Source organism: Spodoptera frugiperda, chromosome 5, assembly GCF_023101765.2.
Source record: "Spodoptera frugiperda isolate SF20-4 chromosome 5, AGI-APGP_CSIRO_Sfru_2.0, whole genome shotgun sequence".
NCBI classification, from domain to species: Eukaryota; Metazoa; Arthropoda; class Insecta; order Lepidoptera; family Noctuidae; genus Spodoptera; species Spodoptera frugiperda.
In genome coordinates this window covers 5824723-5896398 of record NC_064216.1, presented here as the reverse complement: position 1 = coordinate 5896398, position 71676 = coordinate 5824723, and the positions used below count along the sequence as shown (strand labels likewise).

Genomic DNA, 71676 nt, shown 5'->3' with positions numbered 1-71676 from the left:
TTGAGACTGAGGGTAAAGGAAAACAATTAAATTTATTTTTTTTGGCTTGTGTTGTTAAGAGCATATACGGATATTGGTAAGGAAATGCCTGCTTTAGTAAACCTTAAGACGCAGTATCAAGTCCAATTTATACTTCGAGAAAGCCCTAGAGAAAAAAAGAGATGTAATAAATAGTCATAGGATCGACACCTCTCCTATCAGATTGCATATTCATGGACTAAATATATGGAACCCAGGGGAGAGTATCCGCTGAAATATACAACCTTCTCTATTTACTGAGCAAGCACGTGTTTATTTAAACGCAAATGTTGCTAGTTGAAATTCAAGGAATATTCTCAGGAACGTTAGTTAAGAATTTTCTAGATTTATTATGTAGAGGTCGCTTCTGTCCTTAAGGACGAGAGATAGTATAAATGTTTATGAGTTCGGAATAATGTCCTCTACAGATTCATTCACTTGGAGTCATTAGCTGTCTCATCGTTAGTGCAACTGCTGAATTTAAGGCGTCGGATTTAAAGCTTTTAATTAATTATAACTTGATCCGGAGCTGCGGACTACCTAGCGGGTATATCAGGGCTCCGGCTCGAAAAGCAGGTGAAGAACGGGGTGGTTTTTAGTCAGTAAAAGTTTGATACTCCCACTCGCTTCGCCCAAGGCCGACTCGAGAGAAGTCATTGGATGATTTTACCCCCTAAAAAAAGGCACAATATAAAACACCTGAATACGTTTGGGTATTTGGATTTCTTAAATTTCACCAAAAGCGTAGAGTGCCGAATTGTCAAAGAAAACAACCTGAATTGATTGATGATATTCATCACAATCATCATCATATCAGCCGCAACTCGTCTACCGCTAAATAGTCCTCAATGCGTAGGACCAATAAAAATTTCCTTCCTGCGTCCTGCCTACAACATCTTCAGGGCATAACAGGTGTAATGTTTCTTTATACATATGTATGTATAACTATCAATTTTGTGTGGCCAATACATATGCACAATGAATTTTGTAATACGTAATACAATTACTTGTAATGTTAGGGTATCACGTGAACGGTTTTTAACCCTTGAGCAATTTATGCTAAGTGTAGTGCAATGAGAATTAACCCCCGAATTTAGCGTGATACTAATTATTGCTTTAAAATTGGTAGGCAGCTGGTTACCCTGTTAAATATAGTTCATTAGGCACAGTACCAACCGTTTTGCTGTAGTTATGTTATACTTATATATTTTTTTTATTACCATGAATTGAATTTATCTTCACATTCATTCGGCTATTGCAATAGTGAAGCCAAGAAAATACAATCATTATAAGTAATGACATTGAATGTACAGTAAAAAGCTCTTTATCGTACTAAAAATGTAGCTCTTTCATGGTTGTGTGATACTTACGATTCATTATAATAATTGCAACCCCTTACAAGACGCAAACGTACTTGTAACGCCTCTGGTGTTTCAGATGTCTATGGGCTATACTTTGTCACAAGCCGCATTGGTACTTTGCCTTTGGTTTCGAATTTGCGCCTTCATGTATGAAAAGCAGGTATATCATCATAAATATCGGGCCACCACGTCTTTTATGACACTAACGAAAAGAGTACCTAATTATGGAGGTACAAAAGTACTATACTTTATCACATCTATATGACATGAACTATATGCGTAGATGCTATGTAACTAAAACAAGCACAAGTGCAAAAATGATATTGGCGGCTAAGCGACATTTTTTTTTCGATTTTGCTCGCTGATTCCGAATTATATGGATACGTATACCTAACTCAATATAAAAATGTTGTTTTCATCAAATTAGCCTTTCAAACGTCAATGTTTATTTAGTTTTACAGACTAAAAATAATTGCTAAAAATAGTATTTTTCACCTTTGTAGAATATTGATCGCAGTATCCAAGTAAGAAGTACCTTTGACATTCAACCTCTATCGTGTAGTTCTTAGAAAGTCAGTTTTTCTGGATGTTAGCACGTCTTGCACTTACCGGTTCCGTTAGCAGAGACCCGTTTAATTCAAAGTGAAATCGGATATTGAAATCATTTCATCGCTTCTAGTACTTTCCTGAAATTACTGTTCGTTGAAAGGTTTTGATGTAAAAATATTTTTCTGCTAAGAATTGGAACTTGAGCTTTTCATTTTATAAGAAAAGTGTAGAAGCTTGAAGGCAAATATGCATTTATTATGTCTTTATTGAGTGAAGTTGGAAAACGGATGTGTAGTCTTCATGTTTAACGTCCGCGTCTTGTATTAAATCCAAAACTAGAAAAATATATAAAACACATGAGTAACACAATAATATTATTTAAGAACATAAAGACGTCTTGCAAATGTCACTACTTCTCACATAACACGTTAAATAACCTAAACAACAAGCACTAAAAAGTTAAACTAATGCCTATTACACACTATTTAACACAATAAATATCAACATTTTTTCTCACGAACTTACGTAACAAACTATTGTATTCCCACAGGACTTAATTAGGTGCCAAAACCCGGACACGGGTAAACGGCGTTAATTAATGGGCAATTAACTCAATTATTGCCTAGACAACCGTCAATAGGATCAACATAATACCGGCGCAGTATCGGTCGGCAATAAAGAAATCAATCAGCGGATTAGGTATTTCAAATCAATAAAATCAGAAAAGCCATAATATTGGTTGGACGACATTCATAACGATCTAGCTGTACTGGATGTGCCATTGGGTTATTCGATGACATATGTTAGTTAGGTAGGTGGTAGACCTGCCTAAAATATTAGACAGGTTTTGGTACACAGTGTTTAGTTAGTTTAAAATATTTGTATTGTTATTGGAAATATTGTAAGTTTACTTAAAATTGAAAAACATGCGGTAGTTTTTGTGTAACTGTTTTCATTAGAGATTAATAATTCAAATCAACATGAATGTAGACTGTTAACAGCAAAAAAAATACCAACCGAAATTTTAAAAGTCCTTAAAATCTTTACGTACTATGCTCATACCACATCTAGTAAGATTTTATAAAAGTTTGGATCGCTTTTTTAGTTCTCATGGGAGTATAATATGCGAGGCGGCTCGTATGATACAGAGTGGGAGGGGAGGGGAGTGCGGGTGGAGGGGCGGTGTGTTTGATGCCGACAGCACAGGTGTGATGCGCGCCCGATGCGGTCTCACTGACTGACGTCTGACCGCACTGTTGTGTTGATCGCCGTTAGTTAATCTAATCGCTATATTTATTGGCAAGTGGTTTATATTTCTGTAGCATATAAGATGATAATGTAGTTTGTGGGTGTACTTATATTATCTCTGTCTTTGTACGTGTTATATTGCATAATGTTATTTAAACCACATATAAGACGGATACATATAGACACCCAGCAGCTCAAGCAAAGCAGCATGCTTTACAAATTGCTCAAATATTAGGTGAAAATTAAATATATTAAGGACTAAAGTAGTTGCACGTTTTTTTCAGTCACGAATTTTTAAACCGATGCGTTATACTAAACCAAGCGTGACATGGTGCAACCAGCCCAATAAAGTTCACGCGGGTCAGATAATTATAATACTGAGCATTATTTTGCTGTAGTTAAGTTGATACGTAAACGAATTGTTACTTTACACCTAAACGCTTATCTTAAACAGACTGGGACGTGTAATTCTTAAACAATTGATAACAGATCTTAGAGGTGACCACGAAGGGCAATAAAAGTACTGTTATTATTTTGAGATAATTGTGAGATATGCGATTCTTCACTTAATTATTTAATTCGAGTAATAAACGAGGTTCGATTGTTATGGTACTAGAGCACGGAATAAGAACTCCGAGGCGTTCCATCGTTCCGAAATATCCCCGTTAATTTAATGGGATGACTTAATGTGTGGTCGACACGATTCACTCTTGAAACAGTTTATGTGTTAATAGAATTCTCAGCGATCAACCTGTAAGGATATTGTGTGAAGGAAGTACTTAAAATTATGAATGAACGTTCCTTTAAATTTGATTTTTATTACGACACACTTTATGGTATATTTTTCAGAAATTGAATGATTATAGTTGATTTACTTATGTGTTGTGTTAGGACAAATGTGTTTTGTTCGTCGTTGGATTAATGTTAATCCTGTTTATGTATATTATATGTTGTTTACTAATTCGAATGGACTTAAAATAACTATGATTTAGTGCTTAAGCTTATTTTGTCTAATGATTTAATGTACGATACGGAAAAATACTAAGAACGTTTTATGTACTAGGAAGTATTTTTATCATTAATTTAGTATTAATTTAATTTAAAACTTATTAACCCCCGACGTAAAAAGAGGGGTGTTATAAGTTTGACGTGTCTGTCTGTCTGTCTGTCTGTCTGTCTGTCTGTCTGTCTGTCTGTGGCATCATAACTCCCAAACGGATGCAGTGATTTCAATTTAGTTTTTTTCGTATGAAAGGGGACTTACGTGCGAGTGTTCTTAGACATGTTTGAGGAAAATCGATTAAGCCGTTTTAAAGTTATGGGCGGTGAAAGTGGGGAGATTAGCCGAAGGTCTGCAAATATACTGGGATGGGGTCTCAAATTAAACCGCAATGAAAGAAGATATTGAAAGATATTATTTTTTCTTATTAACAGAAATAAAAAATTAAATAAAAATTAAAAAAATAATAATAAGTAATTAAATTAAAATTTAATAACAAAAATATAAAAACTTTTAATTTAACGTTTTATTATAAACAAAAAATCTTGCACCAATGTAATCTTTAGCCTACTTATATGTAGAAACAAAAATTAGTAATTAATAAGTCAAAAAAAATAATATATAAAAGCGAACGAGCTTGACCTCGAATGTAATCTTTACCTTAACAAGAATCGAAATTATAGTAAGTATATGTAATATACTAAGCCTAACTTAACCTAACCTACCTATAAAAAGTATAAAATAAAAAATTAAATTAAAAATTTAAAAAACCCCCGACAAAAAACTTAATTTCCCTTTAAAAAGTAAAAAAATAATAAAAGAAACTTAATCTTAAAGTACCTAAGAATGTACTAATAATTCTAAAAAAATACGTCGCGTTGGGGGACCGCATTCATATGTACACCGCCGCCCGCGCCGCTATATTTCTATTTTAGAATATAATAGAATAATTCTAAGAAATAATTAGGAGCGGTCCCCCAACGCGACGTATTTTTTTAGAATTATTAGTACATTCTTAGGTACTTTAAGATTAAGTTTCTTTTATTATTTTTTTACTTTTTAAAGGGAAATTAAGTTTTTTGTCGGGGGTTTTTTAAATTTTTAATTTAATTTTTTATCTTTTAAAAATAATATGTTAGTCTATTTTACAATACTTTGTAACTATTTACACCGAAAATATAAACACGACATATCCTTATCTTTCCATAATGCTTCGCTGCTATGTAACCTTATTATGTCTATTTTATCGGAATTTGGTACCAGACAGCCTGAGGCTTAGACCTAAAAGATTTTCTGTAATAACTAGCCTAGAGACGCCATATTCAAAGTTAACCCTCAACTAAATATTTCGAGGTTCTAATATATTTTATAAAGTTACGGAGGATTTGACGTAGGAGATTGGGATCAATGTTATTGGAGTTTTTTCATATATTCTGTACTATTGAAGATAGTATGTACATACATATTTTTATAAAACATGATGGATATATTTTTAGTCGTGTGGTATTCCTAAATATTCCGTACTAACTAAGAAGTCGTGACAAAAAATATTCATAACGTTAAACTAATTTTTATGTAAATAGTACCTAAATGTTATGTATTAAAGCAAGTTATAGGTATGTAATATTAAGCCTTAAATTTATTAAGCCTAGTAATAGATAGTAGTAGATAGCGCATAATATCACTTATACTTATTTCACTTAAACTTTTAAAATATTAACTTAAACTAAAACGCCTACGGACAATTCCTTTAGCTATGCTTAATCGACATCCTTCGAGTATTGAAGCCCAAAACCTTTCTTTAATCTGTCAATATTTGCGCATCACATCGGAACAAGTGTATACAAAAACAAAACGAACAAACAAACATACTAATCCTTTAGCTAACCACTCGAGTGAAAGCGAACCCAGAGAAAACAACATGTATTGTCGTGTTAACAGGATAATACTACTAAAAGTACGTCATGTTGACAATTTAATTTACGTTTTACTATTTTTGAAAGTGATCTATAGAAAAAGAAAGTGTTAGGATAGATAAGACCACCAAAAGTGACACAGAATTGACAAAATATTTTGCGGATACACACGTTTGTTGTCAACTAACCTTTTTTTTGTTTTCTCTCTTTCTTTCATTATATGGGATTAACGATATTGTTGACAGTACTCAAATGAAGGATTATGTTATTGAAATGTTAGTGAGAGTTTCAAGTTCTGCGAAATATAGCCCTTGAAGGATGCTTTGATCCTTTTGTGTTTATGCATTGTTTGCCTTGACAGACTATTGTTTGTCGATAAGAAGGTGTTTTGGTGTAAATTATTAAGTATGGCTTATTTTGATATCATTCCTTTATTTTGGTACTTCAAATATATTTATTTTAAAATATTTGATTGACGGATTGGTAGTATTTTTATGTTTTTTTTATCCTAGCGGCCTGTTTGAAATGGACGTTAACTTTTTGAGACATATGTAGATGAGCCTCAAAAATATAAATATCACTGAGTTTATAAATGTGTTACCTTCACCTTTAGAGTAATAATTTGATGCACGTGGTAAAATTAAGGGATTATAATACTATTTTTGACCTGCAAAAATAATCCTATGTCCCTAAAAATATTAACCTTCCCGGAGGAGTATATAGGTATGTATAGAGTTGCACAAAGGATACATTATAACACCCACTTTTTGCCAGTTATGAGTAGGCATGTAATCAGCAGACCTATTAACTGTACACGAGACGTACCAATTAGAAAATAAATAAAACATGTAAGAACAAGCCTCTAGTTATTTACAAAGATAGTGACGAGTGCAGGCTCCAATGAATGCGTACTCATGCATGGTATAATTAATACATAGCCATCGGTTAAGTGTCAGAGCGAAACGACGTCGAAAACAAATATATGAATATTAAATGAGACAATATATCTCCATGCCAAGATATTGTTGGCGTTATGTGAAGAATTTATCAGGTTTTTGATGCTTTTGGAAGACATTTTTACCCTTGTATATAAAGCCTCTTTCTTTTCTTAAACAATACAGGTATTAAAATACTCCCACATGGTCGCTCTTTTCGTCTAATTACAGATGAGGTGCTTATTAATTATTAGTAGGGGTACGTAAATTTCGTTTTTACGAAATAGATGCGATAAAAGCGAAATCTGCATTTTATTTGCGATAAAAGCGAAATTTGAAAATTAAATACTTTTGCACCTTTTTACGTTACGTGGCTTCAAATGTTGATCAGACGCGCTTTCTAACAATTATTTCGTCGATACCCGACTCGAGAGCGCACTTACTTAGGGATAACGGAACGCTCTGGCGTTCCCGCGCGAATCGAGTGATAGGTCCGATTATGATTAATTTTTTTTTTTGTTCTACCCACAAATAATAATTATAGAAATGTGTGTTCAATTCAATTAGTCACTCGCCCATACGCGTATGGTATAGTTGTGTTACTAACGTCAATATGGGCCGCCCGAAAGTAGAATTATCTGAACGAGTAAAAAAGTTCAAAGAGGATGGCTTGTATTTAAGCGATACTAACATCGTAATGTGCAAATACTGCAACATGCGTTTGGAAGGAGAGAAGTTGGATACTTTGAAGAAGCATACGACTTCTGTTACCCATTTAAGAAAGAAATCTGATCCTCAACCAGGGCCCTCTGGAATAAAAAGGCAATCCACAATAGTTGGTGCTTTCGAAGTGCAAAAGCGTGCCAAAACGGAGAAAGAGGAATTTGTGCTTGACACTGTAAAAATGTGTTTAAAAGCAAATATTCCGTTGAATAAAATAGACCATCCAGCTGTTCGCAGTTACATGGAAAAATATGTGCCTGGCTCGGGTAACCTGCCTTCTGGAGATAATTTGAGACGTAAGTACGTACCACAGTGCGGTGTTTCGGAAAAAGATGAAATAAAACAAAAACTAAAGGATCAGCCTGTAGTTGTGGTGGCCGACGAAACTTCTGACAAACAAGGTAGATGTGTCTTTGCAGTTTTACTTAAAACTGTCTCTTCAGAACCACAGCAGTCTTGTTTCTTAGCAAGTGTAAATTTTTTAGACACTGCCAATGCTTCTACTTGTTCTCAAGCAATAATTGATACTTTGAAAGAATACGAAATTCAATACTCTCAAGTACATGGTTTGGTGTCTGACTCTGCAAGGTACATGGGTGCATGTTTCAACTTGCTAAAAATACTACTGGGTGACCATGCACTGCACTTTCAATGCTGGGCGCACAAAGTGAATCTTGTGGGTGACATTTTTGTAAAAGAATTTAAGGAACTGAACTCTATTGTGGCCAAGACAAAGTCAGCCTTTTTGCATTCTAGAAAAATGAAAAGTTCCTATTTAAACTTTCTACGACAGCATGCTCCACAATTAACTCCAAAACTTTACCCTACGCCTGTTGTAACCAGGTGGAATTCTTGGTTTAAATCTGTGATTTATTTGAATGAATATATGCAGCAAATTATCGATTTTCTTAATGAATACGAAGACGACAATTCTAGCACTATTTACCTCAAAGAATGTTTTGAAAATGACATCCTAACCAGTAAAATTCAAGTTCAACTTACATTCGTATCAGAATTCTGTCCGAAAATCATGAAACTAATTGACAATTTAGAAGGTTCAAACTATTTGTTTGCACACATTTTGTGGAGTAAATTAGAAGATTTGAAGTCATCTCTTCAGCGTCAATGTGAAGGCTCTTTTGGCGAAAAAACAATGAATATTTTATCAACCGAAAATTCTATCGATAACAGCATGATGTTGAAAACAGCAGCTCAAAAGAGCTTGGATAAATTGTTGGTACACATGGGACCGAATCCAACAAATGAGTGCTACAAACACATTGGTAGATTATTTTGTCCATCGGAAGCAGCAAATGTGCCCTCTTCTTCTCTTAATTCAAATTCCATAGTGGAAAGCTTCGCAAAAATTCCATTTTTCAAAAGTGTACCACAAGAAGAACTAATTGACGGGTACTCTCATTTTCACAGACAATTACTTCGATTGGTCGGTCAAGAAGCTCCTGTGGATGTAATGCAAATTTTAGTTGCATCAAAATCTTGCTACCCTGGATTTGCAAAAGCAGCTATTCAATGTCTCAATTGCCCTGTCAATAGTGTTGATGCCGAGAGGTACTTTAGTATCTACAACATTGTCGTAACTGATCGCAGGCAAACAATGAAAGATGAAAATGTAGAAATTACTACAATGCTAGCCTTTAATTGAGTTTTTAACATTGTATTTTTGTTTTTGCGAAATAAATGCGAAATTTTCTATTTTGAGTTTTTTTAAATGCGAAATCACGATTTTTTATTTGCGAAATTTACGTACCCCTAATTATTAGGCATATAAGTGTGTACTTTTTTAATAAATATTCAACCATATTGGAATTTGCTTCTGTGTGGTGGGCATGCTCAACAAAGTTACGAAGTTAAAGTAGTAGGTGTCACTCAAAACTAAAACAATATCTTATTGTTGCAATAACATAACATTATATTCCTGTTCAATACTCGAGACACGGTACGCAGCAACTGACCATATACGCCAAAGTACTGTAGTCTTCATTATTTATTGATTAATTTTTAATAAAGAATAATGACTGTCTCTCTTAAAAGTTCTTTGATAAAGCCATAAAGCGACAGGCAAAAGGAAATTTGACTGCACGATTGGTGCGGTGGCTGGGCAACTGGCTGCCGCGCAACGGGTAGCGGGTTCGATTCCCGCACGGAGCAACTCTTTGTGTGATCCACAAATTGTTGTTTCGGGTCTGGGTGTCATGTGCATGTGAAATTGTATGTTTGTAAACGCACCCACGACACAGGAGAAAATCCTATAAAAAAAAAAAAAAAAAAAAAAAAAAAAAAAAAAAAAAAAATTCCTTTTAAAGAAAACGTCCCACGTCTTTAATACCTTACGGTATTAGGCATTCCTTGAACAATTTCAAATTATTTTACAAAATACTGGGGTGTAGTCGGGGTTCCGTACTTGGACCAACGTAACTTGTAAATATGAAACAAAGGCATCATAATTTTAAATCACTGCTAGAGTAAAGAACTATGGGAAATTGCGTCAAAAACCGCATAATCTATTATTTTTCTATGGATATTAAATCGCTTCTTTTAGTTACATGTTACCATTGTGTCATGTCAGATCCACACAAAATATCAGGTCAATTGGTATTATTTTGGTATAAAACTAAAATAAACGAGCACAATCCCATTTACATTCAGTGTTAAGATTTTGAAAAGCGCTAATTATTCACAGGTAACTTGGTGGAGCTTGCAAATATTCACCTCTATATCGTCTGCATATTTCAGCTCACACTGCAAGGGTGGAACTTGCAGAACGCTGTCCCCAACAGGAAAATGGAATTTTGCTAGCTACTGTCGCAATTTGCAGTATTCATGTTCATCGTTAATGAATATCTCAGGAATTCATTTGCTAAAGTTTATTTCGTGTAGACAGCTCTTTTAGTGCAGTGGAGTGGTATGTTTAATTAAAATGAACTGAAAGGTTTTGCTTTAGTTCATTATCTTCTTGATTAACTCGGAGTATGCAGATTTATATTATAGTAGAAGTATGTTTTAGTTTTGTTGTAGAAAATAGTGACTAGAAATGATAAATATGGCTACTAATCTGGGTATTTAGGAAATTGCATGGAAGATAGCTGGATCACTCAATAACACATTACCAGAACTTTGGAAAAGTTGACCAAATTTAGTGAAAAGCATTTTAGTGAAGAATCACTAAAATGCTTTCTAATTCTCGTGTAGACATCTCGAGGCATACGTTTTATGAGCTGTTTTAGGAGCGCAAGTAGCAAGTTAATATCAGGCCTCGGGCGCTGATCATTTTTTGCGGGTGCACCCGAATCAACCATATTGGGCTCAACAAATGTGTGGGCAATCCGGTAATTTATTTTTTTAGCCAATAAATTACTCATACGTCAAAACTTTGGACGTGGCCGGGCGGCGTGAGCGCACCCGAGTGATATATTGGCTCTTGTCACAGCACTCTACCTTTTCCTAACAATTTTAATATGAGGCTCGATTAATAAATTGCTCATTCCAGATGAACCGTTTTACTAATGAGTCGGCGTAGACTTGGGGTTGAGGCAGCCGGCACATTTTGTTATTTATGGGTTTTACAAAGATAGAGGAATTTAGCCAGTCCTCTACTTATTGGACTAGATTAGTGAAAGAATGGAATGCAAGACAAAGATGCTTGTCATACCTTTACTGACATTTTTGGTTTAAAAGGTATACGTCTATTCCTAATGAATTTGATTTTGTTATAATTGAAGTATCGAGGCCTAATATTACTTGTGTAGAAAATACTCATAACGAATTTGTGATACCTTAGTACCTAAAATATATTTAACGAATCTTTTATCGTATCTAGGTCAATTTTTTCCCTTTGCTTCATCTGGCACAGCTCCAAACCTTGGCCTACAAGTTCTTTTTTCAATTTATAATAAAGCTCTCTACAAACGACTTTCTGAACTTTCCAATCCTTTGCAGCGAGTTCGTGACACGTTGCAATATTTCACAGAGGCTTTTTTCAGTTCAAACTATCTTATTGCATTGCTGACGCCTTTTAGTCTTTTAGAATTCTCTTTTAATGCAAAACTCATTTACTACTGTGAAAGAAGTTAAGGAAAGTACTTTAAAGGAAATTTGCTTCGTGTATTTTATTTTAGATAATATTTAGTAGTTTGGGCTTTGTAAATATTCATTATCATCATCATCAACTGCTTATAAGTCACTACTTACCAAAGGCTTCTTCTCGCACGGAGAAGGTAAATATTAATCTTTATGAATTTTATGTCCTCGGATCAATGACATAGGATGGATTAGTATCCGATATTAGAGATAATGTTTGCACTTTGCACTTAATTTCAATTGAACGAACTAAAAAATTGGTGAAAACGATTTTGTCCATCTAGGAATGCACGATTCTATACATCGAATCCTTAAACACACGCTTAGTATCAGTGCTATCGATTAAGTACTAACTTAAATTGACGTGTAAAAGTGTTATTTTATGACCTATTTATAGAAATAAATATCATTTATCATTTAAAGTAAATTATAAATTCAAAAATAAACACAATAACAATTAAAATCTCCATCGTGAGTACTTGTACTTCTCCACATGTAGTTAACTTCGCGAGACGACACATACAAAAACAATAAATGCTAAATATCTAATAGCATACGAGTATATAGGTAGTTATTGTTTTCATATATTTACTAATTCGTTTTCCGTTTACGTCACTCATGATATTTTATGTATTAACACTTTGTATACATTAAATAATCCCAGAAAACAATTAATCAAGATTAGTATAATTAATTTGGGTAAAAAACTTGAGTCTTTTTTTATTATATTGCATCTTTTAATTACATGTATCTTTTGTTTCAATTTGTATTTTTTTTAAACTGGTTTCTTGGACGTTTTGATTGGCTAGTGATGAACTATGTAAGTTTATCAACATGTAAATGTATAATTGCATGTGTATACATTAGTGTATTGTGTGTTTTTTTCTCTAAAATTTACGTATCTTCACGCCTTTTATCCCTGAAGGGGTAGGTAGAGATGCACAACCCACGTAATGCCACTGTACAATGTACACCCACTTTTCACCATTTGTGTTATAATGGGACTCCATTTAATAAAGGGTGAGCCTATTGTCATAGACTGGGAATGGAATGCCAGATTCCGTGAAATATTGAGAAAAATTTGTCGAAAAACCGAAAATGACGACCGACTCGGCTTCCCTCGCCCAGTATTCGCACTTGCGACCACTCGGCCCACAAGGCAGCAACATTTAACTAAAGCTTTATTACTCTTTTTTACTACTTACTTTTTACACCCCGTGCTTAGGTGGTGCAGTAATAAGTGGTCTACAAGGCGGCTGGCAGTCGCTGATGTGAGGAGCTGAAAATTTAATTCTGTCGCATGCGCAATACGCTTATGGTAACAGCTTCTTTGGAAGCATTTTTATAGTTTAAAAACTCATTCCTAACTTATTCATAAAATTCTTATCGCTTAAACTTATTTACTAGAAACTGATCTTTAAAACTTTGATCAATTTCTCCTTAATGCTTATCAAGGAGAAAATGCACCAGTTCATTGCGTGACTAATTAAGTTATAAACAATAACTGTGTGTAAAATAAGAGTGATAATGTAATCAGTCGATGACTTATTGTGAAAATACTTATATTAATATTGGCACTCTATTACACACATAACAAGCTTTTAGTTGCGGCTTTGTTTATTGGAATAAAACAAAGTGGAATGTTGTATTATAAAATATATTTCGATATGTGAAAATCCTGTTAATACGAGTATATAATTACAAAAGTTTGTATATTTTTACTTCTTCTCGTTAAATACATTTTTACCCATGTAAAGGGATCGAGATGACATTTGAAACAGAGCTAGAATATGGTCTGGAATAAAAGATAGACCATTTTTTATCCTACGGGAACGCGGGCGAAGCCAGTGGCAGAAGGGTGTCATATTTTACGACACTATTAAAACATAATAAAGATAGTTGTTCACTATATGCACAGATGTCCTATCACAGTTTTAGTAAAAACAATAGTACCTTTAAACATATTTTAAACTATCTCCAAATTAAATTTTCCTAACAAAAACACTTTTTACGAGAAAGCGTAACAAACCAACTGAGTCACTTTCGCATTAATTTTATTAGTATGCACCGTTTTTATAATTTATTCATCAAACTAATAACAACGATAATGACGACTTTTACTTTATTTTTATTAATATTATACTAGCAGCTTGCTCCGGTTTCACTTGGAAGATATTTTTCCTTAATAATTAAAAAAATATTTTGACATCTTTTTAGTGAAAAACAAACAAACCATAAAGTAAGTCATCACACTACTCGTAATTCACACTTATATTATAAGTATGGAAATTTGTTTGTTTGGATGTTTAGTTGTCAATCACTCTGATACTACTGAATGAATTTTTATTGAATTTGGTACACAGACAAGGTATGAGCTGACTTGGGTGATGGATACTTTTATATTAAAACCACTGGTAGAAGCTTATTCAATATAAAACTTTATTGAAATATGTGTACTCTACAGATTTTAGATACACAATTTACATTTATCTAGTTTTCAGCAGTTTCGTTACAAGACCCGCTTATAGGGTAATTTCCATTAGTTCACATACTTTCTGAAGAACCGGGAAAAACAATGTCGGAGTTGTACAAACAATTTGCCAATAATATTTTTTAATATTACAGATGTCCACAAGAGGATCTCAGATAACTCACAAAACAAAATATTATTGTGAAGCTATCGTATCTTATTATGTCATCAGAAAGTCACACTCGTGAAATGTTAATACTAATTTCATGGCTTTAAAAAGAAAATATTAAGTAAATATCAAACTATTTATAGATTTTATTGATTAAAACAGAATAAATAAATGTATGTGAATTTTACTCTCTTACGAAATACACAGCCTTATGCAGCATATTAGTAAAAACGAACAGTATTTTCAAAATTTTGAAATACAGTAAACATTTTTATTTGTAATTGTAATTTTAAATAAATTTTAGATTTTAATATCGTAACGTAAATTTGTTATATAAAAATTAAAATAACATTACACAAAAATCTATTTGGACTTCACTCCATCTCTTTAGCTCTATAACGCAGAACCAATGTCAGGTGGTAAGTCTGGTAAATGGCTACATATGTATACCAATGGTTAAATAAATGGGTAAACCACAATTACGCAGCCTCAAGTTGGTGTTTAGGGAATATAGACCTAATTGGAGACTAAATATAACCCCAAAAGACAATCGGGATGACCATGTGAATATTAAGTTAGTACTGTACTACGTGCATCGGTCGACGTAGATAGAACTACATGTAGCTCTCATAATTCGATTTTAGGAGCATAGCGTTACATTTTGCCCTTGGCGAGCTGCGAGCAAGCCTCGCAAACAATATGGTGATTTTACATTGTTGTCTATCCATAGTTCCATACGCAGTTGGAATATTAAAACACAATTTTACATGGTGTTGAGCTGAATTTGTGATAGCTTTCGAATTGTGCTCAGTCACAATTTTAGGTTCCTGACGGAGTAGGCAGAGGCCTTACCTATATCGGGACAACACAATTCCAAAAGATGAGTAGTATGTACCTAATTTAAAAGTTTTGAAATAATCTCCTCCAACTCTCTTACAACCAAATAAGTAGGCAGAGGGATTACTTAAATCGGGACAACAGAATTCCAAAATACCTAATTGAGAAGTTTTCAAGAAATCAAAAATACTCCTATAATATTTTAGCCAATCCAGGAATCAAGTTTGAAATCTCTTGTTCAGCAGTCGTACTTGGAACAATTCGATCAACAATATAAGATCTAATACGTACTATACTGTCTGATAAATCGTAACCACATATTACACCAGGATTCCCAACGTTGTAAGCTCGTAGGATGAGCCTATAATCTCAGTCCACTGCACATGGAACTAATGTACGTACGTCCGTGTGTAACTAGAATAGGGTTTCGAAGATTAGCTTGGACGTTGATAATTTATAAAACCCACATCATTGAACATGTTACCAGTGTATATTGACCCAATTAGGTAAGCTATTGTCTACCAGTGTCTAATACAATTAGTTTTATAATTTAGTCTAATGGTTTGTTTGGTATTTAATGTCTTTGTAGTGGGAACTTTTTCATATATTCGATGTTTTTGGCACAAAAAACGTTACTTTATCGTAGGGATCCCTACCAACTATAACAACACAAACGCAAGAATTTGTCACTTTTAAGTTACCTACGCTGTTATATCATATTTAATTAGTTGCTCAATACAGAGGTATCAGCAGATTATTACATTTAAAAAACCTTTAAAGTGATAAGATCGTAAAATAACTAGGAATTGAATAGTAAAAGCAGCAAAATATGAAGTTGTATTAAAAATTGAACACTGCACCTGACCACTTATTGTTCCTGCATCAATGTTCAAACCATCAGAGTTGTCGTCAATTACCTATTGTTGGACCTTATGGCTTAAGTTCGTGACTCCGGCTCCATCAAGGGAGAATTGTTTGAGCACAAAACGGTGAACAAAGTACCACAACGAACGGACTCCAACAAAATGTACTAAATAGACAGTGAAAAAGAAATTGAAGCACCCTTATCTCTGTTTGTTCCAACAGAATGACTATTCAATACCTACGAGTACCTACGTGAAACTTATCAAATTTTTACTATAACGTGGGTATTGATAACTGTGTATTTAATAGCTGACCTGTGATAAAAAGGGCCTATATATATGTGGTGCAGTTGCTGCATTGTCACTGGCGAACATGGCTCGATTGGCGTTGTGTGTACTGGCTCTCTTGGTGGCCGGGGCTCTCTCGAGTCCCGAAAGGTCCAATGTCTCACCTAAAATTGGTAAGTCAATCTTTTAATCTTCACTCACGACTTAGTCCTATGGGATGGGAAATCACGTAGCAATCAACTTACCTCTATTCAGGTCCTGAAATTCATTTTATTCCCATTATGTTTATACCAACTATTAACATTAAATAAAATTTAAAGTTTATAAAAATGTGGGCTTAGCCAAATTCGATTAGGTAGTTCAGTATAAGCTCATTGGCAATTTTTCTTTTCAATCTTAAGACACTATTAATTTTGGGTCCTTAGCTAAATATTTGTAGCCAATTTAACGGAGAAACTGAATCCGATTATGATAATGAGAGAAAAATTGATATTAAGTAGCTTCAGCGGATTTCTTTAACAGAAACATTTAAATGGTTTGTGAAAATGAAGGATCGGATGCTAAATTGAGTTTAGTTTAAGTGACTCTTCAAAACCTCGCATAAACTATGAGATCCGTAGCCAAGCTATTTACTAAAAACTGTCAAAAAATCCTAGCCATTATTTGAGAATTTCAAACTCAAAATGCTTTGCTACATGAATCAACTGAATCTTCTAAATTGAGTTCCATTTCTTTAACACCTACATTGCCTTAATCGATCTTAATTATATTAATTACTTTTACAGCGGATCCAGTTTTCTTGCAACGCCAGGTGGATTTGATGATCTTGTTCTTCCACCTCCATGAACCCAATCATCTCCAATCTTGGAAGCAAATTTGTGATACCTGGACTCCTGAAAAGAACATCGAGCACTTCAGCGTAAGTAAACTAAATATTAACGAAAATATAATTTCTACAGAAGTTGAAACAAAGATTATATAATGTTCTTGTTGGTTTCAGAATGTAACTGCTGTGACCACTTACATAGAAATGCTGGAGCACAAATGGGTACTCCCTCGCGCTGTACCTTTCTCCGTTCTTGAAAGTGAGCATAAGTTTGAAGCAGTCACACTGTACAACGTATTGTACTCTGCCAAGGACTATGATACGTTCTACAAGGCAGCTGTATACTTCAGGGAACGTGTCAACGAAAATCTCTTCGCTTACGTGCTCGGAGTTGTGATTGTGAACCGCCCAGATACTAAGGGAATTTACATTCCTCGTCTGCATGAGGTTTTCCCATCCTTCTACAATAATGGAGAAATCCTTACTACGGCACAAAGGATAAACACACATGGACACCGTTTGGTTGAGTCTTATCCTTCTACCTACAAATGGGACAACAACGTGGTCATTAGATGGAATGACACTATTTGGCCCTACTCCAATAACCACATCACCCCTGTTGTCTACTTTACCAATGACATTGGCCTTAACACATTCTACTACAACTACCATCTTGCTCAACCCAGTTGGCTGCATAGCGAAGTTCTTCCATTAAACAAAGAACGCCGTGGAGAATGGTTCTGGTTCGTACACAGTCAAATCGTTGCTCGTTATTATATGGAAAGATTGTCCAACGGTCTTGGTGAGATCCCTGAACTTGGACACGAGATTGTTAAGGAAGGGCACAACCCAGGTCTCTTGTACCACAATGGCATTGCTTTCCCAGCAAGACCCGACTACTACCACCTAGACCGCCCTGTGTTGGTTCAGGCTCTTCAAAAAATTGACGATTATGAACGTCGCGTTCGTGACGCTATCGAACAAGGTTATGTACTTAACGTAAGTAATTTATGTCATACATGCAATTACATACAGTTAACTTGTTCAATAGAAATATTTCAAACATTTTTTTCTTATATAGCATCTTGGTGAACGTATCGACATCTGCACTCCTGAGGCTATCGAAATCCTGGGCAATCTAATTGAAGCCAACACTGAGTCTCCAAATCCTAAATACTACAATGACTTCATCAGCCTTTGGAAAAAGGTTTTGGGAAATTCTATTGTTCACGAAAAACAGTACCACCACCAGTGAGTCTTAATTATAATAAAATAATGTTTTGTTGGTAAAAAAGATATGTTCCTGTTTTTATATTTAATTTATTCTTACAGCGTCGTTCCTTTGGTTGTTCCCTCTGTACTGGAGCACTACCAAACTGCTCTGCGTGACCCTGCTTTCTACATGATCTGGAAGCGAGTCTTGGGACTGTTCAAGTTGTGGCAAGAGAAACTTCCTCCCTACAAGCGTGAAGAGCTTGCTCTGCCCCAGGTGGCTATTCAGCAGGTTGACGTTGATAAACTGGTGACATTCTTCGAGTACAACTATTTCAACGTTTCTTCGTACTTGCACATGAATGAAGAAGAAGGTAATTTGTTCTATTCATATAATGACATATCTGGCAAAGTAAATATTTTATGTTCTCTATTCTCTTATACGATATACTTTTTACAGCCAAGGAATTGTACGATCAAGTGAGCGTGGTGGTACAGCACCCAAGATTGAACCACAAGAAATATAAAGTACGAGTACATGTCAAGAGTGAGGTTGCCAAGACCGTTCTTGTCAAGTTCTTCTTGGCGCCCAAATACGATAGCCACGGCAATGAAATACCTCTCCACGTGAACACCCACAACTTCATGCAAATTGACGAGTTCGTGCATGACTGTAAGTTTATCTTATTTATTGTTAATCCCTATTTAACATTTAATAGAAATGTCTTCAGATATATTTAGGATTTGTTTTATAAAGACTATTGTGGCGTTTATATTACCAAGGCTATGTTTATTAAGTATTGGTTTGTTTACTTTTCAGTACCCGCGGGAGAAACTGTGATTACTCGCGAGTCTGTTGATACCAGCAAAGTCTGGGACACCGCCAACAATGTCTACCACGCGTTTGAGAAATCCCTCCAGGGTGACAAACAATTCAACATGGAACAGCTTGAGAACATGGAGTCGCTGGTCCAACACCTTATGCTGCCTAAGGGTATGGGATTTTTCAATCTCATAGTACACTTATATCACATATCTGTTTGAACTGTTCTGATGAGTATTTGCTTTTCACAGGACGCGTCGGCGGCATGCCTTTCGTTTTGATGGTCTACATTTCCGACTACCGTGCACCCAAGGTTCATCGTGAGCCAAGCAATGTTGCCAAGGTGTCTCTTGGCCTTACCATCGTTGCTCAGCAGCTGACCGATGATCCACTTGGCTTCCCAGTCAACAGACCTCTCTACCCCTGGCAGGTGGAAGGTGTCAAGAACTTGTACCTCCAGGATGTCCTGATCTACCATAAGCACACTCCTGAGATTGTAGTCCCCCACATGGAATAAGCTACTTTGTTAAACTGACGTCAAATGTAATAGATCGTTGAAAGTAAAATATCGTTTCTTTCTTAAAATATATGTACTTGATTCCTCTTGTTTATAGGGAACATAGCTGATAAGTACCTTACATCTTGCTCTGTGTAAACGATTATACACTTTGGCGTCAAATATTTAAGATTGACTTTGCTATCTATTTATGTACTATAAGTATTTATTGGTGTTATATTTTTAGATATTTGTATATTATATAGTAGTACTATAGTATGATGATCAATGTAGTAATGATTAACATTTTATTGCCCACCTAAGCTTGATTCTGTTCATTGTCATAGATATTATTGTATTTATGTTTTAACAAGCCTGTAGTTTGAAAGCTATAATTCAGTTATTTTCTCAGTCAGCTAGATAGATCTCAGTTCCATAATAACTCATAATATGTATGTTATGTTATATCTATTGTTTTAATAAATAATGAAAACCAAATTAGTGATTTTTATTTCCTTCTATAATTTTGTCAGATTTAGCGTTAATCATGGACTAGGACTCCTACTTGAATACCATATTTATTGCTTTGATTTTTTTTATATAAAAAGGTTTATTGCTGGACTATGGGTCTTTTCTACAAAAGAGGCTTTTCTATAATCTCCATGCTTGGCAGCTAATATCGTGATATCTTTAATCCCATGGATAGGCAGAGGTGCACATTATGGCACGTAACGCCACTGGACAATGTACAATTACTTTTTACAATTTATGTTGTAAGTCTCATGTAAGAGTTGGTGACTCTATTAATATTTCCAGGCGTATTTCCAGGCTACTACTGAGTAATTTTCGAAAAAAGCCTATCAATACTTTGCCCGAGTCCGGAATCGAACCCGAGACCCCGTTAGTCGCACTTGCGACCACTCTGCCAACGAGTCAGTCTTCACAGCTACTGTTTCGTTTTTGTCATATGAATAAGTACGTAGTTCTAATTGTAGAGTAGTGATGGTATGTTCTATGTATATAATGAAGTATGTACTTTCAATATCATGTATTTTAAGTGCTAAAGTCGTTGCAGAAAATAACACATTGTGTTAGTTACAGACAATGTGTTTGTACCCAGCACATACTGAAGTTATTTTTAATATCAATTTCTTTAAATGGCGTCTAATAATAATACGCTTTTTTTATTTAGTATTTAACTATAAGTAATGTCTATATTCATGTACCTAATACATAATCCATTCAAAATGAGGATAGGTTGCTTTTTAATTGATAATTTTATAAAATGTTGTTTTATTATACGGTGGGATACTTTTATTGAGTATGTCTATTAACTGTATCAGCTGCGTAAATATTAATAAATAATAATATATAAATAGTTAGTATAGAATAATTTCCTTTTCACTTGTTTGTATTTAAGCATAACTTTGTTAGTTTTACTTTATGAAGAGGAAGATACATAGCCTATTATGCAAGATGCAAACATTGTTAAACATTGGAGGTTAATTTTAGTTCTAAAATACTTATTTTGCTAATCCTGCGAGAATCAATTTAGGTACCTATTGTATGAAAAGAGCTTGGGTTCGATTTCCGGGTCAGACAAGGAACCATATCAGCATATTCGATTTCAAAATTCATAGTACAAACTCGTAACGAATACTTCCATATTATTGAATTTTAATTAAGTAGGATTTATAAAGAAATAATATTGTTGTTATCGTTATACCCTGCAAGAACATGTAGCTCCATCTAGTTTTGAAGACTGAAAATATTATATTTAACTTCTTAAGTACAGCGCCATCTGTGACTCAAAGTAGATACCACGTGAGGATTGGTAATTCCATTACAATTTGCTAGATGTCACTACATGAGCTCTTACAAAAGTATGTATTACAAATTACAAAACAATATAAATTATGAATGAACACAAGATAACATTCAACTTTCTCACTTTTCACATAAATTCTTCAAAGTAACCTTACACCTTGCTCCAACCAAAATTTTGTTTTTTTTTTGAAACGCCGGTAGACGACCAGACGTATCACCTATCGTTAGCAATCACCGCCGTCCATGAATACTTGAAACACCAGAGGCGTTACAAGTGCGTTGCCGGGTTTTTGGGGGTTAGGAATTTAAGGGTTGTTGAGGAATCGGGGATTGGGAAGATTGGAAAGGGGGCAATTGGGCCTCCGGTAACCTCACTCATGCAACGAAACACAACGCAAGCGTTGTTTCACGTCGGTTTTCTCTGAGGGCGTGGTATCACTCTGGTCGAGCCGGCCCATATCACGTCACGTAAAAGTTTTTGTTATATCCGAAATTGTAAATAGACACGCATATTGAATGCAATACCTCAAACTGCGATTTACCCTACACATTATATCCTTATCATTAACAAAGGCCTCATTTTACATGGAGAGTATCGAATGCGCTAAATGTCTAGTCATAGGAATAGAGTTGTATATCAATATACCACCATCGTTTATATTCCCAGCTGACTACTGACTGGCCGAGACATTTGTCTCAGTCACCAGTTACGCAAACATTAAAAACAAAAACCTTTATTTAGCTGCGTTCCTTATAATTCTAGTGTTTTCCAAAATCCCGATAAGACCTGGAATATTTTACGAGAGAATAATCTATAATCAAATAGTAACAACTCTGAACTTGAGATATTTGGACAGTAATATCAACCGTTATAGCAACAGATATATCAATTTTTAACTTAATTGCTTGTTTGTCATAATACATTCGGGTTATCGCTACTTTTTAAGTAATCCGGCTTGGTAATTAAGAGAAAATAAGATTAAATCTCAGTATGTATTACGTTAATCATATCAATGTTACGTATGAATTGTAAAAATATTAATGTTTTCCTTTATTTATTGATTATTGCGATCGTCTTTAAGTCTTAAATAGTTTTTGCTGAATGTTTAAACTTGGATCTGCTGTTCTTTGATGGGGTAAAATCATCCAATGACTTCTTCCGCCTTGGGCGAAGCGAGAGGGAGTGTCAGACTCTTACTGACTAAAAACCACCCCGTTCCTACTCCTGCTTTTCCAGCCGGGACCCTGTAAACCCGCTAGGTAGTCCGCAGCTCCGGATCAGGCATCAGCCCTACTGGGCCCCAACTGTGGTGGTTTCGCAAACCGCTAAAAATAGATTTTCGGACTTCCAATTGGGAGGCATGGTTTAACCTGCTATTTGAGGTGCGAGGTTATATAAAATTGGCTGATCTTTTAGGCTCCGGCCTCCGCACTTGGTTTCATTTTTTGGACAAGGACGTGAAGTGGATGAGATATGTACATTATCCACTACATATTTACCATCTATGTTATGAGTCGCATGTAATAGTTGGGGAGCCTACAGCCATATACTACTACGGCTACAATTACACAGTCCGTGTCGTTACTGAGAATTTTCGAAAATATGTTCTTTTTGCGTGATCCAGGAATCGAAAACCACCACCACCACATATATACAGGCTATAATAAAACAGTAACGAAGCAGTCAAATAATGTGAAAAATTTAAATCTAGACTAATAAATAAAATTGAAGTGTCTGTTTCTAATATTGAAATAACCGCTTTTTACTACGGTAGTATGTAAAAATAATATTTTTTTCCAATTTTTGTCTGTTTGTGTGGCTGGCTGAATCGATTTCGCCTTTGTCTCCCAACTTGTAGGTAGATGGGGACTCTCTCACAGATGTACATACATATGTGTGATACTGGACCACATTCCAATGATAAGACTTTCTTATTATCTTTATATTATTACTATACGTAATAAGGTTGATTTTAATGCAAATATCGGCGATGAACAATGGCTATAGGTAAGTATCGATTAGTTCAAGACTGAGATAACCTTCAATTTTTCCATCCTGTTGATGACTTGTCCTTCTCACTGACATTTTGATAAAGTGATACATTAATATCACGCCTGTCTTTTATTGGGGTGAGATGTTAGACCAAATATACTGAGGTACAGAGGTTTTAACACTGTTTATGAACATGAGTTTAGATAATAGACTATAGTAGGTACGTAGGCGATTTATTCACCACATATCAACAGCCTGTAAGTGGTGCATTGCTGATCAAAAGCCTCTTCTCACACAGATAATTTTGAGCTTTAATCACCGCGCTTGCTTAATGTGGGTAAACGATTTCGATTTCATGTAGATTGTAGAGGGTTCGATTTCCGTATGGAGCAATTTTTTATGTGATCCACAAGTTGTTCTTTCGGATCTGAGTGTCAAGTGTATGTAAACTTGTATGTTTGTAGACGCACCCACGATACTGAAGAAAATTCTAGTGTGAGGTAACGTTTTTTTAAAAAATCTGATGCATTCACAATAATCTATTAATAATTTCCCTAACAATTGCTTTTTAATTACAAAATAAATTACGGATGTGAAGTACCAGGAAGTAAAGTAGGTGTAGACTTGGATCATGTTAAACACCTATTGTCACAATGAGCAAAAATAATCTCTAATCACCGCAGTTGTTTGTGGTGGATTGATAATTTGATATTTGATGATTTATATGTCCAATGAGTAAACAATTACTCACAATGCTTTTCATCACTGTATATATGAATAAGCTTATTATAAAGTAGATTATAAATTAGATACGTAGATTTAATTTAGAAAATGTGACGTAGGTTGTACTTGCCAGATTCCGAAGTATCATGCTTAGGAAGCGGGCACCGTACGATGGCGACGGATCCGACTAATGTTGTCTTGAAAAACTGGATGAACGATATGTTCTGATAGATAATTATCTTTCGGATTTGACGAGATCATATTGTGCGTTTTTTTAAGAGGGGAAAATCATCAAATGACTTCTCGTGCCTTGGACAAGGCGAGAGGGAGTGTCAGACTCTTACTGACTAAAAACCACCCCGTTCCTACTCCTGATTTTTGAGCTGGAGCCACGGTAAACCCGCTAGGTAGTCCGGAGCTCCGGATCAGGTATCAGCTCCACTGGGCCCTAATCATATTGTGTTTAACTTTCATATTTCAAGTAGGCACAGATGAAGATAGATAGATGTTAAGAAAAGGTACTCCACGAAGTCAAGGGTCATGCTAGATAGCGATAAATTGACACACGAAGATAAGGTAAACAAAATATTTTTTATTAAGATAATCGAGTGCATTCAGAAACGGAATGCGCTAGTAGTATAAAAAGAATATGGACCTTCCTATCGGCACAGTTGTCACCGGTAGAGGCAACCATGAAGACTGTCTTACTCCTTGCTGGGCTCGTCGCCCTGGTGATGGGCAGCGCCGTCCCACACAAACATGACTTCAAACTGAAGGCTGGTAAGAATCATTTTCTATTAGATAATTATTAACTACTTCAAATGCCATTGCTATTATGACATCTTTTTCCTGGTCTTATGATGATGAAGATGTGTTCACTTGGAACATGACAAGCTTTCATAACAAGCAGGTCTATTCTATGTATCTCAAAAATATTGTACCTGATCGGTACAAGAATAATTCTTGTTTTCATTTCTTACTTGTTACATCTCGTTTGAGTACCGATATTCATTTCGTTAATAACATTATCAAAAATACGGATAAGTCTATCAGAGTCTATAATTCCACCATGTTTAACCAAAATACTATATGTTCACAGTGGAACCCAAATTCGTTGAGTACCAGAAGAAAATTCTGCATCTTTTCGAAAACTCCGAGCAGCTGGAGTACAGTTCCGATTATTACAAAATTGGCAAGGACTATGACATCGAAGCAAACATCCAGAACTATTCGGTGAGTTACTTGCATTAAATACAATTCTACATATTTACTATAACATAACACACCCTTATGCAACCCGAATGGGGTTGCACTTAATTAGGTATATCATCTACTTTAGGTGGTTTGTTTATAGAAAGCAAGTCTATTGCCATAAACTAGGCTTGATTTCAGACTCCGTGCATTTATTAAGAGTTTTGCAAATAATATTATACATGTTATTTTGCCTGACTTTGAAATGGACACATTATTCTGTAGTCGCGGTTATTTGGGAAATACGCCAGTCTTTGATGTTTATTTATAAGTGTTCATCAATATTTTGATTTGATGTATGAATAACATAATTTTAAACATTTTACAGAACAAAAAAGCCGTCGAAGAGTTCTTGCTGCTATACAGAACTGGAACTCTACCGAAATATTACAAGTTCTCCATTTTCTACGAACGTATGAGGGATGAAGCCATCGCTCTGTTCCACGTCTTGTACTACGCAAAGGACTTCGAAACCTTCTACAAAACTGCAGCCTGGGCTAAGGTCTACATGAACGAAGAACAGTTCTACTATGCGTACTACATCGCTATCGTCCAAAGGAAAGATACTACTGGCATTGTCCTCCCCGCACCCTATGAAGTCTACCCGCAATTCTTCTTTACTAATGAAGTTATGCATAGGTTGTATCGCGTCAAGATGCAAAATAACATGTACGACGACAAGGTTGCTGCCCAATATGGTATAGTTAAAGAAAACAACAACTTCGTCTTCTACTCCAACTACTCCACCTCCTTGAGTTACCCGAACGTGGAACAGAAACTGTCCTACTTCACTGAAGATATCGGCTTGAACTCGTACTACTTCTACTTCCACTCATATATGCCTTTCTGGTGGAAGTCTGAAAAGATGAGTGCATTGAAGGACCGTCTTGGTGAAGTCTTCTTCTACTACTACCAACAACTTCTGGCTCGTTACTATTTGGAACGTCTCCCCCATGGTTTGGGTGAAATTCCTGAATTCTCGTGGTACTCCAAATTTAAGTCTGGATACTACCCAGAATTGTACGCTAGTTACGTTAACTACGCCCAAAGAAGCAATGACTACAACATCCACAATGAAAAGAATTACGAATACATTCGTTTCCTGGACACTTATGAGAAGACATTCTTCCAATTCTTGCAGAAGGGCGAATTTAAGACTGTAAGTATGACAAAAACTTCTTGTATGTTATAACTTTAATGTAACATTATCTCTTTTGAATAAGACTCGTACAAAACTGCGACCATCCATTGAGCTTCAAGCACCAGCATCTTGTTAATATTTAAAGATGTAGTAATGAACCTTCGATCAGTAGGTAGTCATTGTTTAGCAGTGTCAAGTGATAGGTTTCAACTGACTATCGGGTTCCTCCTTGGGTTTGATATCAAACTTCAGTTCTGTAGTACTAAATGTATTTGAAAATTACATAACCAATTATTTATAATTTCAGCCGGAGAAGGAAATGAACTACGTCGGCAACTACTGGCACATGAACTCCGACTTGTACGCTGAGCAGAGCAACAAGGACCTGCACCAGTATTCTTACGAAATCATCGCTCGTCACGTCCTTGGTGCTAGCCCCAAGCCTTTCGACAAGTGAGTATCTTATTAAGTACTAAAACCAGTCAATTAAAACAAAACATAATGAACTTTCTGAGTTTAATGCTTACTTTAAAAAAGTCAAGCCCTGGTTTTTTTATATTTGATCAAGTAATTCATTGTTTGTTCTAGGTACACCTTCATGCCATCCGCATTGGACTTCTACCAGACTTCCCTGCGCGATCCTGCATTCTACCAGCTCTACCAGAGAATCATCGATTACCTTATTGATTACAAGCAGTACGTGAAACCATACGACCACAATGACCTTCACTTCGTGGGTGTTAAGATCAACGACGTTCAAGTCAGCGAATTAGTCACTTACTTCGACTACTTCGACTTTAATGCCACAAACAGCGTCTTCTACGACAAGCAAGAACTCAAATCCTACCCGGTGAACTACATTGTCCGTCAACCACGACTCAACCACAAACCTTTCAGCGTGAAACTTGATGTTAAGTCTGACGTAGCATCAGATGCCGTCTTCAAGATCTTCATTGGACCTAAATACCACGCCAATGGTTACCCGGTTAACATTGAGGACGACTGGATGAAGTTCTACGAACTGGACTGGTTCGTGCAGAAACTTGTACCTGGTGAGAACAAGATTGAACGCAAATCCAGCGAGTTTGCACTCTTCAAGGATGACTCTGTTCCCATCCACGAGATCTACGAATGGTTAGAGCAAGGAAAGGTGCCATATGACATGTCAGTTCAGCCCGACAACATGCCAAGGAGACTGATGCTGCCTAAGGGTACTCTTGGTGGTTACCCATTCCAGCTGTTTGTGTTCGTCTACCCATACAACAGTGTTAAGAAAGCAGAGAATGTATTTGAGAGTTACATCTTGGACAACAAACCCTTCGGATATCCATTTGACCGCCCCGTGCGTGAGGCTTACTTCAGACAACCCAACGTCTTCTTCAAGGATGTCAGAATTTTCCACAAAGACGCATATTTCCCTTATGAGCTTAACGTTCCCTCTTATTTTCTCAAGAACAAGATATAAGTTGCTGAATAATTCTTAACTTTTAGTTAGAATTGTTTTAGAAATGTACAAAAATACGAGTGAATATGTAGTATGATGAAAATGTATGTATAAATAAATATGTATAAATATTAAAAATTTACGACTTTTATTCAAAATCTAGCCCATGATATATTACAGTGAATTGCGACCCTTAGATCCTTGTTAAAACTGTTCGATCATTAGTTAACATAATTAAAGTTCAAAACTTTCCAGTCATATTAACTTTTTTTAGCCAATCTAGCCAGAATATTTTTTGTTTTCTTGTATGATCGACTACACTTTTGAACAAAAGATCTGAAAAACTGTTACTATTTCAAATAGTCGTCATACTCAAACATTCCGAAATGTTAGTTATTATTACGACGGTATTCCACTTGACCCAGTCGAAGAGACTAAAACACATTCACAACTTCAAATTGAAAGATTGACAGCATTCCAAACAGATTAAAAGGAATAGCAGTCATTATTAATCTCAATCTCAAATTGTAATTCACATTTCGTTGTTACGATGTCAATCAAAATGATCTGGAATGCATAAACACAATTAGATTTTGTGGTGAATGAGATCTACAACTAGTGCTAAGACAAGAATATTATTCAGTGAGGATTTCCACAATGTTAATGAAAATGATGTTATAATACTCAATAGCTTTGTAGATGAATTTAGCTTTTTTTTTAAATGGGAACCGCCTTCAGTTTCCTTACCGCCTCCATTTATTTAAGTCAGGTAATATCCTTAAAACTTTCCGAAGGGGTAGAGGTATATCAACTTTTTGCTACTAAATGTATGTTTACTACCATAAAAGCAAACACAAGCGGTTTTTAGTTAGTAAGAGTCTGACACGCCCTCACATCTCGCCCAAGGCGGGAGAAAATCATTGGATGATTCTCCCACCTCAAAAAAAAAGCTAGCTGTACCCTAGCCTGATTGGCCGGCTCGAATAAACTAACCAATCAGAGCACCGAACGCACTCTTGTTTCGATAACTTTAAACGTAAAACAAACTCGTACTAAGGGTACTGATCTAGTACAAAATACCGAATGAAAATACCATTACGAAAGGAGATCACGGTTTTGCACTTATGGGGGTCTCTGTCTCATTTGTGGAGATGTCACACGAGTGACTCCTAGACTAGTCTTGAGTTTAATTCCCCAATCGGACAGAGTACCTGCATAATATTAGGTCCCCCTTTTTACAAATAATTTCAGTGGTAGCACGGAGTTTGCAATGGTGCTATGATAATACTAAAAAAAAAAAGGCAATTTAAAAAACTAAAAAACCCGACTTCGTTTCTTTATAATATGAAAATGAAAAAACCCTAAAACAAGAAAGTCATCGTAAAATTATTAAGCAGTTCGGGACCTGGTCTATTCTAACTTATCATGTCACTTTTTGAGGGCTACAAATGTATGGCTTTATCTATACATATAATAGCAAATCGTACAAAAGTGCTGTCATAGTAACATTGAAAATAAAAATAATAAAAAATAGCAGGGGTTAGTGTAATGATGATGTCAGTGACAAAAATGTAATTAAGGGTATTTTTTTTGTCTAAGATTGTCTGTACCCTAGTCTGTTTGTCTGTTCGTCTGTGCGCGAATAAACTAAAATCAGAGCTGATCCGAGTTGGACTGCTTGTTTCGGTATACTTTGTGGGAACGCTTAAATAAACTCGTAACTACTTAGTGTTAAGTTTCATATACAAAATACGGTTCGAATGAAAATAAGTTATGTCAAATTAAAGAATCACGTCGAACATTCTATGCACTTATACCATTAATCTCTGTCTATTTGACGGATTTGGTTGAAATTTGTCACACGATATAGTTTAGAACCTTAGAAAGGACATAGTCTTGAGTTTTATTCCAAAATCACAAAATACCTGCATAATTAGGTCCCCTCAATTATTTATAAATAATTTCTATGTCGATCGTTAGCACGGACTTTGGTTCAATGGTGCTATGTTTTAATTTACGAAAAAAAGTAAATAAAAGTACAGGTAATAAAATTCCACAGTGTCACATACTTTGTAATGACTAGGATTACCCAAGGAAGAATTTGTAACAAAATATATTCATAGATATACTCCTAAATGTGTGTATTTTATGCAAAAAGTGTGTTATGTGCTGTATACACCTATAAGTAACAAATTCACAACAAGTTGGTGAAAAAATTTAATCTGTCAAATCTAGTGAATTTGTGGTATCTTTCAGAAACATTTTTTTCCATCTCACTACACAATAAAACTTATCAAATCAATCATCCCATCTTACAGGGACTTAATACTAAAATAATACAATTCTAAAAATTGACGTTATGAGCCTCCTCTATCAAAAAAGTGTAGTGGTCGTATGATTATTTGTCTGTAGTGTCCTCTAAATTGGTTTCGTTGTATTTGTCAATTAATAAGTTTATTTGTGTTTAGCAAGTAGTTTGGAGATCGCAATTCAAAGGGATCAGGTTTATCAGAAAATGCTGCGGGCTGGTCACTGATACAAATTTGGTTCCTTCTTTCATAGTCGATTCTTACGACATCCACAGGTGACATATTTATGTTTATGTATTATACTCCGATAGGGTGACATACCTACCTATGTATTCTACATTTCTACTCCGATGTGTGGCCTAGTGTTACCTACAGATATTTCATTTTAAAAACTGTTGATAAGAGTGGTCGATAAGTAGTAAGATAGGTACCTATGTATTTATTACATAATTAGGTATAGTAAGGTTTAAAAGCAGCCGGGACGATAAATTATCAGCTTTCATTAAAATAAATATTATCAACTGTATGGCTAAAGTGCTAAATTTTTCTTATTAATTCTTTCCACGTGGTCTATGGTTATTTTTTGAGGGCGAAATATCATCCAATATATCGACTTCTCTCGCCTTGGGTTAGGCGAGAGGGAGTGTCAGGTTCTTACTGACTAAAATCCACCCCTTTCCTCCACCTGCTTTTTAGGCAGTCAGCATCGTGGTGTTGGCTGGAACCCTAAACGAGGTAAAGTAACGATTTCTCATACTGACTAGCAGTGGTTAAATGAAACAACGGAAACATTGAGCTTAGTGACAGTTGCGGACGGAAACATTCACATCATCGACAGCCTATAAGTGGCCACTGCTGACCAAACCTCTTCTTACACACATAAGGTTTGCAAATTTGAATATTTCTAAATAGTAAGTAGTTTGGAGTCTAGAATTGTGCCCGGTATATAGCTATAGGCTCACCTCGTATTACATGGGACTTGTAAAACAAATAGTGAAAAGGTGATATACTTTATATACAGTGCACTTCTGCCGAAGGGGTACCTTCGGGAATAAAAGGTGTGACGACGAGATGTAATTTTCATGTAATTGAACCCTAGATGCATCAATGTCCTAATAAAATGTGTTCTTAATGTTTTTAAGCACAGATATAAACATTTGAAATCGCCTTGTTCGATAAGACCACCCATTGTACACTACCTAATAAGTATTTTATATGTTTATCCTATGTAATTATGTGGTGTTCAATAAAGTAAATGAATAATATGTAATAGTAATTATATGCAGAGCAGCTGACCGGATTATCTCATAATATTGGGTGACGTGTAGGTAGATAGATAAGATTTTTAAATTGTGATGCAACTCGTTATTTTTTGTAATTGGCGATTATTACAAACTTACTTGAATTTTATTTAAATCAAGAGATACCTATCATGATCATCATCATCATTATATCAGCCACAAGACGTCCACTCCTGAATATAGGCCTCCCCCAATGACTTCCAGATAACTATATAGAGCTAGGTAAACTTAATAATAATATTTTGTGAGTTAAACCAATGTCCAGTGGATTAATGATCAAAATGAAATAATATCATAAACACCAACCAATGTGGAGCAGCACACGAGGTGTCCATATGAAATGAGCAAAATGCAGGGACGCTTTTAACTATTTTGGTTTTATTTAGATTTAGTAATTTTGCAAAACAAATGTTTTATAAAGGAACCCCCATTTTTATTTTTGTATTTTTTATTATGGGACAACAGAAATTCCCCTTGATGTGAGATTTTTATTTTATGGAATAGGTGGCAAATGAACAAACGAGTCACCTGTTGGTAAGCGATCAGCGACGCCCATGGTCATTTAAAAGGTCTAAGAATTATTTATTAAGACACAGGTCATAAGATACACAGTCACTAGGTTGGTTACCTATCACCAGACAACCAACGGATCTACTGACAAACAAGTAACCTTAGAAATGTTGCAATGCCTTCCTCTCATAATAGTAAGGGAGTTCATATAGGGATTTAATAGTTACTCGAACGCGTTAGATTATCATAAGTTTGGACGTCCAATCCTGAATTAGGCCTCCCCCAATGACTTCCAGATACCTATATAGAGCTAGGTAGACTTATCTAACCTATTTTGAGTTAAACCAGGTCTAGTGGATTAATGATCAAAATGAAATCGTCCAATGACTTCTCAATCGAGTGATAGATTCCCGACTAAAACCCACGCCGTTCCATTCCCCGAAATGACGACACCCGGGTGTTTCCTCTGTCGAATCCGAAACAGGTAGCGACCGAAACTACATAGACGACGTTTAAAGGGAGAGAGCATTAAGAGAAGATAGGATGATTACGTATTAAAAGAAGCTATTAAGAAGTATTCAAATATCTACCGATTTGAACCTTATTTATAAGAGTCAAACCACAGTCAAACATATATTCTATGAATATTTGTTTCGCTTGCAATAATTTGTATGCTTCCACCAGTGGAAGGTAATGTTTAAAACTGTTTTTTATTTCTAATACTAAATCTTCATAATCTAAAACGCTTGAGTAAATCCAAATTAAGCATCGTTCGCTCACCTACCATAATAATTAAATTACAGATCATGATAGGCAATACTGCTAAGAAAAAGTACATATGAAGTCAGGGGTCACGGTAGATAGTGACAATAAAGTGACAAACGATGATAAAGAACGCAAAATATTTTTAAGCAGATAATCGAGTGCATTCAGGAACGGGATGCGATAGTAGTATAAAAAGAGTAGGGACCCTCCTATCGGCACAGTTGTCAACGGTAGAGGCAACCATGAAGACTGTCTTACTCCTTGCTGGGCTCGTCGCCCTGGTGATGGGCAGCGCCGTCCCACACAAACATGACTTCAAACTGAAGGCTGGTAAGAATCATTTTCTACAACTATTTAATTTTAATATATATTTCAATTATTGTAATTACTTATGTCACCTCCTTCTTTCTTTTTTGAAAGATGAAGCAGAGAAAATGGTTGTGATTTTGGTAATACTATCCATTCGTATATACAATGATCTTATAATTTAATGTTTGCTGATATCGATTTTTTCAGTATTTTAATAATTTTTATATTTTATTGTCACGCCTTTTTATACCCAAAGGCGTAGGCAGAGGTGCATATTACGGCAAATGTAAAATACCATGGCTTTTTCCATTAACATGACTACCAAGTGGTAGTCGTATTAACTACAAAGACTTATGACCTACAAATAAATGTAAATTCTTCGAACCGAGAAAAATAAATAGATGTACTTATTATCATACGTACATCTCATGACTAGGGCTTAGACTGATTATTTTAAAAATATACTGTATGTTCACAGTGGAATCCAAATTCGTTGAGTACCAGAAGAAGATTTTGGCGCTTTTCGAACACTCCGAGCAGCTGGATTACTCTTCTGACTACTACAAAGTTGGCAAGGACTATGACATCGAAGCAAACCTTCAAAACTACTCGGTGAGTTACTTAAAAATATGGAGAAATATATGTATTTTATATTTTGTTTTTTTATTTGATGATTATACCAAACATAAATTTAATTACGAAATATGCTATTTAACTGATTGACCTCTTACGTTCATCATTTCAGAACAAGCAAGCCGTGGAAGAGTTCTTGCTGGTGTATAGAACTGGAACTCTACCGAAATATTATCCATTTTCCATTTTCTACGAACGCATGAGGGATGAAGCCATCGCTCTGTTCCACGTCTTGTACTATGCGAAGGACTTCGAAACCTTCTACAAAACTGCAGCCTGGGCTAAGGTCTACATGAACGAAGAACAATTCTTTTATGCATACTACATCGCTATCGTCCAAAGGAAAGATACTGCTGGCATTGTTCTCCCGGCACCCTATGAAGTCTACCCACAGCTCTTCATGAACAAAGACGTTCAGACAAGGTTATATTCCATTAAGATGCAAAATGGCTTCATAAATGAAAAACTTGCCGGTGAATATGGTATGGTGAAAGAAAACAACAACTACATCTTCTACGCAAACTACTCCACCTCCTTGACTTACCCGAACATGGAACAGAAACTGTCCTACTTCACTGAAGATATCGGCTTGAACTCGTACTACTTCTACTTCCACTCACAGCTACCTTTCTGGTGGAAGACTGAAAAATGGGTTGCATTGAAGGACCGTCTTGGTGAAGTCTTCTTCTACTACTACCAACAACTTCTGGCTCGTTACTATTTGGAACGTCTTCCCCATGGTTTGGGTGAAATTCCTGAATTCTCGTGGTATTCTACCTTCAAGACTGGATACTACCCTCAATTGTATACACTTATGTCTCCTTTCGTCCAGAGAAGCAATGACTACAACATCCACAATGAAAAGAATTACGAATACATTCGTTTCTTGGACACTTACGAGAAGACATTCTTCCAATTCTTGCAGAAGGGCGAATTTAAATCGGTGAGTATGATAAGCAAATGACATTAAAATACTACACATATTTGTAACTATAATGTGTGGTCAATATAAAATTATAATACCTCTATTCCCATCATTTTAGCCGGAGAAGGAAATGAACTACGTCGGCAACTACTGGCACATGAACTCCGACTTGTACGCTGAGCAGAGCAACAAGGACCTGCACCAGTATTCTTACGAAATCATCGCTCGTCACGTCCTTGGTGCTAGCCCCAAGCCTTTCGACAAGTGAGTATTTAATTTAGTAATAAGTTAAATGCTTAATTTTGGAAAATAAATCTCTATCACTTCCAATTCCTATTATAAATGTATGTCTGTTATTTTATCAAGAAAATATATTCTGAGAAGGTGAACAAAGTCGCTACCAGAAGCACTACTAAGTTTACAGTGTTTACTATCTATTACCTATTAAGTAATTCATTGTTTGTTCTAGGTACACCTTCATGCCATCCGCATTGGACTTCTACCAGACTTCCCTGCGCGATCCTGCATTCTACCAGCTCTACCAGAGAATCATCGATTACCTTATTGATTACAAGCAGTACGTGAAACCATACGACCACAATGACCTTCACTTCGTGGGTGTTAAGATCAACGACGTTCAAGTCAGCGAACTAGTCACTTACTTCGACTACTTCGACTTTAATGCCACAAACAGCGCCTACTACAACAAGCAAGAACTTAAAGCCTACCCGGTGAACTACATTGTCCGTCAACCACGACTCAACCACAAACCTTTCAGCGTTAAAGTTGATGTTAAGTCTGACGTAGCATCAGACGCCGTCTTCAAGATCTTCATTGGACCTAAATACCACGCCAATGGCTACCCGGTTAACATTGAGGATGACTGGATGAAGTTCTACGAACTGGACTGGTTCGTGCAGAAACTTGTACCTGGTGAGAACAAGATTGAACGCAAATCCAGCGAGTTTGCACTCTTCAAGGAGGACTCTGTTCCCATCCACGAGATCTACGAATGGTTAGAGCAAGGAAAGGTGCCATATGACATGTCAGTTCAGCCCGACAACATGCCAAGGAGACTGATGCTGCCTAAGGGTACTCTTGGTGGTTTCCCATTCCAGCTGTTTGTGTTCGTCTACCCATACAACAGTGTTAACAAGAAAGCAGAGAGTGTATTTGAGACATACATGTTGGACAACAAACCTTTGGGATATCCATTTGACCGCCCCGTGCGTGAGGCTTACTTCAGACAACCCAACGTCTTCTTCAAGGATGTTAAGATCTTCCATAAGGATGCGTACTATCCTTATCAGCTCAATGTTCCGGAATATTTCTTGAAAAAGAAGATGTAAATAGCTAAATAGTTCTTAACTTTTAGCTAGAAATACTTTTCATAGGTCGAAATGTACAAAAAATGCGAGTGTATATGTAACACGATATTTATAATATAGTATATGTATAAAAAAACAAGTATTTTATTTTAAAACTGTATTTATTTAGGATGCATTTACACCGTTCAACGAGATTTATAAAAATATACAAAAATCCGTAATCAAAAATATTAACTTCAGCGTCTTGAAGTATCCAATCTGATGAAGTAAGACAGGTTCTAGAATCCAAATTAATTTGTACACAACATGCATATGATATACATAATATTTATAATAGAATGTTTACTTGTTGCTAAAAATGTGATTGTGATGACTAGGCTAGAGATCTAGAGATCTAGATTAGTATTGCATTTCAATGACATGAAATTTTTAATATTTATAAATCTCAAGATTCAATATCATTTTTAGTGATAAAATTTGCTGAGTCCAAAGGTGTACTCGTACAAGAATAATCTATGAATGGAAAGAATATTTGTCCAGCTCAAGAACCGATAAAATTGATAAATAAACAACCTAGGCAAAACATTTGATCATCAACATGATCAAAAGACATGCATTTATTTTATTATGCTGGAGTGAAGTGAAGCGGAGAGTAAAGTGGAGAGAAGTTTTGCACTATTATGCTTTATCCATTTAATGATACATTCTAAGTTAAAATGCCAAGATTAGCAATTTGTTTTATATTTGTTTTATAACGTCACGTCTTTTTTCTCCGTGGGAGGGAGACAGGAGCTAGGTTTTCATATATTATATATGTGAAAATTTGTTTGTTTGAATGAACGGATTTTGATGAAATTTGGTATACAGACTGGGTGTGAGCTGACTTGGGTGATAGGATACTTTTTATCCCATGGGAACGCGGGCGAATATTACGAGATTTAACTTGAGATTAATTTTTAAAGTGAGCGAAGCCGCGGGCTTAATGTTAGTAAATAAATAAAACTATCTGCAGTGTAGAAAAATATGAGTAATAGAGTAGACGTAAATGACGTGAAAAATGATAAAAAAAGATAAGGAAACTGTATAAAATGATGCTGCAATAGATATTGGAAACATACACAATGGGTTTCGTCCGATATATTCTAATCTTTGCTGTATTGGTAAGTATTTTATTATTTTGTCAAATTAACGCTCAATATTTCAACTAGTAAACTAACTGTTTAAGTCTAAGAAACTTAGTGACGTAGGATTATGGTGATGATAGGCAAATAGGTATTTGCTTGGATAACCAAAGTAATTTGAATTATCTGGGCATAGAAATATTTTCCAGATGTCATGAAGAACACGGAATTGTTTTATAATGTAACAACAATTTACCATAGAACTGTTATGATACTGTTTCAATTCCATAACAAGAAACTATGTTGGAAACGATAAGTATTTTTAATTGCATTTTGACCAAATTTCATTGAAGTGACTATACGATAATTATTGTGTAGTAGTGTGTCATTTCATCACGTTCTGTCCACAGTGGTTTTAGATCTTCGATAAAATATAATAATATAATCGAAGTTTAACCGCCGCATTCTAAGTCTTTAAATTGATACTTTAGTCATTAACTATTGTTTTCTGAATTAAATTTTTACTAAGGAATAGTTTTATTATAATTATCATTTATCTCTGAACACGGCAGTTGGAGGCAAAATACATAATTATCTACTCTATTTTGTTTTATTCAGTAATTATAATACTATTTTCTTTACAGTTATGCCTTTCTGGGGCCTTATCTCAAGAAAATACAGATGGATGGGAGATCAAGGATGAGATGTTGGAGACTTTTGACTACGAAGATTCTCGTTCGACTATAATTTCTTCTTGTGACTTTAGAGTAAGACCTTTGCGGCGTTGTTTTGATTGTTATACGACATTATTATGTACACCATTTTTCGGAATAATTAATGCTTGCCTTAGTAGAGCCCAGCCTTACTGTAATAATGGAGAATGCTCACGAGTACCTTCTAATGACTGTTTCTGATTAATAATAAATGATATTTAAGTATTTATAATTGCTTTTATTTTCTTTTTTTTATGAAACACGCCGATAATCGAGCAGACGAATTACCTGATGGAAAGCAATCGCCGCCGCCCATGGACACTTGAAACATCAGAGGCGTTACAAGTGCGTTGCTTTTTGGAATTAGGAATTTAAGGGCTGTTGTTCGGGAATGAGGATGGGGAAGATTGGGCCTTCCCAATCTTCGGGAATTGGGCTTTCGGTAACCTTACTCAGACAACGAAACACAACGCAAGCATTGTTTCACGTCGGTTTTCTGTTCAACTGGCGGCTAACTGATTAACTGTTTACAGTGGTAGTTAATTATTGAATTCGTTTTGAAATTAATAGTTAATTATTGATTTTGAATATCTTATATCTGAAAAGAAAAAGAAAGATAGATGATTAGAAGATTGATGATAAAAAATGGTTTTGTGGTCTCCTCAGGGAGAATTGATGAAAACGGTACATTAAAGTTAGTAGGTAATACAATTACTTGGTGATATTGTATTCTCGATTTTATACATAGGTACATAGAGGTGTTTGATAACATTAACGTCATGTAGTATCTTAACATATATTATCAAAAACATATTTTACTCAAGATTATCTTTGTTGGATATCGATTCAGATAACATTAAATATTTAACATTTCTTTAAATGTCCTGCAAACGGTTCTATGGGACCATGAATGCATTGGGTGGAGTCTCTAGGCGCCCACTATGGAGCAGATACTTTAAGTAGCTATGTATAAATACATATAAAGTGAATATCTTCAAATTATTGTTAAGTATGTAGATTACACTTTAAGGTGAATCATGTTCAATGTATTTTATCTCGAACTATGAGCTAGCTGACGGATATATGTATATGTATGTCGAAACATTTGATAAAAATATTAATCTTATCAGATCTGATGATGTAGATGCATAAAAGATACATCTGGCACAGTTATAGAGACCAACTGCAAAAAAGAAAAAGATATATTATTATTAGAGAAATAATTAGTAGCACAATCACATAGTATACAGTTGCACCTGCACAATAAATATTGGAAAACAGCTGTTTGACCTACCTCGGAGCTGTTTATAACAACTTTGTCCTAAAATTACTATTAAACATATTATGGCTTCAATTTTATAACAATGTATAATCACTATTTTTCACAATTAGAATTGCAAACATTATTTCATGTCGACTCAACAATTTATTTACAAAGTGAATTTGATCAATGCGCACCACACGCTGATACAATGCGACTACATATTTCAAATGGAAGCCAACACATTTGAAATATGTGTGAAACAGTGACTGATTAGCAATGTTCAAGTGAAACATACAGTAAATCATTTTGTTTGTAAACATAATGACTTCTTGATCACTGAAGTAAATATTTTGCAACAATAAAAAGATGGTAAATAAGAAAATGAAACTATTTATATGGTTCAGTCGGTCGATAAGGTAGGATACGCACACGATCTAAAACAGTTTTAACTATCGCAAGGAGACCGAAACTTGAGTCGAAAGTTAAACAGCTTGATGAAGCTAAAGAAAGTATAACATATGAATATCGTATTCATTCAACAACGTGGTACAACATTAGTATAAAAAAGTGGATTTTCCTGATGTGTGCTATAGTTTGCAGTAGTTGTGATGAGATGAAGACTGTCCTTATATTGGTTGGGTTCATTGCCCTGGTGAGGGGAGTAACCCTTCCACACGGACATATCAAAATGAAGAACGGTAAGTTTATTACATTTTTCATTATTAGGCTCTTTAGTGCTGTGCGTGTAGAAATCGTACCCATTCACTAAAGAGGCAGTTTTACCATATAAATGGATGAACAGTGCCACTCTAATAAAAATAAAAATGTTCGTTTCAGTTGAAGAACCCTTTATTGAGCGTCAGAAACAAATTTTAGCCCTTTTTGAACATTCAGAACAATTAAACCTACACTCTGAGTACTATGAACTGGGCAAATCTTACAGCATTGTGGATAACATCGACAATTACAGTGTAAGTATTGAAGACATTAAAACATATAATAATAAAATTATGTACTGAACTATTTGTAAAGTCCACCAGAAGTTGGCTGCTAAACTAGCATTTAATTCTCATGAATTTTACAGAACCAAGATGCTGTCAAAGAATTCTTGATATTATTGAAAACAGGTTTTCTGCCAAAATATCATAAATTCTCCGTCTTCTACGAAAGGATGAGGAATGAAGCCGTCGCCATGTTTTACATCATGTACTACGCTAAAGACTTCGAAACCTTCTACAAAACTGCGTCCTGGATGAAAATCAAGATGAATGAAGAACAGTTTTTATATGCCTACTATATCGCCGTGGTTCAAAGAGGAGACACTACCGGCATCGTTCTTCCAGCTCCCTATGAAATCTACCCGCAGTTTTTCTTCAACAAGGAAGTATTGCTAAGAATGTACCGCACCAAAATGCAGGGTGGTGTGTTCAATGCTGAGGCTGCGGCCAATTATGGCATTGTGAAAGAGAAAAATTCATATGTGTACTATGCTAATTACTCTAACGGCTTAACTTACCCAAACCAAGAGCAAAAGTTGTCATACTTCACTGAAGATATCGGCTTGAACTCGTACTATTTCTACTTCCACACACACATGCCTTTCTGGTGGAAAATTGAAAAACTAAGTATCCTAAAGAATCGCACTGGTGAATTTTTCTTCTACTACTATCAGCAACTTCTAGCAAGATATTATTTGGAACGTCTTACAAACGGATTAGGTGAAATTCCTGAGTTTTCGTGGTACTCTAAATTTGAAACTGGATACTACCCACAATTGACAGGAAACTTCTTGCCTTTCGCCCAGAGAAGTAACGATTATGAAATACATAATGAAAATACTTACGATTACATCCGCTTCCTTGATACCTACGAGAAAACATTTTCCCAATTTCTTCAAAAAGCAGAATTCAAATCTGTAAGTACATACAAATTAAGTTTTAGAAATTAGGACAGTACAATACTGTACTGCCCTATGCTAATGAAATGCCTTAATAAAATGTCTTCTTTTTAAAATTATTTCAGCCTCAGAATGAATTAAACTTCATTGGCAATTATTGGCATATGAACTCCAATTTCAAGGACGAGAAAATTAATAAGGACCTGCATCAGTATTCTTATGAAATAATTGCTCGTCACGTCCTTGGTGCTAGCCCCAAGCCAGTTGCCAAGTAAGTATATAAAATGTAATAAAAACATGTACAATAAAATTTTTGAAGTATTAGCAATTTCACAATCATATTGCTATATTTTTGTTACAGATATGATTTTATGCCTTCTGCTCTGGATTTCTACCAGACTTCCATGCGTGATCCTGCCTTTTACCAGCTTTATCAGAGAATTATTAACTACCTTATTGAGTATAAGGAGTATCTCGAGCCTTATGATTACAGTGATCTTCGATTCGAGGGAGTTAAGATTAATGATGTGAAAATTACCGAGTTGGTCACTTACTTCGATTATTTTGACTTTAACGCTACGAATGGTGTCTATTTCAGTCAGGATGAGCTAAATTATTATCCAACTGCCTATATTATTCGTCAACCTCGACTAAATCAGAAACCGTTCACAGTAAAAATTGAAGTCACTTCTACTGTACAGGTAGATGCCGCCTTTAAGATTTTCATTGGACCCAAATATGACCCGACCGGATACCCAACTAACATTGAAGAAAGCTGGATGAAATTCTATGAATTGGACTGGTTCTTGTATAAACTCGATGTTGGTGAGAACAAAATAGAACGTAATTCAAGCGAATTTTTATTCTTCAAAGATGACTCTATTCCCATCAACGAAATCTACCAGTGGTTAGAAAAGGGAAAGGTACCTTATGACATGTCTGTTCAGCCTGACAATATGCCCAGGAGATTGATGTTACCCAAGGGTATTCCTGGTGGTTATTCATTTCAGTTGTTTGTGTTCATCTACCCATACAACAACCAAACGGGTGACAATCCCTTCCAGAACTACATATTGGATAATAAGCCCTTTGGATATCCATTCGACCGTCCTGTGCGTGAGGTTTACTATGGACAACCCAACATGTTTTACGAGGAAGTACAAATCTACCACAAGGGTCCATATTTTTCTTATGAGATGAATGTTCCTTCATATTTCCAATCGCCACCAATGCAGTAAAAATATAATGACTAAAGTACTTAAATTTAGACTAATAACTACAATTAATATTGCAATGGAATTAAAACTTTTTTATAATTACATACGCTTTTTTCTAATGTTTTGAATGGTTTTTTAAAATCAGTCATAGTATCGTATCCTCACGCCAATTACCTCATCGTCAGTAGGCAGAGGTGGACATTACGACTCTTAAAGCCACTGTACAAAGTACACCAACTTTTTACCACTTGTGTTATAGGTCCCATGAGATAGGGGGTGAGCCTATTGCCATATACTGGCTACAATGCCAGAATCCGTGCTACTACTGAGAAATTTTCGAAGAACCGAAAAAAGTTCAGCAAACGCTGTGTCCGACCCGGGAATCTAACCCAAGACCCTTCGTCCGGTATTATACCGCCCGGCAACGAGGTAGTTACAGTTACATATTAAATATTATTCTGCAATTCCCAATGCAATTCCAATGCAAAGTGACAATGGCAATTTATTAAAACTAGTGGTCGCCTAGAGGTCGAAATTCGACCATATACGATTTAATTTAAAATACCACTTTACATACGTTCAAGGATAATTTGTATTTAACGAATTGCTATTAGTTTTGTAAAATTCAAATTAATATATTCCGGCGCATCATGAATAACCAAACCTCCTTCAATTAGAAACCTCTTTTGTAATGTCTGTCAATTTTGACGTTTTGTCAAATACGATACTATGTATGGTAGTGTGTGTAATGTTTTATTTATTGATTTAATGTATTTTATAAGCATTATTTTTGAAAAATATTAGCGCTATGCACTTCTCCTACACATAAACTATAAATGTACCAAATTTTATGCTCCTACGTCCGCGCAATTTTCGTAAAAAGAGTTCCAAAGTTTTTGCATCACGTATTAATATTTAGATTATTTCAGTTCCAGTCTACGGCTAACGGTTACGGGTAAGTTTAACCATTAGGTTACCTATGAAAAGACAAGAATTAAACAACAATTATATGTACATAAACTAAATTTTATTTCTAATAATACTGATTTCTAATACAATAACCCAAGAGAATCAAAAGACAACGCTTTTATTGGAGGTTAGGTGAGAAATAACCATTCTTTGGAATGTGGTTTTGCTTATGGGATATTGTGATGTTATAGAATTTGTAATTTGGAGCATCGTCATAGTATCCAATAGCTGGCCTGTCAAAGGGATAGCCTGCCGGCTTATTATCAAGGTCATTCCTAATTTCTCCAAAGAATTTGATAAAAGAATGTTCATCTAAATATTCATCAGCTGGCGTAATCATGATAAATAATGTAAAATTCAGTCCATTTGGAGTACCTCTAGGTATAATAAGATTTTCTGGAAACTTAAATAGGTTGAAATTATTCTTTCTATCTGCTTGTGTTGATGAGCCTTCCATATTATAATATTCATCATTTGAAAACCTAGTTGAGATCTCTGGAGACCAGATTATGGTGCTTGGTCCTTCTTCGGCGGGAGCAAAGGCAAACTTATCGAGCTCGAAAAAGTGATTATATTCCTCCCAGCATCTATCAGTGCATGGAGGTCCGAGGAACAATCGAACAATAGTGTCCTTCACACCTGTACAATCAACGGTAAAGTTAAATTGAAACTTGGAATGCTTCAGTCTTTTCTGTCGCGCTGTTATTGTCAATGGCATTCTATCTTCTGGAGAATTTGTTTTGAAGACAGCATTGCTTATATCAAATTGGTAGTAGTCGAAATACGTTGTTATTTTTGGTAAATCAGCTTCAGTAATTTCACAATGTTTTGTGGCATCATCCTTCTGCATATAAGCTGGTTCGATGTACTCCGTGAATTCAGTAAAGTAATTGAGAACATACTGCATCATGTACCAGTATATTGGATCTCTTAATGTTGTTTCTGGATGGTGCAGTAAAGATGGTGCTGGGTTATATCTGCAAAATAACATTAATTTGAAGAGAAATTTATAGTTACTATTTTTTATTTTATATTGTAGTTGTCTTACGAATAAAATTTTATTATTATGATTTAACACTTTTTTGTGTATTGTAAAACATAATATTCACTTTTGTGAAGTGAATTTATTATGACTAGATATATTATCAAGAGAATTTAGCAATTTTAGTACTTTAATACGTATTGGTATAAGTACAAAAGTGTCATCTTACCCTTCGATTGGATATCCATTCCCACCATAACCAAACAATGACCTTATGACTTTAGAAACTTTTCCAACTTCAAAATTGCCTCTAAATAATCTGGTCAATAATTTCACGTAGTTTTCTTCAGTTAGTTCTATAGATTTCCTGTCCTGTAGTTAAATGAACATATTAAATTACAATTTCTAATTATGTTACATATTTTACATTTTTACTTACATATACATTTTACTCACCATCACAATCAGTCTTCTCGCCATACACTCTCTAATAGCAATATCAATAGATTTAATTTTAGCTCTATCCTCATTCCAATCTCCCATAGTTCCTGACCTGGTCGGGAAAGGCAATCCATTCTCATGAATTAGATAAGGATGGTAGTCACCAAATTCAGTTTTCTTAGTTCCATTTTCCTGTCGCAAATGTTCTTTCTCAAGATATAAACGTGCTGCAAGCTGCTGATGAATATAATAGTAGTGCTCATCTGACCTTGAATTTGCCGTATACACTTTACTATGGAATAACCAGAAGGGATGTATCAGGTGCACGCCATAGTAGTAGCTATTCAAACCAATGTCTTCTCTAAAGTAGTTCAAATACTCTTCCCCACCATTCTCAGGCAGGTTCCAACCAGAGTAGTTAGAGTTAATCGTGAGAATGTCATAAGTCTTGAAGTACTGGTCAACATGAGCTTCATCAGTGATATCTATGTCATTGTTAATGTAGTTTGCAAGTTTTAAAGCCTTTACTATAGTTTCACCATTTACAAAATGATTGGGTTTTGTAATAAAAGGTGGTGGAAATGCATCGACACTATATGGTTTGTCTCTGTACAATAAGTTTATTTGCTTCGCATATGTTACCACGTCATCATTAAATTCTTTTAGATTTATTATCTTGTCAATATCATAGCCAAAATCTCCTGCGTTATATAGTAATTTAAATAAACCATTGGCAGCATCTTTCATTTCGTCATTGTAGATGTTAAAAGTGAGGCCTTTTAATGAGGCACTTTTTTGGATGAAATCTGTTAGGGTTACGTAATCACTTTGTAACTGAAAATAATGTGTTAGGTATAAATTAAATTCATGGATGTTTGTATATAAAGTGAAATACTGATCAAAATATTTAGCTAGTTACCCCTAATAGGCCACTAAAGAGATCAGATTTTAGAGATCCCTGAGGAAGGTATCCAGGCACAATTCCCGTTAAATCTCCATCAGGATTGGCAGACAATTCTGAAAAGTAATATTTTTACAAATAAAGAGTTATCTAAAATAAACCATAGTTACAAAAACAAACGTATGAGTTTTTTTATATTCTCATTTAATATATTTTTAGGTACATATTTTTTTATTAGAACAGTTATATACGAGTACCTACTGTAAAACGTGGAATTTATTTTTTAAATACTGGCACTAGTTTTAATAAAAGTGCGAACATTAAAAACTATGGAAATACTAATTAGTACAATGGCATCACAAGGAATTCGACACACGTAGTCCATTAGATTGTTTATGTTCTAGGCAACAATAAAGAGAGAACGATCAAGCAATATAATTCGTAATTCATTGCCAGTTGCACTTATGCTATGAAGCCATTAGGCTAACCTTGGCACTTGAAACAATAAAATATTTATAAACACAGAATTAACACATACCTCCTTGGTTTATAAAGCCGTTAAATTCATCCATTGGCGCTGACTTGCATATTCCTAAAGCAAGCCATAGTGCTAAGGTAAATCGAAGCATCACCACGACTAACACCACTCAACTAGTGTCGTAAATAGTTAAACATGGCTTATATGCACACGAGGATTCATAACAGTATTTCTACTGATCCAATTGACGTCCTGAGGGTCGCTTTAATGGGCACAATTTTCATCGTACACTCGAGATCAGATTTTCGTAGAGACCTATCGTTGTATTTTTTATCATCACTGTTAAAGTAGGCATTTGTGGTAACATATTAAATGAAACACTTAACAAAGAGGAGAACATAACTAGTTGTTTCATCTCTAGTTGTATGTGTTGAGAAACCAAAACGTAATGAATGACGCGAAACTACCAAACTCTTAAATTGGTTTAGACGTAGTCTTCAAGGGCAAAGTAATAAGCATAATCAGCTAGTAACAGCTTTCCGCAAACTGATATGTTTTCGGATATTAACTTCCTAAAAGATTTCATAGATTTTGATCAGATGAAGTATCAGAGCAAACGATAGTTTACGGTAGTAGCACTACTAAGAAAATATAATAGTATCGAATAGTGACCCATATTTAGTTCCTCCATTTTTCTTATTAAGTACGGTTTCAAAATTTTTTTAAGACGTCTTTTGGTTAAGAGGAATAAAAGTTGTCACTTCTAAATCTTCTTGAAATCTATAGTACCATACCTAATTGTCTAAAAATCAAAATAGACTAACAAACGTAATTGTAGGATGGAGGAAAATGTGCACTGGCCCATTATTCTGTCCTCCACTGTACTTAACCCACAGGAAACAAAATGCAATTGGACAATTTTTCAATTGCGAGTCTTAGAACACGGCTAATTTTGGTCAACAAGCAATTCCTCACTCTCGAACTCAATTACCGTATAAAACAGAAATATAGAATGTGCCAGTGGAAATATTTAGAACTATGTGCTTACATAACAGCCCACTGGGATGTATAAATCATAATAAATCACTAGACACTAGTGTGGTATTTCTGTTCCTTTGATCAACAAAACCAGTGTGCTCGGTACTGCGAGTGGTCGCACACTAAGAGGAGTTTTGAGGGAATATTCAGGTCAAGGACAAAACAATACACAATTGAAACAAGGAAAAAGACTGTTGTTTTGTGTATTGGCGTTATAATCATGAGATTTTTAAAGGAATTCTTTCAAAATAAAGTGCAATGCGTTATAAATATTAGCATATAATTGTTTGTGAATTCGTTACGTGTAAATTATTCCGGAAATAATTCTTTGGAACGAACTCGAGATATGGCTGGCCTACCCTTGTAGACTATTAAAATTAACAAGTGCCTATCTATAAGATAGAGTAAATTGTGCAAATTAATTAAACAACCATGCTAATACCGCATATGGTTTTGTACTAGTGTCAAAGTCTTAATTTTTAAATACAATAAAAATAGCATCTAAACATAATAATACTATAAAATAATAGCGAACGACGTTTTGCTTAGTCTCCAGTCATCATCTCCATGAATTCTGAAACAAAATAAAATAATGTTTAGTACTATAAAAAAAAAACACGCGTCAGGGTCAAAGTCTTCGATAGAACAAAATTTTACTAATGATTCAGGTGGAAATAAAAAATATCGTCTCAAAGTTCTACATTCCGCATATTTTCATCGTTTGATAAAATATATGTGGAACCACTTAAAAGTTTTTGTCAAAAGACTATTACGTACATTAGATGCTTTTGATCTCGATTCAAAACAAACAGAGAATTAGAATCAATAAATTAATATCGCAATGTGCTTTTGGAAGACCATAAATTTAAAGCGTCACATACCGCCCGCCTTTTCATTGCGCTAGTAATGTTGCGGCATTAGTCTCAGGGTATGATGTTTATGTACCTATCTGTGTTGTTTTTGCGAAAATTTATGCTATAGTTCATCTTCAAAAGCAGCTGCTATGCCAACCGGCTAGTAATCACCTCGAAACGGAATTTTGTTTTAGTCTAACGGACGTTTTCGTATTTTTTAATAATATATTACTAGAGTAGCTGGCGTGGGTTGATACGTGGCCAAATTGTTATGTTCACGCTTTTGACACCACTGTCGACGAAACGACATCAGGTAACTGCGTGTTAACTGCGGAGGCCTGTCTTGGCGTCGCGACAAAATGTGGGCAGACCTCCAGCCAATATTCCAATAACATTGTAGTAATAATTTGGAACATTAGAGTGATTTAGTGATGTTTATGAACAATTTATTAGAGTCAGAGAAGAAATATTTACCATCGAAGTCGACGGTTCCGGATCCGTCAGTGTCAATTTCAGCGATGATGCCGTCCAAATCGCTTGAGCTGAGCTTGTCGTCAAGGGCAGCCAGGATCTCCTTCAGAGTAGAGGTGGTGATGTACCCGTTTCCTTCACGATCGTACAACCTGGAGATTAATGGAATGTAACGTTTAGTAAAATAAAATATGCGATGTTTTTGTGTAAATCAAAATATTTGCTCATGTGACTTGTATCTCACATTAATTAACGCTCACCTGAAGGCTTCCTTCAGTTCCTGTTGCATAGCTTCAGCGTCTTCCTCCTCCAAGAAGTGGGAAGCGATGTTGCAGAAGCCATCGAAGTTAATCTTGCCAGAGTCTAAAATAAAGAAACAATTAGTTTGCTACTAAAGTAAGGAATGTTTGAAACCTTGAGCGTCGTATTAAAGACGGACTAGATAAATAAACTGTGGATACAGAGACATGCATCTTTCAAAGGGACTGGTAACTCGGAGAGAACTACCGTACGGAAATAGCCTCATTAGTTCACGCGACGAGTAAAAATATTCGAGAGTATATTCGAAAAGGTGTCGTAGCCTCGGTACGTGTGAATTCTTGTTAGTGTATTCTGATGATGGATGACTTTTTAACAAGATATCTTTGCAGCTGTTACGACAGTTGTTGTTCCCAATATTTTTTAGCATTCGTACATTTTTACTTGGCATGTTGGATTTAAAGAATAACAAAAATTTTACGTAACTCTTATAATGACGCAAATGTAATGACATTTTCCATAAAATATTAGTTGAAATTGATATCATTTTTAAAATAAAATGTTAACATTGTAAAATATTGATTAATATGGACTACTATTGGAACTATACGATACAATGAAGATGATGTTTTTAATCAAGATAAAGAAGAAAACTATTATAAATATAAAGTTGTTATATTTTTTTTAATGTACTCACTTTCTGGGTCATTTTCATCGATGAGAGCCTGCAGTTCAGAGTCATCGAAGAGCTGGCCCATGGTGTTGAGGATGGTTGAGATCTTCAGGACGTCGATGTATCCCGACTTGGTGGTGTCGAACATCTGGAAGGCCTTGCGCAGCATGGCCATCTTCTGGTCATCATCAGTGTCCTAGAGGCAGAGAATATTGACATGAGTCCAGTTAAATCATAAAACTTTGATTTGAGTAGGACTTTGTTGGTTTAGATAAAAAAAATTGCGGTCTTTTTCAAGAAGTTGGTAATATTCACTCCGCGTATTTATTTTTTCATGAAAAGCTCCATATTGGTCTTCGATTAATTTTCACACTTTTTGATTCATCACATATAACTGTCACATTCTCGTCCAATGTATTAAAATATTTGTAATCCTGCAGATCCTCACCATGGTGTTTGTGTAGGGTTGGCAGTTGTAACAAGAACCGAATCCGAGTGCGAGTGTTGTTACACTAGATTTTACGTCGGTATAGCACCCTTATTTATAGCATTCCTTCCTCCTCTGACTGAAATACAAAAATAAGTGAAAAAGCTGCTGTCTCTCTCTCCACCGTACACGTTCAGAATAGTGACGTGGTTATTGAGTTCTTCGTCAGCGTGAATTATATCTACGTCAGATGGTGGGAATGCTCAGCAAAACCTGCATTCTGCAGGAAGTGAGCTGTCAGATTTATATAAACTAATTGACATCGACTCACACGTAGGAACAGAGATGATGCGGTCTATTTATGGGATCATGATAGTTGTTGTCGAAGTTTCTACAATCCATTATTCCAGGACCGTTTCGGCGTTTCAATAACAATGACGTATTTGTTTCTACGTTGTCTCGTAAGTGAGAGATTAATAAAGTGTTCACCCGTCACATTTTTGTTACTTTAGCCAAATCATACAACCTTCAAGAAAGAAAGCATTTTATTGTGTTCATGAATTTGGTATTCATATAAACTTCCTATTCTAAGTAATATGGTCATGTGCACATAGTATATACAGTAAAATATTAGTAAATACTGTCAGTTTTGTAGCAGTGGAATGTCAATGACTCCTGTAAAAGGGGGAGTTTTGTAAAAGGATTAGTGGTGCCAGTAGTCGATTACAACATGTGAAACTGAACATCTTCAACATGTCCAGTTTAAAACGTAGCATAAAGTGTTGCGCTTATAAAGCTGTTCCTTGATTAAGAGCAGGAAATTCCTTTGATGCGGCCGCCGATTCACAACAATCCCGACGAGAATATTACGTGTTGCGACGTCATGGTCAGGGGCCGTCAACTGTTGTTTTCAGATTCTGTTATTTTTATTTTTTATGGATTGTTTGTTAGTTTTAATTTTCTTTTTGTTGTTGATGATTTGTTTCTTATTTCGTCAATGTTAAATTATTAATTTAAATATTTTATGTAGTTATATAAATATAATTATTTTAAGCATTTGAAATATGTAGTAGCTGCCTTTTTATGAAACGCACTTAACGATACATAAAAAGGCGATTACTATATACACAACTTTAATTTTATACACGATTACATTTAATATCAGTTTTCTTATAGAAATTATTTTTGGATCAGTATTTCTGGCAAAAATAATTTAATTTTAACTAAATAAAAAACAACAAATGATTTATGATACAACAGTTAAATTACATATGCTGATTAAAGTAAAATAATGATATAGTGCGGATGTAAATATTTGAATACAACAGCTAGTGTACGGAAGGCCGTCGATTGGCGACCACTGGCGCGTGAAACGGGTTATACTGCGGCGCCGAAGCAGATATAGACTGTCGGTGATCGACTATAATTTTTGTGTTCTCATGTGAATGCCACAATGAGAGAAACATCCAATCTGAGTCGCGCTTTACGTGTCGACCACGTGTAGTCTTAAAACAACAATACTCCACGAAATTAGGTCAGGTTACAAGTTTATTTTTAAATCATTTGCTATTATTAATGTGACGTTATTCTCGTCAACGAATTCCTTAGAAAGCAGTAAATAAAACGTTCGAATTTTTTATCGAAACTCACAATTCAAGTGATGAATAGTTTTGACGAAGCATTATTATGATAATAACGTCAGATTTCAGCTTTTGAGATTTTGTAAACACAGTCGTATTTCTTTTTTAATTTTTTGTTTTGATTCGTATTATATTAATATTTAACTGCGTTGTGATTGAAACAATTTTTAAAACAACTTCATTTAGTTTGTCAGTAATAATTATAGTTAGACATTAATAATATTTTATGAAACACTACACTCTTGTTATTTTCGTACTCAATCAAGACATGTGGTATGTTTTCGGAATATTGAAAACAAATGGGGCTAGATATCGGTGTACCTATTATGTAACATTACTCATTTCGTACCTCGTTTAATAATATTGATCTGTCGGTTTGTTAATCCTTTTATTTGTTATTCCACTGTTATTTATATTGTATATTTTTTCTAGCTATAGGGCCTTAAATCTTAGAATACTAAAACTTTATATTGCCAATTTGTGACGGTTTATTTTATTCGAAAATAGATCAATCGTTGCAACGATCGTCCTGCGACGCTGTGGCATTATTTACTCAAGCATTTTAAGTTATTGCATTCACAATATTATTCTATATCTGTCACATATTAACTGGATAAATTTCTTCCGTTATAAATCACTACAAAGAAAAACGAATAATATTTTCCACGTATTGGACAGTTTATATTTTTAATCACAATTTAAATTCACATAATAAACCCATTAGTTTAGATTGAGGTGCAATAAAAGATATATGATAAATATAAAGCGTAGAATAGCAGGAAACGAGCAATCGTAAATAAATGCGGTAATAATTTTACAGCCCGAGCGTCAGTTGCAAGCAGGGACTTATTAAATTTATTTGCCGATGCGTAACTGACATTTGACTAATTTACACTGACTTAACATTCCATAATCAAAATAATTGGTAATCACAGCCAAAATTTTGAACAGGGTTGTCGGTACCCTGAATCATCAGCGTCAATGGAGTGGAAATATAACTTCATTTTGGCACGGAATACAGGATTTTCCTTGCAGAATCCATCGGCTGATACCTCTGAGCTAAATGTAAATAAATCTTGAAATAGTTTTCAGGTACTTTGGTGTGCACTTTTATTTTTCATTTGTCTTGACTCGCTTTGTCATGTTCCTTCATTTGTTTTCTGATGCATAAAAAGCATGCGACTAGTTTTGTATAAAAGAAAAACTTATATACTGTATAAAATATTGCAGCTTTCACAACACGTCATAATAGTTAATCTAAGGAATTATGTACGAGTTTAGAAAATAATATAGTAATTATAATAATCTCCTGATTTTATTCTGTTATTCATCGCGCTGCAGCCGTCAATAGCAAATCTAAGTTAAGCCACACAAAGTATAATTTTAATTTATTGCTACAATTCTTTCAATATAACGAGGAAATATGATTTGCAAGAATTTATGAATATTTGTGTTTCGAGAAAATGTATGTACACCGTTTGACTTTAACGATCCATCATAAAGTTTTATTTGTGTGTATATTCCAGATGTAATCAATATTGTTTACCTGATGCTATCAAAATATACAATAGCAGTATACAAGATTCTGTGTTTCTATTTTAAATTTAGATATATCGCCATGGATTCCCTCTCGTCAATATGGTTATTGGTTATTGTACTCTGGGCTTTGTAAAGACTTTGTAATCAACTGTAAAAGTATTTTCTATTTGTATTCTAGCTGTTGTCACAGTGGTGACCGATGGTTTTTAAATTTTCCGCGATGAAAATAGGGAAAGCGTAACGTCGTTGTAAAATGTTTGGAACGTCTCCAAAAATAATGATAGAAAACCTCGGGAAATAGCAATAATGTGCATTCATTCCCCTTGTTTTAATATACGTTTTTACTTTAACGATCAATGAATATCAGCCACATGTGTTGTGATCAAAGAGTTTTATGGGTTTTATCACAAATGTTATATGTTTTAAAGTTCCTTGTTACAGGTGATGGTGTAAATGCCTTGTTAACAATTTATTAGGTGGCTCATGAACTTGTTTATGTTTCTTTAATTTGGCGTTCACAAATAAAAGATTAGAGCCATGTGGGCGTCATTCATATTATGTTTAGAATATTTCGTCATAAATACCTATGATGTCGACTTGTCATCGTTCTCTGTATTTAGAATTAAAAGGAAGAAATGAGACTAATCAGAAATATTTAAAGTAACTATTTATTTCAACAAAAACCAATAATTTCATTTAGTTGTACACAGACACGATTCTATAAAAACAAAGTAAACTATCTTATAAAATATTTTATGATATAAAATTTTATTCGTACACTTTATTTTCAGGGCTGTCATAATCAAATGTGTGAAACAAAAAGTCGTACACTGTGGGAGTACGTCTTCTCACATCGAGTCGAAATGGATCGAAGATTTCTATTACATTGGTATCAACGTCTTTTAGGGCTAAATCATTAAGATCTTTTTTGTTTAAAACATCAACGTTATTTTCTTTAATTTCGCTAATAAGATCAACATTATTATCATCCTTTTCTAGTTGCACTCTTGCTATAACATCATTTGTGTCTTCAGGTATAATAATAACGGATTCTGTGGTGAATTTTTCTTCTTTTGGTAGCGCAGTACGGTATTTTTCGTATTCTGCTCTTTTGGCTGAATAGTCTTTCTTATCAAATTGTGCTTTCTTGGTTTTGTAATCATACTGTTCTTTTCTTTTAGAGGCATAGTCATTTTTTGCTCGATACGATGGTGTATCCATTAACATGTTGATGTCTTCTTCTTTGCTAATAATATCTTCTTTTAATAAAGTTGCTGCAGAAGTAGTCACATGATCTTCTTCTTGATCAAATGAACGATATTTATTGTAATCTTTCCTTTTTGCTGAATAATCTTTATTTTCATATTGCGCCTTCTTTGCTTTATAATCGTAATTTTCTTTTCTCTTAGCTGCATAGTCTTCAATCTTTGTTTGATACGATGGTTTATCCAATATTATGTCCAATTTCTCTTTATCATCAACATAATCATCTTTTATTAAAGCTGCCGATGTAATAGCATCCAGGATTTTTTCTTCGACTGGTAACGTTGCTGAGTGATATTTCTTGTAATCTCCTCTTTTTGAAGTATAATCTTTCCTGTCAAATTGCGCCTTCTTTGCTTTATAATCGTAATTTTCTTTTCTCTTAGCTGCATAGTCTTCAATCTTCGGTTGATATGTTGGTTTATCCAATAGTATATCCAATTTGTCTTCATCATCAACATAATCATCCTTTATTAAAGAAGCTGATGTAGTAGCATCTAGGATTTCTTCTTCGACTGGTAAGGTCGTTGAGTGATATTTCTTGTAATCTCCTCTTTTTGAAGTATAATCTTTCCTGTCAAATTGCGCCTTCTTTGCTTTATAATCGTAATTTTCTTTTCTCTTAGCTGCATAGTCTTCAATCTTCGGTTGATATGTTTGTTTATCCAATAGTATATCCAATTTGTCTTCATCATCAACATCCTTTATTAAAGATGCTGATGTAGTAGCATCTAGGGTTTCTTCTTCGACTGGTAAGGTCGTTGAGTGATATTTCTTGTAATCTCCTCTTTTTGAAGTATAATCTTTCCTGTCAAATTGCGCCTTCTTTGATTTATAATCGTAATTTTCTTTTCTCTTAGCTGCATAGTCTTCAATCTTTGGTTGATACGCTGATTTATCCAACAATATGTCCAATTTGTCTTCATCATCAAAATCCTTTATTAAAGATCCTGATGTAATAGCATCCAGGATTTGTACTTCGAGTAACGTCGGTGAGTGATATTTCTTGTAATCTCCTCTTTTGGAAGTATAATCTTTTCTGTCAAATTGAGCTTTTTTTGCTTTATAATCGTAATGTTCTTTTCTCTTAGATGCATAGTCTTCAATCGTTGGTTGATATGTATCGATTATTTCTTCATCATTAACAGCATCTTCCTTTACTAATGGTGCCGATGTAGTAGCAATCAAATTTTCTTCTTCGACAGGTGGCTTGTATGAGTTATATTTTTTGTAATCTACTCTTTTGGAAGTATAATCTGTTTTATCAAATTGTGCGTTCTTGGCCTTGTAATCGAATGATTCCTTATATTTAGATTTTGATGCATAGTCATATTGCGACGATTTTAACAGACGTGGCATAGTTAATTTTTCTTGTTCCTTATTTTCAATATCAGAATCAACATCTTTCTTTTCCGGAACTACCGTTTCTGAGTCGATTTCTTCATATTTTACAGTAGTATATTTATCAGTGTCTAGTTGTTTGTCAGTCTCATCTTTTTTTTCTAATTTTATTACATCTACATTGTTATTTAACACAGTATCAAACTTCATAAAATTCAAGGACCGAACTGTGTCAACATTTGTGTTGTGATCATTCAATCCTTTGGGAACAAAGCTTCCCTGTGAAGGTTCCTCTCGGTAATTGAAGGAATTTTCAGGAGCAATATCATATTCACTCACCCCATTCTCATCAATCTCATTATTTGAAGGTCCTTTCTTGGCATTGTAATCAAACGATTTTCGGGTATTTGCAGAGTAGTTTGGTCGTGCTGATGGATCGTAAGTATTAGTGCCATACCATTGCTTTGTTACACCAGGTCCTCCATAGTTTTCTACTTTACTGTCACTTTTTTGAGTAATGGTAACATACTTGATCAATGCGTTTGGTAACCCGAATAGTTGCTTGTCTTCAATCACCAAGTCTAGTGGATAGCCAGGTGATAAAATTGCAGAATTGAATTCTGCATTGCTTGCTGAATAAGAACTGCTAACACTTGCTTTAGTAAATGGTGCAATAAATACAAACATTTGGATAGGTAGTCCTTGAGTCAAACCTTTTGGTAAAATAAGTCTTGTTGGATAACCAATCTGTTCTTCAATCCGTTTTAAAGGTAAAGAGTTCAAACCGAATTCAGCATCTTCTATATTTTTACGAATAGTTTTAATCGACACAAAGTCTGATGAAAAGTGCTGCATGTCATCTGATGTCCTAGATATTACGTTAGTTCCTACTTTAAGATTTACTTCAAATACGTCAAGTAGCGTAAAAAGATTCTTTTTAGCAGCCAGTTCTCCAGGTGAAAGCTTAGGTCCCAAATAAATTTTAACTAAGCCCTTTTTAGTTACAAGAGAAGATATGTTAAGTTTGACTGTAAACGGCTTATGATTTAATCTAGGTTGACCTATTTTAACGTTGAACGTCGACTTACTATCGTCTAATTTTAGTGCGTCTGTAACGTCGAACTCGAAGTAATCGCACGCTGTCATCATCTTTTTCACGTCAATATTTACGATCTCCACTCCAGGGAAGTATAGCTCGTTTCTTGAATATGTGGGCAATAGTTTTAGAGCACTATCCACGAGGTCGACTATTTTCTTGTTTATCTTCCAAAACATTGGATCCCGCAGTGAAGTCATGTAGTGTTCCAGTACCGAGACGTGTCTGAAATAGTTGTGTGTCATAAATAGTTTGTAATTATTTATGATAAAGCCATCATCAAATACAAATTAATCAATGCTTAAATTACCCGTTGTTGGTACGATCTTTGCCAAGGAGCTGGCGAGCCAATGTCTCATAACTCCGCTCTCCCGTGACTAGGATTTCCATTAAATGATTTAGTATCTGCGTTTTATTGTATCCACTCTGGCGCTGAAAGAATTGTTTCTTTAATAATTAATGTTACTAGCATATTGCAGACGATATTTACGAGAAAGTACATAAATTATTATTGTTTATAAGGATTTTACTTAAATACATACCATGTGACTAACGACAGTTGCTACATTATTTTCTATAGTTTGTAATAACGTGATTTCATCATTTACTGGAAATTCTAGAGGCATTGTTCTATGATTGAACTCCTTCCCATCTGAGTAAAGTAATTCAGGATCATATGGAATATCAGGTAAAGAATTCCAGTCAATACCATCTATCTCCGGAAAGCCATTAGCGTATCTTTCCAAATTATACCTTGCACCGAATTGTTTCATCATTTGGTAGATATTTTCTCCATATCTATCGTTAATATCACTGTTGAACCATGGTGACAGCCTCAATTTTCTCAAATAGTAATAGGAATTTAAACCAATATCTTCACGGAAGTACGCCAACTTTGAATCATCCTCGTTGTTGTAAAATATACCAGTGTAGTTGGCATCCAAGTAATATGTATTCCCTTCATCACGAAGACCTTCGGTTGGAGTTACTTCTTGTCCACTAAGAATGGAAGTTGCTTTGATAAGAACATCTTTGTGTATAAAGTAATTTGGTAGTACTTCGTATGGCGCTGGTATGGACAATTTCGCCATATCTTTTCTACTTTGAATAACCATGTACACAGCATTCACATAAAGTCCGCAGTTTACATTTTGTCTCGCCCAAGCAGCGACTTTATAAAACGCATCAAAGTTTTTGGCTGAGTAAAACGCTTCGTACACAATTTTCAGCTGCTTCATATGTTCAGGATTATATTCACTGAAAATTTCTCCCTTGGGCAATAAGCCAGCTGACATAAGCTTTTGCAAATTTGTAATTGCATTTGGTTCCTGTAATTAAATCACAAATATGATGTGTTTGAAAAATAACATGATTTAGTTTGTTAGCTAATTAACGAGTAGTTGGCACCATTCACTTACCAAGTAGTCTGCTGGGATTATGGTAAAATCTTGAGCTAGTTTTCGAATGACGGGGTCGGTACTGTCTTCGCAAACATTTTCGAATAGAGGAATCATCAATTTTTGTAAGTGTAGCCATTGCGAAGGAACTGAAAAGGAAGAAAAAATATAGTCATCTTGCAACAAACTAGTAGTAGTCAAAATGTAAACTTAACATATTATAGAAACAACAAATTATTACACACGTACTTCACTAAGAAAATCTATTTATAATAAATATCACGTACGCGATAACGAAATCTTTACAACTAATTTTCGTAGATCAGGTTTTTCCACAATTCACATCACGAGAAAGGTCCACTAATTTGTTGGATTTAGAAACCGAGTCCAGGACTCAAGGCTTGACAGTCACTCTTTTTTTTTTTTTTTTTTTTATGGAACAAGCCGGCAATCGAGCAGACGTATTACCTGATGGTAAGCAATCGCCGCCGCCCATGGACACTTGAAACACCAGAGGCGTTACAAGTGCGTTGCCGGCTTTTTGGGAGTTAGGAATTTAAGGGTTGTTGTTCGGGAATCGGGGATGGGGAAGATTGGGAAGGGGGAATTGGGCCTCCGGTAACCTCACTCACACAACGAAACACAACGCAAGCGTTGTTTCACGTCGGTTTTCTGTGAGGCCGTGGTATCACTCCGGTCGAGCCGGCCCATTCGTGCCGAAGCATGGCTCTCCCACACTTCTTCTAACTACTGGACCAACGGAGACAGTTTTATCTTTCTTAAATCGTTGCCCCACACCACACTAATATTTCTACTGTTGTAGTTTCGTATACAAACATACAATTTCATATAGACATAACACCCAGATCGGAAACAACAATTTGTGGATCACACAAACAGTAGCTCCGTGCGGGAATCGATCCCGCTAGACGTTGCACGGTAGACAGTTGCCCAGCCAACGCGCTAACCGTTCAGTATGTTACATATATTTAAAATAATAAACTCACCAGGATCTCTAAACAATACTGGAGATGCTGTAGGCACTTGTATCAAGTACCCCGATATTTGAATACCAAATACAATAACAACTAAAACCACTGTTAACGTCTTCATCTTGTCTAATTGACTGTGATTTTGTGAACTAATCTCAACAATATATAGTCAAAGAATTTTCAAAGTTCATAGACATTTAGTTGTAGTTTATTGATAAGTACAGTTGAATGCGCTAGAGTTATGAATGTTAATGCAATTTGTGAAATAATGAGTTCACAGTTCATTGGTCTAATGCCCTAAGTGAGTGAATCATTGGCTTACTTGTCATGTGTAATGATAGTGTAATTTGTGTAAGTTTACTCCTGTTCTCTTTGTACGGATGTGTGTACACAAATTATGTGTATATGTATATGTATTAGTTTATCGTTATATGGTCGTAGTGGCCCGGAGTTCTATGCGGTTCAAAACCTACCAATGGCAAGTACCAATGTGATTTTTTCGTAGTGCTGTATGTATATGTTGTACAGGAATCAATAAACAATTAAATATCGTCATACCTTTTCCCTTGATCGGGTAGATAGTAGCGTACGTTTCGTATTCGCTTATCATCAATTGTTATAGGTCCCATGTTATAAGAGGTGAGCATATTATTATATACTGGGCTCAAGTTAATTCGTACATCAGTATTGTTAAGTTGAACCGAAAAGAAATTTGGCCCTACCTAGGAATCGAACCCGAAAGACTGCTTGACAGTCACACTTGCCACCACTAAACTTGATCAACAAGGTAGTCTTTATTATGTTTTTTAGTTTGTGTAATTACAAGTTAATGTTGAATACGTTTTCTATATTTAGCTATGAATAAAAGATTGTTGTAACCTGTGTGCAATAACAAATTCGATAACATGTTTACACCTATATGAAACAAATACTTATTGACAGAATATTGTAGGTAATAAGTATTACTTATGATAAGTAGTAATGCAACTTTAAATGATACTTAAAAAAAAAGACTGTCATAATTATATATTTTATAGTCATTAAATTACAATTATCGGGAATCAAATCAAATAAATCAAATTAGTGACCAGACCAGATGAAATTTCGTACTCTTGAATTGCAATATTAGCGCCCATTGCATCCGTATTGCGTTGATATTGAATGAACTAAATGGTAGGTATATTGAGTTAGGTTTTTTATTCCGTTCTCTGAATGCTATTTGAACAACTACGATTGGGGTTGTATAGTTATAACATCGAATAATTATTGAGATTTTATTGGATTGAAATTGCATAGACGTTGACATTGGTTTCAAGAGTAAGCATCCAGATCATAATATATTTATTACCCAAAAACATGAACAACAGTGTTGCATTTTCAATACATTCCTTAGAGATAAAACCCCGTGAGTACATTAGTTAGCTTCAATTGTTCAGATCAGTTTTGGCAGCTGTTCCGTATACTGCATACCAAAGTCACGGTCTAATATAAGTGCTTTGGAAATATTCACTACACTAGTTCTATATTTCTACATCAATGATTGGTTTGGTCGTTATGGTGATTAAGCCATTTGCCAACCAACAGCCAATATTTGTCACCAAATCTGTTCTTTGCATAGATATTATAAGAGGCGACTAATACCTAGACATTAGACAGAGATCAGCTAGCAACGGTCTTTGGTAAAGCTGGACCTTTTAAACTGTGATCTTCAATTGCCTGACAAATGCGGTTGGTATGATAAACCCTCTTTATGAAGAGGAGGCTAATTGCCAACCCGAAAACCATGGTGATCAATGCTCCAATTTTCTCCGTCCGAGAAGCTACCTTTGGTTAGCAGTAGCCACCAGGCTGTTGGTGTGTTTGATGAGTAGCTTCCACCATGTTAGCAATGCACTTCTTTTTTCATTAGACCTATGAGGTAGACATAAAAACGCATACTACATAAATCGCCACCAAAGTCCTAATCACGAATTTCTAAATAAAATTTAATTAATTTCATAACTTTCACAATATATTAAGCATACAAACATATATGATAAAACAATTATAAAATAAAAATAACTCGTGACATAAACTTTTTATCAGTTAAAGTAATACAATGTAAGCATCATATTTGTCGTTGGCCGAACTGACCTATGTCAAAGTCAAATTACAGTCACGTTGAACTAACTTTTAGGTACAACGGTTGCCTTGAACGCAGACATAATAATATTATTGAACAAAATACATACTATGATAAGAAACTCTCATTTCTCATTAAAGAGATACTTAAATAAAAGTGGATTATACCAATGTAAGTTTACCTTTTAATTCTCAAAGTGATAGGCAGAGGTGCACATATTATGTGACACTCACCTTCGTTTAGATATGTTATGAGTATTATGCAATGATTGAGGGTGATATTAGGTGACCAGGAGGCTGACTCGGCTATATTCAATTCCGATCGATCCACATTGATATTTTAAAATTAGTATTCCCTTACAACCCCTTTTATCTTCTACTCTCCCTATCCTAGGATTGATCTACATGTCGTGTTATTTATTACTAAGACATTTTTTTAACACCCAAATTATAGTACTTTACTCGACCTGAGTGTTGACCACTACTTAACTCGAGAGACCTCTTGTTGTAATTGGTATTTGTGATCACTCAATAATTAATTGAAACTGTCTTGTTTCACCATTTGGTTTTAATATATTATAAAAGCTCTATAACTTTATCACTTTCCATTAGACCAGATCGTAGTCTAAACTAGTCTGAAGTTTATTCATTTAAATACCGAACTCAATAATTATTTTGTTGACTAAACAACTAAAGCTAACCCTGTGATTTCCTACGTCACACATTTAAGTAGAAGCAAATGTTTTATCTTACTCTCCTTTTCCTTTTGTGCATCATTGATTTTGTTTTAGAACATTTTGCTATGAGTAGAAGGAGACCAAACTATGTTGCTACCCTTGTTATTTTGAGCATGACGTCATTGACGTGTCATTTGTTTTAGAACATTTTCCTGTAAGTTCATTTTGAGCATGACGTCACCAACATGTCTTCTGCTTTTTTCCTCTTTTGTTTTTTTTAGAATATTTTCATTTGTGTCGTGTTTCTATCTTTCAAAACAAGGTGTTCTGCATTGTATTGTACTAAAATCTACGGATGGTGTGAAAATTCTATACAAATAAGAGGTTCGTTTCACGGAAAACTGACTGACTGAAGGGATCGAGATGAAATTTGGAACAGCGGTAGATTATGGTCTGGAATAACACATAGGAAAGTGTTTACCCTATGGGAACGTAGGCTAAGCAGGCAGAAGCAACTCAAATATATGTATAACCCACATGAGATTTATGTTTTACTTGCTAATCTCTGAAACCCAACTTTTCCCTATAATCCTATATTTTACAAGCAGACAAATTCAAGTGGTTTACTTAGTTTTATTCGTAGTCACGTTTTGTGAAAGTGGTCATGACCTAAGACAAATATGTGAGGTCAAACGGAGTTCAGGAATACTGATAAAGACTTAAATAATATTTTAATCTCTTAATGTGTAGGTCTGTAGGTGTCTTTGTTAATTATGTTTATTATTTTTTAATACAGTGTGTCATAATAAATTGATAAACTTGAAATATCGCGTCATTTCTAGTAATCTCTATGTTAAATTCATTATTTAAAAAAAAAACGCTATGTCCCAACCTAGGATTTTCTCCTGTGTCATAGGTGCGTTTACAAACAAACAATTTCACATGCATATGACACTCAGACCCAAAATAACAATTTGTGGATCACACACAGAGTTGCTCCGTATAGGAATCGAACCCGCTACACGTTGCGTGGCAGACGGTTGCCCAGTCACCGCGCCTTGTTTGTTGATTGCTCGCAAGTTTCATTTTTGAAAAGGAAGTCATTGCAGCAGTCACGTAACGCATCTTCCTCGCACAGCTACATAGCTTAGTATCTGTGGAAACGGTCACATAGTTTCATAGCTTAGCTATTAAATCTTCTTAGCGTAACATAATCATTGAGATTTCTCAGTAAGATCACCTGAGTCTAGAACTGCACCCAGTTGTGATAATAATAAAACTCCATTTTTACATCGGACATACATATGACATAAGTGGATGTTAAATTTTGTACCTACGTGCACCTCTGCCTACGACTTCAGGGATTCAAAAGGTGTGTTATGTGAATACAGTTTTATTAAATTGAGGAATCTTTCATTTTCATACTAACGGCGCCACCTAGTCGCGTTTCATAGAACTGTTTAAGATGGCATCGCCAAAAGGTACTGCTCTAGAAGATAGGTGGCGTTAGTTACCCAGTTCTACCGAATTGTACCCACATAAGAAATAGCATGACAATTTCTGATTTCCTCATGTAAGCCAGTAAATATCAGGTACTGATTGATTGGTATAACGTTATCCGTTTCACGTCTCATTTTTGATATCGCAAAATGTTTGTTTGATAATAATTATTAATCATAGAGCAAAAATATTTCAAGTTTCAAGTGACATAAATAAAATTAAAAAATGTAGCTGCAGTTTTAATATTTTGTTCATTTATTTTGTGGTTATAGTTAATCATTTTATATGCGAAACAACACCTAGTTTATATTTATATTGATACTTACTTTTACTGACACAGTTACTATTGTATGTTATGTATCTGAACAAGAAAGACTCTGCCTGTATTGTGTGACAGGTACCTATTTGATTATTAGATTAGGAGGTATTTTGAAAAAAAAGTACCTCATATTGGTATTCATTTTGCACTTAGAATTGAATTTGATTTACTGGGTTATTGAAAATAGTATTGATGAGATCATTATAAATCATAGAAAAAAATAATAGACAAACATTTCATTAAAAATTTCAGTTTATTTTTTTTTCATTTTCTAATTGCTTACATTCACAGTCATTAACTTAATCAGTCATCAGTTACTCATTTATATGTCGAAGAGGTTACGGTTGCGGTCAACCTTCATGTTGAGGTCGGTGTCCACGAAGTACGTGTCCGACTCAATCGGGGTTCGGTCTACCAGGTTGTAGTTCTTCAGCACATAGCGGTTCCACCTGGTCTTCATGTCACAAGTCTGCTTCTTGTGGAAGATTGTGACATCAACGAACTTCATGTTAGGTGTGAAGAAGTTGCCAACATCAATGCGACGGTCGAAGGGGAAGCCAAGAGGCATCTTGTCCAGGAGGACAGTAGACCTGAAGTCATACATGAAGTCCTTGCGGTTCACGTCCAAAACATTCAAGTCAACGTTGTCAACCAGTTTCAATGGAGTGACGATAACGTAGAGCATCATGTGCATACCTCCAACGAAACCTTTAGGAAGCAGAAGCCTGGTCGGGAAACCAGTGTGGTAGTTCCTCAAGTCCTTAACGAGGAAGTCCCTCATGTCAGTGATGGACTCAACCTTCTTCCATAAGTCACGGGTCATGATGCGGTCACGGACCAGGTTGTGCATGTCATAAGAGTTCCTGACGATCGTGTTCTTGCCAGTGGTCAGTTTGTATAGGAAGGTATCTAATTCAACGAAGTTAAGACGGTTGATGTTGATGTCAATAAGACGGCCCATGTGGTCCTTCTTAGGTCCAAGGAACACTCTGACGACACAGTCGACTGATTTGTCAGACAAGATGTCAAGGGTAACCTTGAATGGCTGGTGATTGAGGCGGCGTTTGCGGACGAAGAATTTCATGTCGGATTTGGTCTTCTTGAGTTCATCTTCAGTCAGGTATACAGCGTTGGTCATGTCCATCAGGTAGTCATCGAAGTAAGTAACGAGCTTGTCAACGTTCACGTTGTCGATCTTGACACCAGGGAAGTAGAGGTCCTCCTTGGTGTAGCTAGGCAGACGCAGTTTGTACAAGCACACCAAATCGATGATGCGTTTCTGGAGCATGTAGAATACTGGGTCACGAAGAGCCGTCTGGTATGTGTCGAGGATGGTAGGAACGACGAAGTACCTGTAAAATAGTAAAGAATAGTCTGAGTTATGCCCAGTTTCAGAATAGTATTTTCAATTTCTCTTAACATAACATAACATACAATCGTGTATTTTTGCCTACTTCAAGATTACGACCTAATGTGACGTTACATGTGACGAAAAATATAAGAAACTGAATTTATGTGATAAAATGTATCTCATAATAAACGGTTATTACTTACTTGTCAGAGTAGAAAGTGTTAAGACCAATAGCAGCCTTCATGACGATCAGCAGGTAGCGGTATGAGTCTACATAGGTCTTATCAACGTCAACCTTTTCAATGTTGCCATAGATCAGTTTTCCGAGGACTTCCATATCTTCAGTCTTGGTCAGTTCCAGTCTCATGCCGTTAATCTGCAAAAATAATGTGTTATTATTTATAAGGAACATTTAATATGAAATAATCAGTTTTATCAAACCAAAATATTACTTGTAAACAAACAGATGTAGTTTATCAACTTACTTCAATGAATCCCTTGATGATAGCCTCCCTAATAATCTTCTCATACTCGTCACACAGACGGATGACGTCAAGGTTGTGGTCACGAGCAATCACGTAGTTGTTGAACCTCACAGGGAATTCAATGCCATTGTGCAGTTTCAACCAAGGCCAGTATCCCTTCTTGATGGGTTTGTACCAGGACAAGTCCTTAATCCTACCTAATCCATTGGAAAGACGCTCCAGGTAGTATCGGGCCAAGATCTGTTGGTACATGTATACTGTGAGTTCGAAACGCCTTGTCTTCGTCTTGTCCATGAACTTGTCCTTCATCCAGAATGGATAGTCGACGTGGAAGTAGTAGTAGTAAGTGTTCAGGTCAATATCTTCGGTGAAGTAGCGGAGTTTGTCATCATGGTTGAGGTAGACGCGTTTGTCGTACACGTTTTCATCGATGATGTAGATGTCTTTGTCGGTCTTCTTGATTCCGTAGAAGTCGCAAAGTTTCAGGTCCAAAAGTCCTCTCTTCATTTTCATTAGGTAAGCTTTCTGAATGACATCACCACGTACGAAGTAGTATGGGTAGATTTCATAAGGAGGAGGCAGGATGATACCTTTGCAGTCCTCACGGTGTCTGACAGCCACGGTTAGAGCGTATACGAACATGCCTTCGTTGAGGTACAGGCGCATCCAGCAGGCGGTTCTGACGAAGGTGTCGAAGTCCTTCGCGTAGTACAGCATGTGGAACATGTTGACTACTTCTTTGAGCTGGCGGTCAATGTGGAGAGTGAAGATCTCACCACGAGGCAGGAAACCAACCTTCAGCATTTTAAGGAAGTCTTTCACGACGTCGGTTTTCTGAAATCAAATTATAAAATACATATAATGTAAAAAATATATATATTATAATACCACTTCGTCAATGATTGATGTATTGGATTTGCTATACAGGGCCTTGGTATAGTTTTACACTTACAGTGTAACGGTCGAAGGTGTCCTCGAACTTGTGGTTTTTGCCGATGTCTTCCAGGTCCTTGTACATCAGGGGTTCCATCACGTGGTTCAACAACTTCAAGATCACCATTTGCCGTTGCTTGATGTCCATTGTCACTATAAGTAAAAATAAGACAAAAATATAATGAGAAATTCTGCTGAAAGATCTATTTGTACACGACTGGGAGTCATTTTTGTAAAATTTCCTATGACATAACATCAGTAAATCAATTTAGATGAATTTAAAAACAAACACATTCAGATTTTGATGGGTTTTACGGTTACCTTATTTTTTTTTGTTGCAGAATTGAATGATTTATTTATTTGAAGTTACAGACAATGTTTGAGACACAATTCACTGAATTTACGAAAAGTACGAAAATAAAGAAGAGAAACTAGTTCTTACCAAAGTTATTCGTTGTATAGTCGTCGGTATCACGTCGAGCCATGGCCAGGCCGGCCAGGCACACCACCAATAATACGACAGCCCTCATCGTGGAGTCGACTCAGTGAGAGTTCAACTGTGCTCCAACCAAACATACATCCCCTTTTATACAAGTATCCAATCATAGTTATCTTCTAGTGTCGTTCTCTTGTACCTAATAACGGTACATTAAAGGGCAATACAATGTAAAGAAAGTGTAGGTTATCAACAAGTATTATAATTCTTAATTGGTTACTAACTGATGTTTTAATTCTTTAGTGTTTTCAAGATAATGAAAGTCAATAGACTAGACAATTGTATTTGTGTTGCCAAGACACACCTCTACTGAGGTATAAAATACGTGTAATTCTTTCTAAACTTTGACAATTATGTTTTCCGGTTGTTGGCGAAGATTTTCTCCATGCTAATGCTTACAATCGATATTTAATTGGTTTTGTAATTAAAGCTTTCGTGTCAAAAGCCATACAAGGAAGTTCCGATTATTTCTTTAATCTTGGGAGATTCTTTAGGCTTGGGAAAGAAAGCCTGTCTTACTACTTACCGATTTATAACAACGTAAATAGTCAAATGTGTACTGGTTTCCAGTAGACAAGCGAGCCAAGCAATTCTAAGCTTTATTTAATGATATTAATGAAACATGCTAAATGCTGCAATCGCCGCCACCCATGGACACCTAAAACACCAGAGGTACAAGTTCGATGCCGGCCTGTTAGGGGTTAGGAATTTAAGGTTGTTGGGGAATCAAAGATTGGGAAGGGGGAATGGAGCCTCCGGTGACATACAACGAAACTCCACGCAAGCTTTGTTTCCCGTCAGTTTTCTGTAAGGCTGTGGTATCACTCCGGTTGACCCGGCTCATTCGTGCCAAAGCATGGCTCTCCCACACATAAAAAAGTAACAACTTTTTGATATAAAGTGCTTAACTACAATTTAAGTGCAGTTTAGGCTCTCACACAATGCATGGCGTGATATTGTGATTATAACTTTGTTTGCAAGCCATTTGTCACATTAAAGAGATAACAATAAGATGTATTGACTGAGCTTTAACCTTAGTAAGATTAATGCTCTATGTTATTGTTTTTATCAAGAATTGTTGGGTGCATCAGGACCGTTGGAGAGCAAAAGAGTAATGATGTCACATTAATCTAGCCAGCAACAGTATATAATGTAAAATATGTTCTATTGGATTATAGGTCCCTTTACTTATGAGGATCTGTCATAAACTTCACGCCAGCTTTCCTGGGCTATGTAATGTAATAATAGTTTTTTTTATATAACACGAGTCAGTAAATGAGACGGATCATCTGGTGGTAAGCAATCGCCGCCGCCCTTGGACACCCGAACATCAGAGGCGTTACAAATGCGTTGCCGGCGTTTTGGGGGTAAGAAATTTAAGGGTATTGGGAAGGGTTAATTGGGCTTTTGGTAAACTCACTCACATACCGAAAAACGTGCCAAAAGTAGATGTATTAGACTGATATGATTATACCTATGAGCAATTTACGCTTTAAGATTAAAACGCAATATTTTATGGTATGAACATACGGTATGTCCTAACAAATATTTATGGAGTGGTAGTAGTACTATAATGATGAGTTGTGAACAATGTCTGATGTAGCATGAGCTGTAGTAATCACAGTGTTTAGTATGCAGATTGCATGTTAGCAGCGTCACTAGACAATGTAACCCGAACTTTTGATCGAATCCCTGCAACTGACCGACAACTGAATTAATTTGTAACTACGTTATGACTGTTTATTTACATTGTTAGTTAGTTATGTTTATTAAAGTACAATTGGTAAGAAGTTAAAGTAAATACTATCAAGACTAAATAAAGGCTAGTGCAACTCTTGTTGAAGAAGAGGCTGCAGATCAGAACTCTTAGTATCAGTTTGCTACACGTTCGAAAGTGCTCTGTAAAGAAAACTCATACCAAGGATACTGATCACAGGATTGTTTTTGTGATGTTCGATTTCTTAAATTCTTAGTTATAACACTAAATCCGATAGACAGCTTTTTACGGTACCAGTAAACCAATCTCCAACCTTAGTATTTACATATAGTATCGTATTAATGAAACAATCCTTGTCGATTAGCACCACCTAGATTGTAACTATCAATACGTAATCACTTTATCAGTCAATCGATCTTAGTAAGCAAATCGCTATATACTTCTACTTCACACTACATCACTGTATCATCTAAAGCCCTTCCAAAACTGGGACTAATAGTCACTTGACATGACCTTTTACATTGAATAAACAGAACTCAATAGAGGTGTACACAACAAGCTATGCAAAACCAACTATAAACTGACCGTCGAATATTTGAAATGATTATATAAAGCGAGTCCACGATAAACTGGTTTTATAAAGCTCGTTTCGGATTGGTATACCACACATCTAAATTCAGTCAACATCCCTACATTACCTACATGATCTGGGGGCCTACTCCGGTTCTCGAATCCGAAGTTTCGTTTAATTTTCAGCCATAGGTTTTATTGATTTACTAATAGAATTATGTACTTGAAATAACGTTTTATTTTTAATTTCATATCAAAATCTATTTATTTATCTTCATTTTTGTTCACGAAAGTTCGCAAAAAATAGAATCGTAGTATGCAATCTGCGAAGTTTCGGACGAAACTTCGTTTTTCGTTGAATTAGAGTAGGCTGTCTAGAATATGTATTAGGTACTCGAGCCAGACATGCACACACACTTGTCCGGCTTCGTTAAGTAGTGTTAGTGTGAGCGTGAGATAATTACGTTCACGCTTAATTAGCAACAAGTGCTTGAACATCAAGAACAGATCCAACGTCTTGAAGGTTGGCTGGTGAAGGAATATGTCTGTAGACTAAGGCTAGGAGTGTTTGTTGTTTTATGTATCTTGAAATTGATTTGTTTGTAGATTATAGCCATGTTTGTATGTAGTTTGGTTTTGTACCCATTTTAAAACAAGTATTTGTTTCAAAATAATGGAAAATACATTAAATTATCCGTCAGTTACACTGATATAAACTTAAATAACATCGAGCAATAGGCCCTAAAAACTATAGGTTTAGTTAAATAGTTACAGATGGATTCTTACATTTATATGTAGCTTTTAGAGATATAACTTACCTCTAGTATCTCCTAAAAAGTAAAAATTAGAGGTAAAGTTACATTAATTAATCTTAAAACTGAGTATTGTAATTTTTCTTAATAATATATCCACTATACTTTTGTACTTGATTTTTCCATTCAATCAGGGAAGGTCCTAGTATTTTTTATAAGACTATAACCAAAATACCTATGAACAAAATGTAGATTGTGTATAACTTACAAAGGCTACAAATAAGCTTCGACCACGAGCCCATGTCACTGGCCACAGTACATTGGATGCGGAGCGGAACTGCCTTTAGCTGCATGGCTGCACTCTAGCCGCAATACGATTCAATAATTGATTTCTCCTGTATCGGAATCTAATTAGTAAGAAGATCACTGAAGCGTTTTACTGGAGTTTATTTATCCAAAGATATACTTTACTCAGTCTTTGTATTCAATCTTAAGTTGATTAAATGTGATTGTCTCGTTAGTCAAGTCTATTTTAGGTTCGACTACCATACCTACCGTAGAAAGTCACATCATTACATCTCTGGAGCATTGGGCAGTCCACTATTGACTTTTGGTTCCTTTTTTTGACGACACAGGAAAATGCCTATATTTCCTGTGTCGTCATTTCGTTTGCAAACATAAAATTTCACATACACATGACACTAGTAACAATTTGTGCATTACACAAAGAGTTGCTACGTGCGGGAATCAAATCAGATACCCGTTGCACGGTAGCCAGCTGCCCAGCCACCGCGTTAACCGTACCGAACCACCGAACTATGTTTGGCGGTGAAGTTTTTCTGTGTGGCAATTGAATTTATAAACCTATACACCGTTTTTAGCAGAGGATTCTTAATGTATCTGGAGAAAAGTGAGTGAACCCACAGTTGTGTGCGCTTCTATCTACCTTTTCATAGATTAAAAAGCGTGATTTTATTTGCACATCTTATTATGCATGGTTGTTATTCTCCACTTACTACGAACAATATTTATTTAAATTAAACCACTGTCCTTTGAGACACAAGTTAGTTTAATAATGACTAGTTATTTTCAAATCCAACTTGCGACGGTAACTGGAAAACCTTTTAAAGTTTAAAATTACATTGTTAGTTTGATAATTTAAATTTTCTGTTAAAGAAAAAGTGTTGTGGCTGGATTAATTGAAACACAACATTTACAAGGGTATATTTATTTTATTAGGACTGATCCAGTTTTAGCCGAAAAAAAACTCAGACGTACACAATAAAGGTACGCGTCCTCAAGTCCGCATCGTACGCATCGCACACAACCGATTTTTATTTTGTATAGAAACTCATACAATTGCGTCCACTGATCCATATCGTACAATGCATACTGATATGCACTGCATACGATGCGAGCCTGTGGACGCTTACCTTAAAAATTAAGCCTTTGTTCTGAAGCCATGTTTGTAACTAGAGACGACATACTAACT

At 35.3% G+C, this 71676-nt stretch overlaps 6 protein-coding genes and 1 long non-coding RNA gene across 7 annotated transcripts; 4 read left to right on the top strand and 3 right to left on the bottom strand.

The window, feature by feature from the left end:
* The first annotated feature begins 16490 nt into the window (after positions 1-16490).
* On the top strand, positions 16491-28349 carry LOC118272155 (uncharacterized). The gene is made up of 13 exons (XM_035588506.2): positions 16491-16648; positions 17261-17394; positions 17476-18300; positions 18383-18552; positions 18634-18887; positions 18974-19186; positions 19334-19507; positions 19588-19851; positions 24976-25155; positions 25475-25608; positions 25955-26785; positions 27075-27220; positions 27356-28349. The coding sequence occupies exons 1-13, from the start codon at positions 16561-16563 to the stop codon at positions 28230-28232; spliced, it is 4290 nt and encodes a 1429-aa protein (XP_035444399.2). The 5' UTR covers positions 16491-16560; the 3' UTR covers positions 28233-28349.
* A 4911-nt stretch (positions 28350-33260) lies between these two features.
* LOC118272271 (arylphorin subunit alpha) lies at positions 33261-36430 on the top strand. The gene is made up of 5 exons (XM_035588669.2): positions 33261-33426; positions 33884-34017; positions 34151-34981; positions 35082-35227; positions 35433-36430. Exons 1-5 carry the CDS (start codon positions 33339-33341, stop codon positions 36310-36312), a joined length of 2079 nt encoding a protein of 692 aa, XP_035444562.2. The 5' UTR covers positions 33261-33338; the 3' UTR covers positions 36313-36430.
* A 582-nt stretch (positions 36431-37012) lies between these two features.
* On the top strand, positions 37013-38357 carry LOC118271920 (uncharacterized). The gene is made up of 2 exons (XR_007705303.1): positions 37013-37451; positions 38057-38357. It is a non-coding gene; the product is annotated as an uncharacterized LOC118271920 (long non-coding RNA).
* Positions 38358-39055: 698 nt separating this feature from the next.
* On the top strand, positions 39056-42605 carry LOC118272278 (arylphorin subunit beta-like). Its single transcript, XM_035588651.2, has 5 exons — positions 39056-40087; positions 40227-40360; positions 40474-41304; positions 41412-41557; positions 41648-42605. The coding sequence occupies exons 1-5, from the start codon at positions 39970-39972 to the stop codon at positions 42522-42524; spliced, it is 2106 nt and encodes a 701-aa protein (XP_035444544.2). The 5' UTR covers positions 39056-39969; the 3' UTR covers positions 42525-42605.
* Positions 42606-43508: 903 nt separating this feature from the next.
* On the bottom strand, positions 43509-59430 carry LOC118272152 (uncharacterized). Its single transcript, XM_050693802.1, has 13 exons — positions 59279-59430; positions 58293-58420; positions 57417-58202; positions 57185-57321; positions 53946-57099; positions 49593-49764; positions 48898-49000; positions 48641-48789; positions 46335-46433; positions 45815-45912; positions 44911-45729; positions 44684-44826; positions 43509-44449 (listed from the first exon to the last, which is right to left on the bottom strand). The coding sequence occupies exons 1-13, from the start codon at positions 59382-59384 to the stop codon at positions 43591-43593; spliced, it is 6753 nt and encodes a 2250-aa protein (XP_050549759.1). The 5' UTR covers positions 59385-59430; the 3' UTR covers positions 43509-43590.
* Positions 47500-50153, bottom strand: LOC118272276 (troponin C). The gene is made up of 5 exons (XM_035588676.2): positions 50017-50153; positions 49593-49764; positions 48898-49000; positions 48641-48789; positions 47500-47886 (listed from the first exon to the last, which is right to left on the bottom strand). The coding sequence occupies exons 1-5, from the start codon at positions 50017-50019 to the stop codon at positions 47858-47860; spliced, it is 456 nt and encodes a 151-aa protein (XP_035444569.1). The 5' UTR covers positions 50020-50153; the 3' UTR covers positions 47500-47857.
* Positions 59431-64114: 4684 nt separating the features above from the next.
* On the bottom strand, positions 64115-67258 carry LOC118272014 (basic juvenile hormone-suppressible protein 2). The gene is made up of 5 exons (XM_035588304.2): positions 67092-67258; positions 66669-66802; positions 65717-66550; positions 65435-65607; positions 64115-65232 (listed from the first exon to the last, which is right to left on the bottom strand). Exons 1-5 carry the CDS (start codon positions 67177-67179, stop codon positions 64203-64205), a joined length of 2259 nt encoding a protein of 752 aa, XP_035444197.2. The 5' UTR covers positions 67180-67258; the 3' UTR covers positions 64115-64202.
* Between the last annotated feature and the right edge of the window lie 4418 nt (positions 67259-71676).

What these genes read in the sequence shown, in the direction of transcription:
- LOC118272155 (XM_035588506.2), top strand. Translation starts at nt 16,561, where the DNA reads ATGGCTCGATTGGCGTTGTGTGTACTGGCTCTCTTGGTGGCCGGGGCT. An exon ending in ACACCTTATGCTGCCTAAGG is followed by an intron (nt 19,508 to 19,587) that starts GTATGGGATTTT and finishes TGCTTTTCACAG; the next exon opens with GACGCGTCGGCGGCATGCCT. An exon ending in CAAACATCCAGAACTATTCG is followed by an intron (nt 25,609 to 25,954) that starts GTGAGTTACTTG and finishes AACATTTTACAG; the next exon opens with AACAAAAAAGCCGTCGAAGA.
- LOC118272271 (XM_035588669.2), top strand. Translation starts at nt 33,339, where the DNA reads ATGAAGACTGTCTTACTCCTTGCTGGGCTCGTCGCCCTGGTGATGGGC. An exon ending in CAAACCTTCAAAACTACTCG is followed by an intron (nt 34,018 to 34,150) that starts GTGAGTTACTTA and finishes TCATCATTTCAG; the next exon opens with AACAAGCAAGCCGTGGAAGA. An exon ending in AGAAGGGCGAATTTAAATCG is followed by an intron (nt 34,982 to 35,081) that starts GTGAGTATGATA and finishes CCATCATTTTAG; the next exon opens with CCGGAGAAGGAAATGAACTA.
- LOC118272278 (XM_035588651.2), top strand. Translation starts at nt 39,970, where the DNA reads ATGTGTGCTATAGTTTGCAGTAGTTGTGATGAGATGAAGACTGTCCTT. An exon ending in ATAACATCGACAATTACAGT is followed by an intron (nt 40,361 to 40,473) that starts GTAAGTATTGAA and finishes TGAATTTTACAG; the next exon opens with AACCAAGATGCTGTCAAAGA. An exon ending in AGCCCCAAGCCAGTTGCCAA is followed by an intron (nt 41,558 to 41,647) that starts GTAAGTATATAA and finishes TTTTTGTTACAG; the next exon opens with ATATGATTTTATGCCTTCTG.
- LOC118272276 (XM_035588676.2), bottom strand. An exon ending in GAACTGAAGGAAGCCTTCAG is followed by an intron (nt 48,790 to 48,897) that starts GTGAGCGTTAAT and finishes ATTAATCTCCAG; the next exon opens with GTTGTACGATCGTGAAGGAA. An exon ending in CGGAACCGTCGACTTCGATG is followed by an intron (nt 47,887 to 48,640) that starts GTAAATATTTCT and finishes ATTTTGTTTCAG; the next exon opens with AATTCATGGAGATGATGACT.
- LOC118272152 (XM_050693802.1), bottom strand. Translation starts at nt 59,384, where the DNA reads ATGAAGACGTTAACAGTGGTTTTAGTTGTTATTGTATTTGGTATTCAA. An exon ending in CGGCTTTATAAACCAAGGAG is followed by an intron (nt 45,913 to 46,334) that starts GTATGTGTTAAT and finishes ATTACTTTTCAG; the next exon opens with AATTGTCTGCCAATCCTGAT. An exon ending in CGAGAAGACTGATTGTGATG is followed by an intron (nt 44,827 to 44,910) that starts GTGAGTAAAATG and finishes ATTTAACTACAG; the next exon opens with GACAGGAAATCTATAGAACT.
- LOC118272014 (XM_035588304.2), bottom strand. Translation starts at nt 67,179, where the DNA reads ATGAGGGCTGTCGTATTATTGGTGGTGTGCCTGGCCGGCCTGGCCATG. An exon ending in TCATCAAGGGATTCATTGAA is followed by an intron (nt 65,608 to 65,716) that starts GTAAGTTGATAA and finishes TTATTTTTGCAG; the next exon opens with ATTAACGGCATGAGACTGGA. An exon ending in AACACTTTCTACTCTGACAA is followed by an intron (nt 65,233 to 65,434) that starts GTAAGTAATAAC and finishes ACTATTTTACAG; the next exon opens with GTACTTCGTCGTTCCTACCA.